Source organism: Diadema antillarum, unplaced genomic scaffold, assembly GCF_040938485.1.
Source record: "Diadema antillarum isolate AM-2024a unplaced genomic scaffold, OU_Dant_1.0 scf00000051, whole genome shotgun sequence".
NCBI lineage: Eukaryota > Metazoa > Echinodermata > Echinoidea > Diadematoida > Diadematidae > Diadema > Diadema antillarum.
In genome coordinates this window covers 1,266,447-1,338,535 of record NW_027270940.1, presented here as the reverse complement: position 1 = coordinate 1,338,535, position 72,089 = coordinate 1,266,447, and the positions used below count along the sequence as shown (strand labels likewise).

General features: G+C 38.3%; 2 protein-coding genes across 2 annotated transcripts; both read left to right on the top strand.

Annotated features, from left to right (window-relative positions):
* Positions 1-17,166: 17,166 nt before the first annotated feature.
* Positions 17,167-47,275, top strand: LOC139715576 (uncharacterized). The gene is made up of 5 exons (XM_071627138.1): positions 17,167-17,245; positions 19,086-19,229; positions 20,514-20,825; positions 20,985-21,169; positions 47,042-47,275. Exons 1-5 carry the CDS (start codon positions 17,167-17,169, stop codon positions 47,273-47,275), a joined length of 954 nt encoding a protein of 317 aa, XP_071483239.1.
* A 1,762-nt stretch (positions 47,276-49,037) lies between these two features.
* On the top strand, positions 49,038-52,928 carry LOC139715575 (monocarboxylate transporter 12-like). Its single transcript, XM_071627137.1, has 4 exons — positions 49,038-49,227; positions 50,856-50,999; positions 52,306-52,470; positions 52,777-52,928. Exons 1-4 carry the CDS (start codon positions 49,038-49,040, stop codon positions 52,926-52,928), a joined length of 651 nt encoding a protein of 216 aa, XP_071483238.1.
* The last annotated feature ends 19,161 nt before the right edge of the window (positions 52,929-72,089 follow it).

Genomic DNA, 72,089 nt, shown 5'->3' with positions numbered 1-72,089 from the left:
CCACATTATATCGCGAACAAACCCATGAACCTTCCCGGTGACTTATTGAAGTTCAGTGTAACCTGATGTTGCCAGATGTTGGCACTCTGCAATATCACATCGAAACGTCGATACTATCTTTCGGTGTCTATGACAATATTTCATTCCGTGGTTATTCGTATTATCAATCTGTCATGATTTTTTTTCATGAACACCCGTTATTAAATAGTTCACTGTGAGACATAATGTACCATTTGCAGATGAAACAAATACCCAGCTTTAGTGCTTCAAAATAGTTCTAAAATGTGAGTTAGGGATAGAAACAACCAATGTAAACATTTGAATCGGTACAATTAATGTTAAGTATTGTAAAATATGCAAAAATGTGAACAATTGTTATAACAAAAATGTTTCTAGACTAATCCGTGTACAGCTATGGTTAATGAGAAAAATAGTGATATCTCCTCTTGTTTTAGGCTTCACTGCGAAAAAAAAAAAATTACATGATAAGACGTTTAGTGATACAACTGGCCTACACATGCGTGCATCAAATATGATATCTCGAACATTTTGAAATCACTGCTTCCATTAGTAGACATAGTCTTTAATGATTTATTCATAACCTACATACATTGTACATCGCATGGCGTAAAATTTTCAATGCTTTTGAGTGCTGGGATTGAAGTTGGGAGTTTTTATACAGCGTTAATCTGTATTCTAGTTTTACATTGCACGTTGTGGATTATGTTGTTGATAAAGATGTGCAATATTTTTTCAATAAACACATGACTTTTTTGACACTTGAAGATCACACTGTGTTTTGCTTTAACTCAAATTCATGATAAGTATGCATTTGTGTTTGATGACTGCCTAGTCTTTAGTTAATGCGGTCAGGGCTTATATCCCCTGTGTGTCTGAATCAAGACTAATTGCGATACAGCAACGAACACGGCTGCACGCGGCTCGGTCCAGTGATCATTGAGTTACTCTATTTTCAGACACTGCCAAGAAGCAAGCAGCGCGCGAGTCCTTGTTCAAAGGCTAGAGGCTGTGTGGCTTTATCATTGCTGGACTTATACGCTTTAAAATAAAAAATAATAATTAAAAGCCTGGCACACAATTAATATCATTGTCACTGGGTCGTTGGGCACCGGGGACAAAAGGTAGGTCTACAACACATTCCTCCGACTCTCAGGCATTGTGTTATGTACATCATCAGCACAATGGAGTAGAATGTTTTTGTTTGTTTGGGTTTTTTCTTTTTTTTGGGGGGGGGGGGGGGAGTTGAGGTATTGGGATCCACTCGAGGTGAACAAAGGCTAGGCAGCGAAAATCAGGGTTTTGTGGAACACACGAATCATAGACAATTATGAAAGAACTAAAAGATGTGCCTTCTACCACAGGCATGGGTTGGTTTCAACCGTGTGTGAGAGAGTCACAACTCATGCACGTAAAAGATCCCGCTTTATTCATTCATCGCAAAGAGCAGGGTGTTTAGCCCGGTGAAGTGGTCCCACTTTACATCGAACTAGACCCCAAGGAAGACCAGCTTAGCATAACTAAATATGGGCTATCCAGCCATCTTCACAGATGGAAAATGAACAAACGAACAAACAAACAAACAAACATTATGTCATATTTCAAAGTCAACTTGAATTACGCTGCAAGTTTAAGAGTATTTTATGTTTTTTAAAACTCCCATACGCAAACGAAGTGTCTGAAAGAATTGTTTTAGATTTTGCTGCAGTGAATGTCATTAGTGAAGATATTTTCTTTCTTTCTTTCCTTTCTTTCCATTCATTCTTTCCATTCATGGTATACCCTTCAGACTGGCTTGAAGATATTGCTCAAGCAAGTGATGCTGCCCTGAACTAGATCCACAGCTCAAATATAAACTTCAATAAGCCTATAACCCCCACCTACCCCGTTGTATTACATCATACGACGGAAGAACAAGAAGAAGTCAAGTCATTTCATGTTGTTGTGTTTCTCCTGTCTTGCTCCATCCTGTCTTTGTAATGTAAACAAATGTGACCTGCACCATAAAACAAACAAAAAGTCGCACACACTGATTTTGTGTGAGGACTGAAAATAGGTGAAATGGGTCAACCTAACCAATCTTGACTTGTTCATATTTTCTGAAAGAGCAAGTCTTTTTCTACATTATGCTAAGATTTGGGATCTTAAAACGGGCAGGAAAGTGTGTTTCTTTTAGCAGTTTATCTTTAACATTTTATTTTTGGTAGAAAGGAGTACAGTCATGTTTAAAGAGTCCAATTTTCATCTCTTAAAAACTTTTTACGCACTCTTCACTTTCAACTCTGATAACCTTTGCAAGAATGATGCAACTGCTTTGAAAGTTTGCATCAATTATGATCAGAATGTATTAATTATAAGGCACACTCAATTTCATTTCAATCTGATAACCAGTCTCTTCATTGTTGTTACTCTGGTGGTTTACATCGTGTTTTTTGTACCATTCATTGCACAGCCAGCAAGGCTTGATACAGATTTTAGCGCTTAAATAGACACGGCACTTCAGAGCCTCTTTTCTCAGTTCACACTTTTCCTGAGTGTGTTTTCTTTCCAATAATTAGATAGGTTTGAAGAGTCTATTTGATTGGGAGTTGTAGATCATTTTAAAGCTTAAAGTCTGCTCTTTTAGAATATGCTCTTAACTGAAATTTCATGTCTGGCGACTTTCTATGCGTTTTGTGATGCAGGGTCACAAATAATCTCTCCTGCTTTGTTCTATCCTGTCTTTGTAAACAAGTGTTTTCATATAAGAATTCTTTATATTGTTCACAGTATACAAGCATGCTTTTATTAGACCTCTCAAATCTTTTTTTTTCAAACATAACTTTGTATTTTGCCGGTATTTCATTTGTTTTTTTCTTCCTCTATTAAGTACTGTTTATCCTTTTGCACAGTTGAATGTATGCTTATGTTATAATTCCTGATTTATTTTATGTTATATTTTGCTGAAAAAATGAAATAGATGAATTGAACTGAATCGAATTGAATCAAACACGATAATTTATGTTTTTTTAATTAAATTGTTACATTTACATTATATTAGATTATGTTCTTTCATACGACATCCAATGTTCTAGCTCAGGCTAAACGATTTACCTTTACAGCAAAAGAGCAGTCTCTCAGAAATAAAGGACTTCTTTTCATCATGCAGTTTTATGTTATTCTGCGATTGTACTTTAACACATGTAATAACTATGTTCATTCCACTCAAGCGATTGGTAGGCCCAAACTCCTATTTAATTTCATGTCCTTTATTTGTTCCATATCCAAACATGATACAGACTTTTTGCAACGTATAGCATAAAAATGTGTACATAAAGTATAGTGTCATGAAGCAAATACAAATACAAACAATGATATTACAAGAGTATAATACACGTACAGCCGCTCTTACACGTATTAATACACTTGACTTACATAATTAAATGTTGATCATCATGAAATCACTACATGGTGAAGTGAGTTATAATAAACGACGTATGCAATAGGAAATCTAATCGATGATGGTGTCATTAATGATGCTATAATGTTGATATCTCGTTCTTAGCAGGCCCTTTTGTTTGCATGGCTATCAAATGAAACTATTTCTATACACATTAAACAATAAGGTACCTTGTTCATCCCAGATCTTAGATTCAAGTCAATCTGACAAATAAAGGGATTTACAGTCAACACGGAAACACCCTATCTAATGTCAGTGAAACGTCAGAGTTAATTAAAAATTAATTTTGCCAACAGACAAATGTAGGGTAATCATACAAGGAATGCATGTTAATGATCAGCCATACACACGAGCAATAGGCACAATGATGTATGGCCATGCCTTGGGATCGTGACGTGCGTGCAGATCAATACGAAAAAAAATAATGATGATGATAAATAAATGAAAACAATAATACATGTACTGATTATGACTGTCGCGCAGTTGCAATCAAGCGTTTCGCTCCATTGCTGCAATAGAAGGATTTTGTTAAATTCATATCGTTGTTTGCATTGACATTATGCTGTACTACAGTACTCTCCGCGTAATCGGGTATCGCTTAAACGGGTACTCCGTTTAATTGGGTAGTAATGTCAAAATCAGTTCCAATGCACATGAAAATTACCTGATAATCGGGTTGCCTCTCCGCATAAATGGGTAAATAATTTTCGTCTAATCTAATTTCTACCCACATTTTATCGCAGATGTAACACTTTAAGAAATCATGAATGCCAAAACTTTCCACTGCTAATGTATTCTCTGCTTAATTTGCCAAGAAGACCGATCATTTGTGGAGTGATTAAACATGAAAACACATGTACCAGTATGTATTCTTTTCGGAAAACGTCTGTGTGTTAGCGAGGAATCCATAGTCAAACAACAAAGTTTTCTGAAGACATATTTGTCCATAAAAAGAGTGTAAATTATTGCTCGTGACTGAGCAAGTATAGGTATGTATATAATGTGCCGAGCATGAACGCATGTTAAGCATACAGTGTAGGTGTTTGGTGCAGTGTACAATATACAAACACATTGTGTGTGTCAATTGTGAATGAGACATGTTCTTCTGTTAATCGGGTACTCCGCTTAATCGGGTAAGAAACGCTCTGCTCGAGCCTACGCGATTATGTGGAGAGTACTGTACTACCGTCGATACCATGTGTTCATTCAGGTGTTATCTCGTCTTTGCTCTCGTCTCATGTTGCGCACTGATCTACTTGACTTGTTTGTCTTTGTCTAACAGCGCTAAGGCAATTATAGGCTATCAGAAAGATTCCCTGGTGGTTTTATATAGATACTTGTTCCACGACTTTTGAAGGAAATTTAACCTTAAACATTACAACATTATGATCGTGGAGTATTTATAACACCTGGCAGTTTAACATCTATTTCAACTCCACTCCGTACGAGTAAGTCGAACGCGGCGCGTCACTGGGTTTCTTGTGTTCCGTGAAAACTTCCAATCTAACGTGTCAAGAGAGCCAAAACAATGCCACTGTCTAGTGAAGACATTCTCGCCCTCAAGTACGCGCTGGCACTTGTTTGGCAAACTTGTTTTATGACTGGAGTCGTGAAATGCCTTGGTATCTGTCTACCAGACATCACCGTGGCTCTGGACCTGACCGCCATGGACACGAGGATCATGTTCGGACTCTACAAGGCTGCTATTTTATGTCCAGGTTGGAAGTGATAGTCAAGTATCGTTTATGCGTCCTTAGTTCATGTTTATTTCTATGTTTCGGTTTTAGTAATGAAACTCACATGAAATGAATTGATTTCTTATTTAGAGTTGGGGAGCGTTTTTGCATGGATTTCTTTATGAACAGGGACGCCATGTTTGTAAATTTGAAGAGTTCAGAAAACGAGTGATAAAACAAAATGTCTTGGAAAATAATTAAATATTTGTATTAACACTTACAATTTTGCAGATTTTGTTTCGATTGCAATATACTTTGTTTTCAGGTTAAGGTAGTTGTAGCAAAATAAGTCTTAGCAGTATTATTTATTGAAAGTAGTTGATTTTCCAAGCATCCGACGTTAATGTGATCAAAGTGCGGTTACTTTCAAACGGGATGGCTAGTAACTGATCAGTGGGAATCAGTGGGAATGCTGGGGGATGATTGTTCCAATCTTTGTGGGATTCATTGAAGAGTACATTATATATCTAATCTTGCGTGAAAATCAATTGCTTCAGAAGTGGTCTCATATATAAGTAATTTGCAGTTTAATGCTTCCAGGTTAGCATACCTGTACAGTGATGGTACATGTAACTGCAAATTACTTGAGTATTAGACTATTCTGAAGGAAATAGTTTGCACATAACAATAGACATATAATTTGCACTTAAATGAATCCCACAAGGCTTGGAACAATCATCCCCCAGTATTACCACTAATTCCCACTGATCAGTTACTAGCCATTCCTTTTGAGATAGGATCACCTTGTCCAGCTTACATATAATTGTTGGTACATATTTTCATGCATGTGCTATAATTAATCTCTAAACTTCCGCAGTGTTATTTAAAAAGTCAATTTCGATTATTTTTTTTTATTGTTGAAACGCCCTTGTCTCATTTTATTCGGCTTTATGAAAGCGATATTGACCATAGTGTAAAATTACACTCCACAAAATTTTGTTTTTGTTTGTATTTCATTTGCTCTGATAAGTTATCGTATTTGAATATTGTATGGTTGCATTATGTACTGATCATGCTGGTTATGTAAGAGCACCGTGAGCATCATTCTTGATGCACTTCAGCGCATTATAAGAGGCCACTATTATTTGCATCATTATTATTATCATTAGTAGTATCATTATTGTTGTTGTTGTTATAATACTTATTATTATTATTAGTAGTAGTAGTATTGTTTTTTGTTGTCATTATACTATTATTAAAAAGTAAACACAGACGCTTTTTGAATCGTTTTCCAAACACAGGTCCCCTCCTCGCCTATTTGTACCACTACAACATCGGCCGAAGGGTTCTTCTTCTTACTTGAGCAGTGTTCATGTCAACCGGCATCATTCTAGCTTCTTTGTCAACAAGGAGCTCAATTTTCATTGCTTCGGTAGCTTTGTCAGGTAATACACGTATTCCCTGCAGGAAAGAACACAATAGAGCACAGTGTGAATCACACGTGTGAAACACATTGTGAACACATCGTGAACAGAGAGTTTGGAATCTCTTCAAGCTGTAAATTGGAGTGTTTTGACGTTGTGAGTACATTGGGAATCGCCAAACTAAAGTGTTAAAATGAAGATAAATAACATTTACAATGTTAACTCTTTGTGAAAAGCCACACTACATTGAGAAAACAACTTTACGCCGAAAAGTTCGAGAATTTCCACCTAGTCCACAATGTAAACACACTGTGAGTGTGAGATACTGTGCTAGTTCCAGCAGGATCTCTATGGAAGTACATGTATAAACATCATGGACGAACATAATCATTTCTTATATTGGTATCTTGAGACGTACTTGTCAGATTCGACGATTATTTTGCACACAGTTCAGTTTCACAACCCTAAACGTAGTATGGTAGTCATAAAAGCACCATAGCACGTCCACACTTATTAACCTTGTGACTCTCTGAAGAAAACGTCTATTCTACAAAAATAATTATCACAATCATGGATAGGCGACCCCAACATGTACCGAGTAGGGGTCGCATGGCAGCCATATGGCTATAGAAGAAACCCTTTTACACTGAAAATCATAGCCGTACTGTTAGATAAGATACTTACAGTCAGAGCCGCCGAAATCAATTTACAACACGATCTGTTTAAAGAGCCCGGCGAAAGATTTTATCCGAGGTTTTAGTCCTTCCACACTTCGTATCGCAAATCGTAGTACAACTTACACAGCGCATGCACCAACAGCCTTGTGGTCGATCGGGTATTTTATAATCGTATCTGAGAAATTACCCCCAGAGGGCAATTACCTCCCCGGCTAGATACTTGTTAATGGTAGGGTTAGAGTAAAGATTAGGGTTAGGTTTAGGGTTAGGAGTTTGGGTTAGGGTTAGGATTAGGTTCAGGATTAGGATAAGGGTCAGGGGAAGGGTCCGGGGTAATTGCCCAGGAGGTAATTGCTCTAGACCCATTATAATACACAATGTAATAATTATAATAATAAGGTCTTATTTACCCAGGGTACCCTCTTTAGTGGTGCCACTGCTCTACCAGAGGGCCCTGCTATCATTCTTACCCTAGCGTTGCCAGGAACCCATTCAAACACCTTGGTCGAGAGGGACAGAGTGGGTAATAACATCTTGTCCAAGGACGTAAGCACTGGGCGAATTCGAACTCGGGTCCTCCGATCGGGAGTCGGGAGTCTTATCCACTATGCCACAGTGCCCCCATGTATAATGCGTGTGGAAAAAAAAAAAACTGAACGGCTTGCTGAGATCTGAAATGCATATTCATTCGCGCATGCGCAGATCATTTTATTTACGTGATATGATCAAAATGGCGATTCGCATCTCGCGGAGATGGTCTCAAAGATGATGACAATTAAACTTGTTTTCGGAGGTAAATGGTAAGTGGTACATAGTTGCCTACAATATTCAACAATATGGTATTACACCTTGTGGCTTATCGTTGCGAATCCAAGTTTCGTTTTGAACGATGGGCTGTTTACTGTATTGCAATCATCGCAGAGCACTTGATTATTCTACTTCTCCCCCGAAAATTGCATACAGGTCTTCGGGGTGCTGTTACTGGTTACAGCGCCCCGCGCCGGGGTTTACAGTTGTATTCTTAATGATATCCTTTAACAAGTCCAGACCTTGTTCACTTCTGTAAAGGATTTGTTAAAGGAGACTTGCGGATGATTTTGAATCTGAGCAACAATACTACAAATTGGTTATACTGAGAAAGAATTTCAGAATCTCTAATGATTGGGATGAGAAATAAGATTTGTTTTATTTTCTTTGAACAAATTGCAATAAACAAGGATGATGACATTATAGCCTTACCATAACAATGCATGAGTTGGAGTTCAAGGAAGCAGAACAAAAGAAGAAGGCATGCATAGATTTTACATATGCGCATTGTCAAGCGGTATGACTGCTACAATTCTAAAATATGTGAGGCTTTATCAACACTGTTCAATGTAATTTGTTGAAGATGGTACTGAAAATCTTGCTTGGCTGTAATTATTAAGGTACTTATTGTTCTTAAATGGCTCAGTCATTCCAAGGACGATTCTCATTAAATACACTTTGAATACATCTTAGAAGATATCACTGTATGTTCAAAAATATCTCAGTGATTTTTTAGTATCTCAAAAAAAAAAACTGAATCCTCGTCTCAACCAATATTATAACATCAAATTAACAATTTGATTTGCCCTCAACTCTTTCTTTTAGGTTTCGGAAGTGGCATTATTACGATGTTTGTTACGATCGGACTGAGCAACGCTCAACCAAGTCGTTTCAGCACGTACTACGGTATTGGAAAATCTGGCTACGCCGTCGGTATGGTGGTGGTTCCACTAATGAGCGATTTCCTGCTGAAAGTCTACGGATGGAGGGGTGCAATGAGCATCGTTGGTGCTCTTATGGCCAACACCGTGCCGTAGATATCGACCTTAAGCCTGAAGAAAACAGAGGTGACGAATGCAGGGGTTGTCCCTCTCATGAGCAAGGAGAGGACACTGTTCACAAAAGAGTGTCCTCCGGCGATAATCCATCTTGTTCGAGCAGTGTGATAACACCTGATGGAAGCATGGAAAACAAACACTCTGGAGAAATTCAGAATGATACCTTGCTATCGAACATAGTCAGACTTTGGAAAGAGTCCGTGTTTTATCATGATCCATGTCAAAACATCGTGCTTCTATCTATTTGTTTCTCTTCGATGTTTGGCGAGTCTTGGTACGCTTTCCTCATTCCAAGGGATATGGATCGAGGAATCTCGGCATCGCTTGCCGTATATCTCGCCTTCTCAGCAGCTATTGCATCGTTTCTTGGCCGAGCCTTCAGCGGGGTTGCCTCACAATACATCGCTCCCAACGACATTGTCCTCGTAATGTTACTTGCGGCATTCTTTCTCTGCTTCTCGACCTTCTCGTATTCAGTTATCTTGTGATGTTGTTGTCATCATTCTTCATCTCGCTCTGTGTATCAACGAACGCAAATTTGTTGATCGTCATAAGCAGATCTCGGTCTCCACTCTCTCAATTCCCACTGCTACTCGGGATATCAAACATTGCTAAGGTCATTGGCTGCTTCCTTGGACCCTTCTTAATTGGTAAGAACTCATCGCATTGATTTTCTTCATGCATTAAATTTTTGTTCAGTTGATGTCCCAGGAATCGTATAATTTTATGTGTAGGAAGTTATATAGATATGCAATGCTTTTTAATTACGTTTTCACCTAAATTCATTGTCGACCAAAGCAGTGTATCTGCAATTTTTATTTCTGATAGGATTGTCTGTAGAAATACAAAAACCCACATAGTTGTATACACACAGACAATATGACCATGCATCGCAAAACCGACAAAAAGCCGCATGTCCTCGTTGTCCGTGAGAACTCAAAATAGTTGAATAGTTTAGGATTTCATAATTTGATAATCAAACGAAATCAAACAGAAATAATCATAACCATCGCACTAAAATAAAACTTCATGGACTTGCAACAATCTATGCTAATTCCCTCTATTCGCCTTAACAGGTGTGATCGCCAAGACCAGCGGATCGTATTACTGGTCCTTCTGGCTCCACGTTGTGCTTGGCAGCCTTGTTTTCGTCTTGATGCTTCCTCCACGGTTTATCAAGAGTCCTCTGGTTGGATCCAGCTAGCATGCATTTCTAGGATCTGGCGAAAAGTAAAGAAAGGGGGAAGGGGGAACCCCCCCCCCCCCCCACAGGCTGGCCGGTGGAACCACGGGAGAGGGGGGGGGGGGGGGTCGGGTGGCGGCTCGCCCGCTTCTTTTATACGTAACAAAATATTCCCAAAAGACGGCCATTACATCGAGGGCCTTAATATGTATGTTTGTTTGTTTGTTGTTTGTTTGTTTGTTTGTTTGATTTTTCTTCCAACACAATTTTATACATAAATCAAGATTCTTTTCATTAATATCACATAAACTATCAGTAAGCAGATTGCATTGTACAGGTACATGATTCAAACAAGGAAAATAAATGAGTAAATGAAACAAAATATATATGGTATTACTAAATTTCAAAATTATTACTTGAAAAATTATGCGGAAGAGTAACTGCCACTATAAGCAAAAGTTTGAACAGGGGGCAACCCGGAGACCTATTTACATAATACACATATGAAGAGCTTGCTTCCAAAAGGCGCTAAATCCATTATTTTTCAATGGATTTGGCGCCTTTTGGAAGCAAGCTCTTCATGTATTGTTCGCGGAATGTGGAAATACTACCAAATATAATACACTGTAAATGCATTATGTTTTATATTCTAGTGCATAGAGACAAATCGAAAGTGAACTATGATGGTAACGATGATGACAGGGAAATGATGAGAAAAATATGTGATGATGAAGATGAAAGTGATGGTAATGATGGTGAGGAAAATGGAACTGAAATGAAATAATAGACACAGAAACATTGCGTATATTTGCTGTAGTTTCAATCCAATTTACAGCATGTGCAGGGGAAAAAAAGATGTGATCACACACACACAAAAAAAATCTTTATTCAGATGCTATGTTCATAGATTGCAATCTGACAGTAACATAGTTGTCAATCTAGTCTTAAAAGAATATAACGTTTTCCATGATTTAACATAATCTGAGAGTGTGTTCCAAAGGTTTGGTCTATTATGTCTTATAAATTGTTGTGCAATAAATAATTTGGGATTTACTAAATGAACATTCTGCGAATTACAAGTGGGAAAAGAATGAACAGTATCATTTAGTTTAAAGAAATCGTGGAAAGTGTAGGGGTTTCACACCGAGCTTTACGTAGAGATGCGTAGAGTTGCGTAGGGTTGCGTAGGGTTGCGTAGTGACTACGCAACACTACGCATCTGTATGCTGTGAGTACGCAACTCCACGGAAGAGTACGCCGAGGTACGCAGAATACGTACGCGAGATGTACGCAAAAAAAAAAAAAAAATTAAGCATGTTTATTTTTTTCGCGTAGCTACCGCGTAGAGCACTGATACGCAGGTTTTACGCAAGTCTGCGCAACACTACGCAAATGTGCGCCATTTACACGCAGCAGTACGCCATCAAACCGTGTTCACACGAAGGCACTTTTTCAGCTCGCGTATGACATGGCGTAGTGTTGCCTACTGTTACGTAGACATTTGCGTAAACTTGCGTAGACCTGGCGTACATTTACGTAGTGTTGCTTACAACTGCGTAGACTATTAATTTTGATGAAAATTTGGCATTCCAATGTGATCCATGTTTGAAAACTGCATGATATCATTCATCCCACTGGACTCTGAATGGCTGGTGAATGTATCTTCCTGTACTCTTCGAGTCTTCATTATTGTAGGTCTAATGACTGCAAAAGGCCGAAAAGGAAGAGCAAATTTCTGTTGTAGGGGCAAGAGCTCTTCTCCTGCTCATTATTCGCATACCTGTAGTGATCAAGATGCAGGTAATTCGCCAGCACTGTGTGAACTAATGTTGCAATGAAGCTCCCCCGGGAAGTTCTCAAAATCACCGAAGTACAGGAAACAGAACGTGTTTCCATCCTTATTAGTTTCAACTGACAAAGAAAGGGTACACGTTCTAATGGAGTGGGTTCAATAGCAACCGATGCTCTATGATCAGGCTTGTGAAGACTATAACAAGGAGGCTAAGAAGCTGCTATATCAGTCATAAAAAAAATGGAGATTGGGGTGGAAGGTAGGCTACAATAATAGTGGTCAACCAGGCTGGCGCACGCAGACATGAGTGAAAACTCAACGAGATAAAGTTGGCAGGCTAGTGAAGATTTCTGGAGGAGCATCAGGGAAATCGGTATAAAGACATGTTGTCTCCTCATGTTATTGGTGGCTTGGATGCCCAATAATAAGAGGAAGCTACTGCAATTGTAAATGCCATTTAGTCACACTGATATAAATGATGGCTATCTCATCTTCTCATGGCACCATGAGGTGGTTCCTTTGCTCATTTGCTGTTCTGTTTGTGCTGCCACGCTACAGTTATTCCATGTCTGGCAGATGGGCATTGTGTCTCCACGAACCTGAAGTTATTTCATAATAATGCTGCTGGTCATCTTGATCAAGTGTGGGTTATAGCAAGGTTGAAACTAAGTTCTAAAGATTTCCTGAAATGGGTATCTTATTATGTAATTTTCGGTGCATTTCCTCTCAGGAGTTCATTGAACGCCTGTGGCTCCATTCACATGAAATTGATAAATAAAGAAACATCGGCGGCATGCAGTTTTTTTCATCAGATGTTCGTATTGCCTCTTGGTCGCCGTTCGATCCGAGATTTGACGCAGACACTTCTTAATTCTGATTCTTGCAATATCTCATTTTCTTCTCTTTTCTCTTTTATTTTGCAAAACATTCGTATTCATGCGAATGCTGTTTCTAGGACAGCTAAATGCTGGAGAACTGAAGATCCAGCAAAGGATTTAACCTCCCCATCATATCATGATTGAACAGCAGACAATAAGTGGAATAAGATGCATAAAGCTATGCTGAAGTAGCTCTGCAGTTTCATTAATTTGTGCATACGCCCGAGGTACGCAACTTCCCGCAACTGTAAGCAACTCTACGCGGCCTGTACGCCCGACTTACGTTTATGTACGCAACTCTACGCTCGCTACACGCCGAATAAGCTACGTTGATACGCGCTTCCTACGCAACCATACGTAATCCTACGCCGGGACTACGCAAATCGTGCGTGGATCACCACAATTATTTTCAATGAGTACGCAGGCGATTTCGGCGTAGTCGCTATGCAACTCTACGCAATTCTACGCAACTCTACGCAAATCCCGGTGTGAAACACCCGTCCAAATAGTTTAACATAAAAAGCAAAGACTGAAATGTTTTGTATCAAATATATTCAGTGTGTTTAATTGATAAAAAAGAAGATTGGTGTGGGCTAAGTATTGTGAACCATTACAGATGCGAATGGCTTTTTTGTAATAACTAAACAGAATTGAGTTTAGTCTTTGCACTCGTAGCCAACACTAGATTACAATACGTATGGTAAGATTAAGGAGTTGCAAAACATAATAGAGTGTGTTCTTGAAGATAACGTTTCATCTTTGAAAGAATACCAATACACTAGTTCTAGAAATATAGGTTGTACCATACGATCATTCAAAGTTAAGTTGCCATCAATAAAAACGCCTACAAATTTAATGGAACTTTTACATTCAAGAAGTAGACCTACAGTATAAATCCTTATATTATCTATTTTTTGAATTCATATGGAATGGTGGTAATGAAAGAGTTCAACGAAAGATAATGTGTAATGATTATACCCAGGCAGGTGTTAGAATGACTGACCCTTTTTCTTTTGCATGTGCTCAAAAAATGGTATGGGTAAAACATCTACTAGATGAGAATTTTGATGCCCCATGGAAAAATATTGAAGTAGCTTTTTTTTTTAAAGTATAACCAAGATGTCCAAATTCTGTGGAAATCTCATGCTCCAGAGAGTGTTTTAAGATGTCTTGGTAATATACTATTATCTGAAGCATTGAAAATGTGGTATTTATTTAGAGAGGAAGCCTCAGTTGATTTTTTTTTTTTGGTAACACATTTTTACATTTGAGTGGTTGTCAATTTGTGTGGTATAACATATTCATTCGTTCAAAATCTAAAGAGTACCTTGATTATCCGGTGTGGTATGATAAGAATGTGTTAACATTGTCAGATTTGTTAAATCAACCTCATAAGGTCATAAACTCTTTGAAGAGCTTGTGTTAGATTTTGGGGTCCCAGAATCAGACAGAAGGAAATACAATTTTTTAGTTAGAAACATTCCGGAAGAGTTGTTGGAGAATTTTGACCCTGATATTGTTGGTGTTCATAAAACAATTGTACACAAACTATTGGGTTTTTAAAAAAGTCCCGAAGAATACGTACAATTTATTATTGGGATCGCACACTCCTGACAAAAGATATGCTTACTGGGATAAATGTTTATTCATACCGGTGACCATTAACTGGGAAAAAGTTCAAAGAGCATTTTTTTTTTCTACCATTAATACTAAATTTAGATCATTTTATTTTAAGATTTTTCATAAAGCTATTGCATTGAATGATTTCCTTTTTAAGATTAAGTCCAAAGACTCACCTAATTGTGTATTTTGTGATAAAAGTGAGGAAACAATGGTTTACTTATTTTGTGAGTGTGAAAAGGTTATTCCTATTTGGTTAGCTCTTTTTTTCCAAAATTTCCCAAAATAATGTTCAAATAAATGTCACTAATTTTGACAAAATGTTTGGAATTTCAACTGATAGATTTACTACATATTCGTTTTTACTTTTGAAGTATCATATTTATATTTGGAAATTTAAGAATAATCTGCCAAATTATGCTTTGTTTAAAGCCTTGTTAAAAAACAACAGGAGCTAGAATATTCCATAGCCAAGAAAATAAATAAGTTACCTGCACATTTCCAAAAATGGCGATTTGATATATAATTCTTTCTTTATAGTCAACACATAAGAACAATAGAATATGCTTGTTTTATTTTATGTTCAAAAAAGATAATTTGTTGAGATTTAGTGTTTCTTTTTTGCAATGATACTGCACTCTGTTAATGTTTATCTTAGCAATACTTGATTGTGGACATCATATTTGATATTTTGCCATACAACCCAACTTTAGTAACTGTATAATTCAATGTATTTGATGTAGTAATTGAAAATCTTATACATGTATATTGCTTTACTGACCATCTGGTGTCCATCAATGTAATCATTTACTTGCTAAGAAAACTACTGCATTTTGTTATGATTTTTTTTTGGTAAATTTCCTAATATTTACTAAATCATTGAAATTTGTTTTGATTAAACTTATATAAAATCATCACTTTGCTTTTTTTGGGGGGAGGGGGGGGGGGCAGGGGGATGGATGATATCAATTAAGGATATTATATTTTTGCTGATGCACCTTTCTATTTTGTGTAACCTTTTTGTTTTGCTGTGATTTGTAATCATATACTGATTGTTGTACATGTTGTAATTGATCTCAATTTGTTCTAATAAAAACAAAAATAGAAAAAATCCTCATATTATCTACCAAATCATTTGTGAGAGTTTTCACATGTTTGAAATAAATATGATTTTTTTTTATCAATATTTAGTGATAATTTATTATTCTTAGACCCTTTTGATACATTTGGTAAGTCTGCATTAAGTGTGGATATTACCGTATCTATGTTATCATGGTAATAAAACATGTTTGAATCATCGGCATATTACATAAAAAAATGAATGATAACATAGAAGACGAATTAATCGACCAATTAATCGACGAATATGTCGGGTTCTTGAGCCTTTTTTAGCGTTGAAGTCGTGGGCCTTGTTTACCTAGTATCAAGCTCGTTGGCTTTGTTTGGCTGGTGTTGGACTCATTGTCCTTATTTGCTTAGTGTCAGGCGCATGGTCTGCTTGACTAGTCGAGTGTATGCACATAGAGCTCCATGATACGTGGTCACCCGTTACTTACCCGTTACTCTGAGTGGTTCAAGAACGCCACCAATGCTGGGCTGCTCTAACCAATGAGAGCATATCCTACGTACATGGATGACTGCATGCAACAATACCGTACTACACAGTTCATGGCAATTCCTCACACTCTTACCACCATTGTCTGTCGTGCCGTACAGAACCAAATAGCTAAGTAGAAAATCCATGACAACTTTATAATAGATGAAAGACCCGAGACTTCTGTTGATCTATAATAAGTACGCGTTTTTCTCGAAATAGTGTTCTAGCGCACCGTCGACATATACGACGGTTCGGGTCAGCGCTGACAATAGCATTACCTCTTCCCCCAGGAAAGGAACAAAAAAAAAATCTTTTGTATCGACATGAATGTATGAATGTATCTTAAGCGGTCAGAGAGAGCGGTCACAGAGAGAAGCGGTCACAGAGAAATGGGGATTGTTGTTGTTCATTTTCCATCTGTGAAGATGGCTGGATCTCGATGCGGAATGCTTTCAATCATTTCGTCTTTGGTATTCCCGCCCACCACCCCCACCCCCTTTGTTACGTTCATGTGATCACAGCCACTGATTGCATTCCCTTGACGCATATGCAGGCTTCTGTTTGTCACATCGTGCATTAACAGTTGGCACCGACATTTCATGAAGTCAAAACAACTATTGTATGACATCTATTAACATCATGTGTATATCTACTTCACCTTCTTCGTTTTGTGTGCTGACACGCAATGCTCTTCTTGGTATGTTTTGAATTTTTTTTAATGAATTCTCTTATTGAGTTGTTTTTCATTGCGGGTTCTTCGTCGACATTAGTAAGCACCGATTAATCAGAATTTGTGACTCTGCTTTACAAAAACCAACAAAAAATCGCCAGACACGGACTTTACAGAAAGAGAAGAAAACTATAACGCGACAGAATACTTACAGTCATGGGATTGTCGTCAGAAGATATCCTTGCCCTCAAGTACGCGTTGGTCCTTTTTTTGCAAACTTGTTTTACAAACGGAGTTGTTAAACTCCTCGGGATCTGCCTGCCAGACATGACCGTTGCACTGGAACTGACTGCTCTGGAAACAGGAACCATGTTTGGTCTCTACAAGGCTGCTATTTTCTGCCCAGGTGAGACTTGAACGTCGAACGTATATTGCTTGTCCGGATAACTGTCCCCTACCTCAAAGCCGTGGTCGCGTGATTACTAACCACAAAGAATGGCTTTGATAGTTTTTAATGAGGTGTAAAGCGATGATCTAACAACATGAACATACAGACTTATATGTTGGACAAAAATAATATTATTATCACGCTAGTGTGTAGGCCCTACCTGACGTTTCATTGCCCATATGAAATCATACAACAAATGTTCTTTCCAATATTGCTAACAACAACATTAGTTACAACTGTGTAACTTCGGTGTAATTTCGACGAACTTTGCTTCAACGTCTATGTCCGTAATCACTTGATTGGAGGATGTGGGACGTTTTGGTGCCAAAATTACACAGATGACAAGTCGTGTGATCATCTATAGGTCTTATTCCACCAATTAGAAAAAAAAGCATCATTGTATAGTTATGACGTATATCGTTCACACGACGTATATTCGTATCTGAGTGTATGATCTCGCAATGCCTATGTTATGTCACAAAACATGTACAACCATAGTACAACTGTGGAGCCACGGATTGTATGTAAGGTTTTAACTAATTAGGATTTACGAAACCGTGCAAGCATGCAACTACACAACTGCGGAATCGATGTGAATTTTAAACAAATCAAAACTCCAGAAATTGTCCAACTGCATGTACCTGTGTTTGTAACTTTCGAGATCAGAAGTGTCATAAATGAACAACCACGCATCAATTCAATTCAATTCATTTCAAATTGCAGTATTATTTTCTTCGATGAGAACATAATGATTTCACTTTCTTTGGCATGTTTGGTAACAGAGAATAAGGTTTCATAAGCCAATCAAAGGAAAATGAGAAGAGAGAAATGCAGTAATTGTGGAACCATGAAGTAATCATACATTGTGGTTAAACTTAGTGATGAAATTGAAGATAACGCTAAACAATCTGGGAAAATGTCGCCCAAGAATATTCCGAAAACCTTATGATAAGGTGGTTGCAAACTTTTTGTCATTCAAAGCGCTGATGAGTACTGCCCAACACTGAATCTTAATCAGCCCAACGTCATTTCAGGACTGCATAATAATAACAACAGATTAAACCAAGCAGTCATTACCAGGGCTCTCCACGCGGCGATCCGTTCTCTCATGACTTCACTTTTAACGCACAGTATCTTAAATTAAAGTACTAGTAGCACGATCAACGTGATTCCATTTTCGCATCACACCGATTCTTAACATGCTATGATGTGCATACTGATATTGTTGTTTGAAATTAAAAAAATTAAATTAAACGAATTAACTGTGTAGAATATATTCTAGATTCCACACATAATCTGTTATGGGGCGTTTGTCTTTGTTTGTTTATTTCTTTGTTTGTTTGTTTGTTTGTTTGTTTGGTTTTTTTTGGGGGGGCTTGTGTGTTTGTTTGTTTGTTTTTAAAGGGACTGTACAGTATTGCTTGACGTGGGGATTCATGCTTACAGCATTCCGAAGTGAGATAATGAGAAACCTCTCATGAAATATGAATGAGCATGTTGTTTTATGAAGGATTCAACGTTTATTTGATAAAAATTGGTTTTCAAATGGCAGAGATATCCAAAAAAAAAGTGATAATGATAAAAAGGCGACAGGCCACGCCATTTATTAGGATCTCTTTGTTTCACCTTCTTTTTTGGATATCTCGGCCATTTCAAAACCGATTTTCAAATAAACTGTTGATACCTCGTAGAATTGCATGCACTTTGATATTTCATAGAGCGGTTTCTGAATATCTCGTAAAACATTAAAAGCTAAATCCTCACCTCAACCAGAACTGTACACACCCTCTAAACGCAGGTCCAGTCATTGCTTACCTGTACGACTACAAGAAATGCCGAAGGGTTCTGCTGGTTCTCGGAGCTGTTACTGCGTCGGTTGGCATTGTCATTGCTTCTGTATCAACAAGCAGCTCCTTCTTAATTGCCGCGGTAACTTTGTCTGGTGAGAAATTAGAACTATCTTTTTTGGAGTAAGCATCATCACGCAAAATGCGTAACAGTCCCATCTTTTTATTTATTTCTAATACCCCAATTCCACAGAATTTTTTTTTTTCTGATCGGTCACTCTTCGAAAGCAAAGTTTATTGCCTCCGGCCGCCCACCGAAGTGTATCTGATCGCAGTCTGATGAATCCGACTTGTATCAGTCGACTATAATTGTGTCATCATGAGACTTGTCGCGCGTGATAATCATCAGACGATTTTAAATCATCTCGGATCATCGCCGACATATGTGACACTGAACTGATAGGCGAACAGCTCGAGTCGGATTCGTCAGACTGCAACTTCGGTTAGTGACCGGAACTAAACAACTTTGCTTTCAACGATTGACCGATGAGGAAAAAAAAAGAGTTTCTGTGGAATCAGGGAGTAACAGTCACATTCTTCATTTCTTTCTAATACCCTAATTCAACAGAGATTTGTTCTCATCGGTCACATCGGAAGCAAAGTTTGTTTGTTTAGGGTTTTTTCGGCCACTTCCCGAAGTGTATCGGGTCGTAGTCATATGAATTTAACTTGTTGTGGACGACTATCAGGGCAGTGTCAGACATGTAGCGCGCGATCCTCATCGGACGATCTTGCCTGATCGGATTACGGCTGAAGTATCTAACATTGCCCTGATAGTCGTTCAGCACAAGCTGGGCTATTCAGACCGCGATCCGACACACTTCAGTTAATTGGCCGGAAGCAACAAACCCCGACGAGTGATCGATGAGAAAAGGAAAACCTCTGTGGAATGTTTGTATCAAGATCAGTTATACAAATGAGCTTTTTTTTTTCTTTTGTCCGCTATTTTTCTCACACATTTCATAGCCTTCCCAATAATTTCGCAGTCTATGAGAGCAGTAAGGTAAAAAGTCATACGGCACGTTGGATGTTACTCTCCAGGAGTAAATACCATGCCCTAATAAACGATATGAAGATTACGCCTATGTTTAAAACAAATATTATATCCATCTGCTCATTAAGATCATAGTGTCTTCTCTGGTGGTTTTGTAAACTGTAAACTAGCTGAAATTGATATACAGAAAAACAAACATTGATATACAAAGTATAACATTAATACAGTTACTGATTTGTTGCTTTAATTTCACCGGTACCTTTTCGGAATAACGAGCGTTCGTTGTACAGAATGCTTCACAGAATTCTCTCATTTCGACGTTACTTTTTACTGGATGAAGTCAAAAAGACTGTGGCTAAAATTGCATGTTTTGTCTTTATTTGAGGCCTCGGAAGGGGTGTTGTCACAATGCTTGCTGTCATCGGACTGAGTAACGTGCAGCCAAGTCGTTTCAGCACGTACTACGGCATTGGAAAATCTGGCTACGCCGTAGGCATGGTGGTGATTCCACTCATGAGCGATTTTCTACTGAAAGTCTACGGATGGAGGGGTACTTTCGCTATCATTGGCGCTCTTATGGGAAACGACTTGCCGTTGATAATGTCACTGAACGTTGACGTTCAATCTGAAGACGACAAGGGTGACGAATGCAGAACTTCTCTCATTCAGGAGCAAGGGGATGAGACTACCAGCAACAGTATGCCCTCCGGCGAATTATCTTTTGGAAGCACTGAAGGCAAGAGCGCTGGAAATATTATGAAAAATTCCTTGCCATCACGTATGATTGAACTTTGGAAAAAGTCCTTATATTATCAAGATCCATGTCAAAATATTATCCTGCTATGTGTTTGTTCAGTGGCGATGCTGGACGGGTCGTGGTATTCCTATGTCATTCCGAGGGCCATGGATAGAGGGATCTCGTCCTCGCACGCAATATATCTCGCCTTCTCAGCAGCGATCGCCACGTTCTTGGGCCGAGCTTTCAGCGGGGCTGCCTCCCGGTACATTTCACCCAACGACATTGTCCTTGTCATGACTACCGTGGGTACTCTATCTCTACTTCTCGACCTACTCGTATTCAATTTCGTCATGATGCTTGTCTTAGTATTCTTCACGGCTCTCTGCATAGCAGTGAACGCCAATTTGTTGGTAGTCGTAAGCAGAGCTCGTTCTCCGCTCTCTCACTTCCCATTCCTGCTTGCCCTATCAAACATTGCTAAGGTCATTGGCTCATTCCTTGGACCCTTCTCTATCGGTAAGTTTGCCTGCACTGATTTGTGTATTCTGTATACTTTACCTGTACGTTTCATAAATGTTATATGTGACACTGCACCTCAAAACAAACAAAAAGTCGCCAGACATGAATTTTAAGTTAAGACCATATTCTGAAAGAGCAGACTTTAAGCTTTAAAATGATGTACAACTCAAATCAAATTGACTCTCCTAACCTATCTAAATATTGGAAAGAAAGCGCAAACTCAGGAAAAGTGTGAACTGAGAAAAGAGGCTCTGAAGTACAGTGTCTATTCAAGCGCTTAATCTTTACCAAACCGTGCTGGCTGTGCGATGAATGGGACAAAAAACAGGAAGTAAACCACCAGAGCAACAACAATGAAGGGATTATCAGATGAAAATGAAATTGACTATGCCTCATTAACACATTCTGTCCATAATTAATGCCAACTTTCAAAGCAGTAGCACTATCTTTTCAAAAGCTATTAGAGTTGAAAGTGAAGAGTGTGGACAAGGTTTTTCGGAAATGAAAAAGGGATTCTAAGGACACACCTAATCACACTATTCTACCAAAAATGTTCGAGATAAACTGCTAAAAAAACACACTTTCCTGCCCGTTTTATGATCCCAAATTTTAGCATAATGTAAAAGAAGACCCGCTCTTTCAGAAAATATGAAAAACTCAAGTTCGGCTAGGTTGACCCATTTCACTTATTTTCAGTCCTCACGCAAAATCAGTGTGTGCGACTTTTTGTTCGTTTTGAGGTGCACGGTCACATATAATGTGATATCGATATAAAATTATGATACATAATCATGACATGTTTTTGGTCCAAATTTATGTTCATGGAGTTCAGTTTGGTTTGTGTAGATTAATTTGCGCAAAGCACACACACATAAACTATTTTCATTTATTGTCCAAGATTTACCATGAATTCGGAAAAAAAACAAGAAGAAAATAACAATGAGAAGAAGAGGAACTTCATTAATATCAAAACTCTGATTACATTAATCACCTCATAGAAAGTAGAAAAACTTCGCATAATCACATTCCATCCGTAAGATATAAGATTCTTACACCAAAATATTTTTTGGTCATGAAAGAAAGATATTAGTGGGGGGGGGGGGGTGAAGGTTCAGGTGTGAGTGTCTTCATTTTGTCTCCCTCTACAAAGTAAATTTGTTAAGATCGCAACTGCTGATCAAGTAACGAACATGTCAGAAAAAAAAAAGATCAGCGGGACTCAAACCTGTTATCAGTAGATGAAAGGTTCCACTCCCACTGGTTGCATTTTTCACATGTTTGTTAATTTACAGATCAGTAGTTGCGACCTTAACAAATTTCATTTGTAGAGGGAAACAAATTTCATTTGTAGAGGGAGACAAATTGAAGACACTCAGACCTGATATTTACTGTCATGGTATGTTTGCTGATTCTTTCTCATAGAAGTCAAGCACAATAAAGAGAGAGTTACAAGACTAATCGTTTTCATAGAATCATGCGGAACTTCATGGGTTCACTGAAATCTGCTATTTCACTGCATTCATTTTACAGGTATGATGGTCAAGGCCTGCGGCTCGTATCATGGGACATTCTGGCTCCTTGTTGCGTTAAGTGGCCTTGTTTTCGTCTTGATGATTCCTCCAAGGTGTATTAAGAGCCCACTGGTCGACTGCGACAGCTTGCAGTATTAAACATCTATTTCCTTGCCTAAGACGAAGTAGCACCAGAAATATTGCCCCCCCCCCTTTACCTTGGGTACCTTACTTCCAGAGTTCTTCAGGATTGGTGTGTACATTTTGAGGAATTGTAATGACTATTACCGCAATCAAAGGCTCATGCCGAAACAAAGTAATCGCAGAACAGGACATCAATATACTGACGGTGGCCAAGATTCAGCGGTCGCAGAGCAAGAAGCTTAGTTATGCTTCGTCGTCGTCGTCGTTGTTGTTGTTGTTCTTGTTCTTGTTGTTGATGTTGATGTTGATGTTGATGTTATTTTCATATCAGTAAAGTACTCTGATAAACTGTGGAAAATAGTGAAGATAATATTTTGCATCTTTACTTGTTACTTGTTACAGTAATTAAAATCGCAGCTCCCATGGGAAGCAAAGCGAGATGTAAATGAAGTGATGTGACATTGGAGGCACAGAAGTGGCAAGATTGTGCAACAAGGCCACTCATCTTATAGATCATTTACGACCCTGCACCACATAACCAACAAAAAGTCGCCAGGCATGGCTGTGAATAGTTAAGGACAGATTCTGAAAGAGCAGACTAATATCTTAATAAAATGGACCATCCATCCATCTAACTATTGAAAGGAATACACATTCTGTGGAAAGAGGCCCTACAGTATAGGCTCTATTCAAGTGCTTAATCTTTCCCGAGCCATGCTAGATGTGCAATGAATGGGACAAAAACACACGATGTGAAACTCCGCAGCATTAACAACAAAGAGATTAGCATATTAGATTGAAATTGGTCAGGTTTAACCAAAATATTCTATCCTTGACTAATTTCATCTTTCAAAGCAGTAGCGTCATTCATTCAGAAGTTGTTAGAGTTGAAAGTGAATGTGTAGAAAGGGTGTTTAAGAAATAAGCAAAGGGACTATAAGACTCACCAAATCACCCTTTCTACCAAAAAAAAAAAAGTTTTCGATAAACTGCTGAAAAACGGATTTCTCATTCGCTTTATGATCCCAAACTTCACCTTAATATGAACGAAGCCTTGCTCTTTACAAAAAATATTAAAAAATCAAGATTTCCTATGTTAGCCCATCTCACCTATTTTGAGTCCTGACTCAAAATCAGTGTGTGCGACTTTTTTTTTTTATTTTGTGATGCTCGGTCACTTTTACTCTCTACATGTAATTAGAGACTGACAGCCGGATTGTTTGACACATCTCTATGTAAGCATAATGATATACATATTGTAATTATGTAAAAATAGTTTAACTCCAGTTAAGGTTACTATTAATGACTACTGTAAAGCTGGTGCGAGGGGGAGCGAGCTCCTGCGAGCTGCGGTGATGTCCCATGGGTAGAAAACTCAGAGATTTCGTGGGAAAATGAGTTTTAAGGACAATACATGTACTAATCTAGTTATCTTAAAGATAAAGTTTTGGTACCTCAAAAGTTTCCCTGAATTTCTTTGTCTTAGCTTGTGTTTCAGGTTAAAGTACCTTTCATATAACTAACACTGTGAGACTTACTCGCCCCAAAGTACTCTCATGTCTTAGTAATCATGCAATGATGGTTTCGTACCAGAGCCGTTAGTTTGACTCGCCGCTGCTACGGCGAGGTAGTAAGTCCCTCAGTGTTAGTTAAATGACAGGTACTTTAACCTGAAACACAAACTAAGACAAGGAAATTCAGGGAAACTTTTGAGGCACCAAAGCTTTATATTATCTTTAAGCAGGGTTCCCACTATTAAGCCGAATAACAGTGCCGAGCTTTGGCGAGTTGTGGCGAGTTGCCTCAAAGGGGCACTCGCGATAACTCGCATAAAGCTCTTCATGTAACTCGGGATAACTCGCGATAACTCGCGTAACTCGTAGTGAATCTGCAAAACTCCCCGTGAGCTCGCGAGTGGTTCCAAAAATGTTGAACATGTTCAAAATTTTCCCTAACTCGAAGTAACTCGTGTTGAACTCTTTTAAACTCGTAATATACTCGTTCTGCTCGTAACAAACTATCAATACTCGTACGAAGCTCGCGATGAAATCTTCGTACAACTCGCCACCATCAAGTGTAATATGCGAGTTCTGCTCAAGTTTTGAAGAGCACTACGACTCTACTACAAGTATGTGAAAGAGGGAATTGCCGTCGAGTAAGGTGCGAGTTTAGATCGAGCTCTGCGACTTAAACGAGTTTTGTACTAGCTCAAAGTACATTGCACTGACCCATTAATATGGAATTATTCACATTTTCCCAGCGTTTTCAAGACAAGAGACATTCATTCAACCCTATAGGTCATGGCCATTACATTTCTAGAACTAAGTTAGAAATTAAGAAAAAAAAACGTGCCTCGCGGCTCAAGAAATCCGAGAAAAAAGCGGAGAAGGAAATGGCGATCAATCAAGCAGTGGTAGAAGTAGAGGTAGAAAAGCAGAAAGAGACAGTAGAAACAGAAGAGATCACCCGTGATGAGCTACAAAGAGAGTCAGAAAACCAAGCCTCTAAACAAGACCCACAAGAACAGGGCGCCATTTCATAAAAGATGTTGAGATAGCGACTCTTGCTGGAATGGCAACTTCCAGTACCAACAACTATAGTCAGGAAGCTGGATTCTTGTTGTTGCCATGTCAACTAAAATTTCAGCAGGAGTTGTTATCATATCCTCTCGTTTATGAAATGGGTCCCAGGTCCCAGTAGAAGAAAAAGGGAGAACAGCAGGGATCGCACAAACTCCTAACGAGCTCGTAACGCGCTCGTAACAATCTCTTACAACTCGATGAAAGCTCGGTTTAAGTCGTACACAGGTCATAACAATTCACACAAAGATCGGTGTGACTCGCATCACCCTCGGAACACTCGTATAGCTATCGTAATAAACTCGATGTTGTCTCGTAGATCTCTCATGCGCAGCTCATTAAAACCAGGGAGGTGAGACAACTGACAAATTTCACGCGAGACCACGCAAGTTCACGGCACAACTCGAGACTCCAACTCGGCTATTAAAGTAGGAACCTTGCTTTAGTCTGATAGGAAAGACTAAAATCATACAAGTATGATTATAACAAAACAAATTTGTTTTTTTTTTTTTTTTTTGGACCAAGAGAAAACATAGGGAAATTATGACAGTGTGGAGTTTCATTCATCTCTTCAGAACATGAGTTGGTGATGTCATTTCCTCAATTTTGTATTGCTAGTGAACAAAAGTAATGACAAATATTCATTGTTTCTTTGTTGTATGTGTAAAATATGATATTATTCCTGGTTGAATAACTTAACCCGTTAAGAACGAGTCCCGAGTATATACACTCGGGCAGGTGTCTATGGGAAATGTGTGTTGCGGGTTAAATAATGACCAGTTAGACCTAGAATTATCAGAATTTGAGATACGGGCGAAATTGCGCCTGAATGATAAACTGGAAAAGTGAATATCTATGTTCAACGTTTGCTGTAATTGTAAAAAAAAGAATAAAGAATATTAATAAAACTATATTTCACTATTTGCATATTCGTATTGAATGTTCACGAACTGTTTCCAGAAAAATGAACGAAACCTCAAAATGTCATAACTTATTTATTCTCATCCAAATTTGATTAGATTTTCTTGGTGTTTGCTAGACAATTATTCTTTTCTTTCAGACAAACCTTCAACTGCATTGTTATTCACCCTCAAAAGCCACATATTTCAAAACAACAATGTAAAATGACACCGTCTGTTTAGTAAGCCCCATTATCCCTTGATCCTGATCAAGGAGAGCAAAATGCTCTACAATGTGGTGGCAGTTGGATACCAACAACCCAAAGGAGAGCAGTAGTCCGAAGGAGTTATGTACAATTTCAACTGATTTTAAACGCAGAGGTTTAGAATAAAGGTGTTCTTAGATGTGGAATGATTTCTCAGATAATATCAAGATTATGAGTAGGTGCAAAAACCCTGGGGGAAAAAAAGAACTTGTAAAAGCTGATGATAAATGTTAAACAAACACACAAATAAATAAGATTAAGCATGCCTCACCACCTGGATGCAAATCAACATGAGCAAAAATGACCTACATACCGCGCTCCCTCCTTAAACACAAAAATGATTAAAAAAATAAAATAAAATAACAATCCAGCAGTTCGAAGGCTGATACGGCTGCTTTATATTAGAATCATAAAAAATGAAATTGAAATGACACTGATAATGTAAGCATAAGTGGAAAAAATAATGTTATACACATCAGACCTGATCATCAAAACAATGTGGCATGTGGCTTCATCGTGACTTGCACACGAATGAAGATGGAGGACACGGAATAATCGTCGTATCCCTGGAATACCGGATTTCCAAAGTGAAAGCAAGAATGCCTGTACTCCTAGCCTAGTCGGGTTCCTTATGTTACAATTTTAACTTTCGTCGGATTTTTGTGGAGAGTATGAAAACTATACATTTTTGGAATCGTTATAGTATAAGCAATCAGAAAAACAATGTTTCCATTTGCGCCGAACTTTTTATGGCCGTCATCTTGGATTTTACAAAATGGCCGCCATACACAATATTTTTGTTAATATATCTCGACTTCTAAGTGACATAGGGCTTTTATTTTGACAGCTAAACTACCATTTTCAGGGTCAGAGATTCCAATGATCCTAGTTTCATGTGTGTTGAGACATTTCCTATAGCATTTTTTGCAAATAATTATTAATTTTGAACGGATTACGTAATATCAGTGCATGAAATCTGATAATTTGGTTTAAATTACTAAATAAAGCTCAAAATGGGCACATTTTTTGTGTAAATATGCTTTTTAGCGTCTTGAGCAAATATAAAACCCAAAAAATGTGCCACCAGGAGAAATTTCTTAAGTATTTTATTGTTTTTTTAATTTCTTATGTATTTCATTGTTTTTTAAACTTTATGTTTTTCGTTGTTTTTTCGATGAAACTTGTCCGCGACATTGTTCCGAACAAGAAAACATGTAATTAATTGATTTTAATCAATGAAACCCCAAAATAATCATGCTTTTATGAAATTTGCCTGAAAGCACATTTTGCATTGAAATTGTACACAAATTCACGTTTTTGAGCAATTTTCGGGCTGACATGCACATACATATTTATTCGCAACTTCGGAATCACGCGCCCGGGCATCGCAAATTTGGTGTCGAAAGATGCGGGAGACTTGAAAGAAAAAAGTCATGAAACGTCGAGGCCTAGTTACGGTTAAGTTTGTCTTTGATTTGAATGCCATGAGATGTTGTAGGCAGGTAGCACTGAGCTGAATTTATGGTGATGTTGGGGCAACTTGTGATATAAGTCGCTAAAGTGTTATGTAGGAATCACTGCGTAAAAGTTTTCTTCCGTGTATGGGACAGACCAAAGGGGTGTGGTATGACAAGAGGGATAATAACATTAATGCTGACGGATCTCATAAAAAATAGGGTTTACATACGCCTGCGTGTATCTTGTGTCTTATCGCTGTATTCTGTTAATTGGAACAGGGCTTTGCCAATGGTTTTGTGCAAATCACCAGAATGTTCCATGGTCTGTATATACCACCATTCTTCAAGGGTGCCTTGCGTTCTTCACAACATAGATATCACAGACTTGTCAGAGGACACTGCTGATGAGAAAGGAACCACCCACGGCACGATTAATGGTATAACAGCCTGAACATGCTGAAGGCAGAGTTTACTGGAGAACCGGTTGCAGCATCCTCATCGACTGGCATAGCCTAGAGTCTATCTACCACTCCACACCATGTAGATATACTACATTTTGTCAAGTCAAGACCACAACTTGCAAAGAGAGGAGACCAACATTGTTACCTGATGTAAAGGCTTCTCAGAATGCTACCACCTGAAAGAACTACAGATTGATTGTTGCAACTTCATGGAAGTAGAGGAAACATCAATCAATATTCCAGGCTGAGCGATTCAAACATGTCTGAAAGCAAGCCACTGACACAGACAGGAGCCATACCAACCAGACATAACCTGAAATGCCCAGTTGTCCCATGACTGGGAGGACCTCATGTTGTCTTTGCTACTGTATGCGCTATTGGTGCCTCTTGGCATTGATGATGCTGGGTTATGATATATCTCAGCATCATCTTCTGTATTATAGAAGTTCATATTTCTAGGTCTGCAACAATAAGGCAAATCCTGAAATGCACACTTTATAGGGTGCTCGTCTATGAAATGGCGCTGGAAAAGTTCAAGGAAATCCTATAACTGAAAGAGGTCAGTCTGAAGGCAACAGACCAAGTTGAAGCTGAAACGAAGCAAAAGAAGCAAACACCACTCTATACTTAAAGTACAATATTCAAGGCAATGATGAATTACCTCCATAAAGTCGAAGCAATCCTATGTTTTGTCTCTGCAACCAGAAATGCTGATCAACCCAGTGCCAGGTCAGAGATGACACAAAATATTCCAACGAGCAGCTGGATTCCTTTTACAAAGCAAGTCAAAGGCAAACCTGACCAACTATCTTGCTTCAAGACTCTAGGGTACTACAGTACAACACATAAACATGTCATCATCTCTTCTTCAGTGCGTACCAGGAGCAACAAAAGACTTATATTCGAGGATAAGAATACTGAAAATTAGACACACTGTTGATCTTCCATGCTGTCTTAGCATCACAGCGAAACTCATTAAATGCAGAGGTTTTCTTCTCTACAGACACAGAATATCCTCCTCCTCCTTCTTCTTCTTCTTCCCATCTTCTTCTGATTAAGTGTGCCTCAATCAATTAACTGAAGATTCTTGCACACTGTTAGTGTCCTGAAAGTCATAGCAATAATAGTCACTGGTGTTTATTAATAGCAAACTTCGAGCTCATCCTGCAGAACACGTCCATATTCATGTCCTCTGAGCTATGGATATATCCCTGCCGGAAAGAACACAGCGTCAACACAGTGTGTTCATAGAGTGACCACACAGTTGACTGTATGAACACATAGTGGCCACAGTGTGGTCATACCTTTGCCACATCGTGATTACTCTCACTATGTGTATCATCATGGGTTGTCACATAGTTTTCATACAGTGGAATGGTAACAACTGTATGAGCAGCTTCGTTCACACAGTTTCACAGAGTCACCACAGGGTGATCAGGACTTTCACATAGTGGAATAAAGCTAACACACAGTAATCATAGAGTCTCACATAGTATTCACTATGTGGAAGTCGTCGTCGTACAGAGGGAATGCATGGACACACAGTTGCCACACTGTGGAGAGATCTGTCACACAGTGAAAATGTATGGACACATAGTTGCCACACTGTGAATAAATCTGTCACACAGTGGAAATGTGATGGACACATAATTGCCACAATGTGGAGAGATCTGTCACACAGAGGGAATACACGGACACATAGTTGCCACACTGTGAAGATCTGAGTGGAAGTGGATGGACACATAGTTGCCACACTGTGGAGAGATCTGCCACACAGCGGAAATGTATGGACACATAGTTGCCACACTGTTGGGAGATCTGTCACACAGTGGAATGGATGGACACATAGTTGCCACACTGTGGAGAGATCTGCCACACAGTGGGAATGTACGGCCACATAGTTGCCGCACTGTGAAGAGATCTGCCACACAGCGAATAGTATGGACACATAGTTGCCACACTGTGGTAAGATTTGTCACAGAGTGGGAATGGATGGACACATAGTTGCCACACGGTGAAGAGATCTGTCACACAGAGTCAGTGTCAACACGCTTTGTTCACATAGTCACAGTCTCCACCCCGAGGAGATATCTCTCACACAGAGGCATCACCTCGCAGTGTTCACATAGATACACATAGTCTCCACACAGAGGCAAAATCTCTGAGTCATGTAGAGACAACGTGTCTTTTTGACATAATTATCGTACACATTAAATCAACACATAAGATTTTCAGTAATCTTCAGGACTGAAGGATGCAGAATAAACATAAGAAGAAGACACCCAGGAAAATTTACATTACAGAGAAATAGCGTCAAAACTAGGGATTACTGAAATGGTATGATTCTGCAATGTAAATAATTTATGCCAGTATTAATCAATTGAAAGAAACAACACAAGCTTGCAATCGCACAACATTTGATGAATCTTTTGCCGGAAGGTGATTGCAAGAATAATTAGTCCGGATATAACTCTCCAACAGGTACGATATTAACACAGATCCAACATAATGCATTTGCGATTGTGTTCTTCAATATCTTTCTACGAGACTTGGGAGACATGATTGTGATTACAACTCTACTTGCGCACTTAAACCTGAAGGCAATGCTGCAGCCTGACTAGAAAACCTCATGGGATTTGGACGCACCGCACTCACACAAACAATACCCCTCATAGTCGTACTCGCACACAACACATACACCCTGCATATACATAGCGAACACACAATATCTGCATGATTACGGTTCTGGTGCGGTGGACCATGGTTCTAGTTTGTTTGACCCACCGCTGACCTCTATGTACTTATCTCTACGCTGTACGCTACGTAGAGATCTCACAGTGGTTTGACCCCTTGACGTCTTACAAAACAAGCGGCTCGGCAGAGATTTAACCGTCATTTTGAACTGTGTACCCAGTCTAACCACTCCGTAATGCAGGGAGGTTGTCTTTCTTCCACCTCCCTGGTATGCGTACAGTGTACGTATCGTCCTTGGCCATTGATGAACGCATAGTTTGCTCATACGTTTGGTGGTTTCATCGTGTTTTCGTTCCTTTACAAACTTGGACAGTGTGCAAATTATGTGCAGTGCTAAAGCTAAAGAATCAAAAGTGAGTGGTAACCCATTTTGACCTGGCAAAACTAAAAGCAAGTCATGTTGCATGTGACGTTCGGATACGGCTGAGCGACAGCGACAGGTATACCAGGCAGCCTGGCAACGTAGGATGCAGCCATGCGAGTGTTTTCATGTGGCCTATACATGAAATGGTGAGTCCATCAAATCAATGTAACGTTAGAATTTATTAGTAAACTAATTAAGAACCCCTAGCTATAGTTCTCTACTTCGTCATCATAATAGTGCCGAGTATATACTCGGACAGGTTTCAATAGGAAAACGTGTGTTATTACCAGAACAGTTTGATAACGGGCTGTCACATGTTAATTAACAACTTTTTTTATCGGATTAGACTCAAGGTGAACCTTTTCTTTTTTTAAATGTGATCAATCTAACTGCAAGAAGGAAACTTGAGTACGTCTCAGGAAATATAATTATGCTGCGATGTTAAGAAAACATTTTTTAGACTCTAGTGAAAAGACAAAAAACTGGGACGGGGGGATGATAATGATAAGTTTGATTAAAACCACTGTAAGAAAGTTATGGACAGAATGCCAAGAAAAATGAAGTTACCACTGGTGTTGTTATGGTGAGATGTACACCAGATACCATTGTGCATTGTGTGATGTGGCCTAACAGTTACGTATGGATGGAGGGTAAATGCATAGTCTGCAAGTGCAAGAAAAAAAAAGCGATGTTGAGAAGATGGAAAACAAAATGATCCTCAAACCTAATAGCGCAAAAATTTGTTATTGTTTTTATTTCAGTCCTGGAGGAAAATATTTTGTCTGCTCTGGAGAATGCACAGCCGATAGAAGCAAAGAGATCACTGGTCTTCTGCAGCACGTACAGCGCCCATACCATCAAAGAAAAGTAAAGATGACTTTGCCTTCTCCGGCTCAGCTTCTGTTCCGTTCTTCAGAATTACAATGACACCCCCTCCCTTACTAGTACCATCACGGACTGTCTGGTTCTCCACAACAATGTTCTCACTCCACATTTATGCCTGTCTCGATCTCGACCCCATCTACGTCCCCAAATGACCAGGAGATGCATTCTTATGAGTCAGGTGGTGACTCAGTTAAGAAGGTATTGTAATTCAGATGGTTCATCATTTCATTTTCTCCGGACATATGTAACAAAGGAGCTCTCTTTTTTTATTGAACAACAATTTGCTGTTTTTATTTCTGTAATTCAAATGAATACCCGACGGCAGTATACCATGTTCTACGGTATGCTAAAGCATTTCACCTCATTGGCAACGGAATGTCCAAGACAGGATTTCGAGACAAGTACTTCGAGGGAAATCGAAGTATTATTGATTGAATATTTGCGAGCAAAATCTTCAAAAATTTAAATGACAACATGATAGCTAAGAGAGAGTACACCCTGGCAAGTTATACAAGAAACATCCATACGAGAGAAGTAATGATAATACCATATTAAAAAACAACAACGTTGAACAGTGTATCAGAAATGAAACTGCAATCTTCAAAAGTTTTAAATGACTTCTCACTAAATTGTTTGAGTCGAGTGTGGTACATATGCAGTGAAGTTTGTGCAAAACATAAATACATTGTACATTTACTTTGACTTTGATTGTTCTGCCTTTCACTGGCTTTTTGAAAACGTATAAAGTTGTGATTGATTGCAGTTTATGGATATTGTTTGGTTGTTTGTTTGGTTGTTTAGCATTGTAAAGCGCTTTTGAAACATGTTGTATTAAGTGCTAAATAGATATTTCATGTTATTATTGTTATTATTATTATCATAATTATTGTTACTATTACTATTATAGAGGGTAATTACCCCTGTAGATTAGCAGGCATTGCAGTGCACCAAATATGACACCTGTGATTAAACAATTTTACAAAACTTTTCCTTTTCCTGTTGTAGTAATATGGTACATATTTTTATTATTACTTTACATAACTGTATACAAGCAAATGAAATTTTGTTGTAAGATTTAGATTATGAAACATATAAACCTAATATCGATTATTTTATGTGCTAATAGTACATGACACTGCGTGCTTTTATCATCATTAATACTGTCTTCAATCTTTCTTTTTCATGCTGTACAGAAGATTCGGACATACTGAGCGATGGCTTGGCTCAACTGGGAATGCTACAACCGCGCCAGCAATCCTGATCAAAGGTAGTCCTGGCCCCGGTGGGATACTCTTCACCCAAAAGGAAGTGTGATTTGTACGGCTTCGCAGTACATCCAAATCCATCGCAGTAGATAAACCAAATACAACTCGAATTTTGGTAACTATACAATATCTCAACATTCCTTCCTGGAACAGCTATACAGTTCAGTGAGTCATACGAAACCTTTTGTTGAGTATAAGGTGATTTAGCATGCCTAGCACAAATGGATTTTTTCCATAGCGTGTTTTTTCTTTTCGCTTTTTTTTTTTTGGGGGGGGGGGTAGAGGTCATGGGTTGGTTATGAAGTCAATTTCTGGTTTCGGGCCCAAAAGTTAATAACATTTGTAGCCTTGACTAGGTATAATATCGATAAAAAGAATTGATTATCAGTGATTCAAATTGTAATCAATAAACCTGCCTGCAAACAAAGCTGGTTACCAGTCATAGTACCATAATTGGTGTTGAACTGTGCACAGATCTCAGTCTTACTGATAAGATCACACCTCATTTAGAAGTCATCATCTGTAATGATTTTAATCAGTCAAATCAAGCCCTATAACATACTTGATTGCACCAAGAAACCATCATTAAAAGGTTTTCGCTCGCCCAGATGTGGCTGTTAATGAGGTAAATGTACCAAAGATTGGTCTGTTAAATTGTTATTGCCCTGAAAGTAAGATTATATTTGTGTGTTTGTTTGTTTTGATAAAGGAAATATAAAGATATGTACTACGAGAGCTCGCTGCTGTAACATATTCCTAAATTGGTTTGTAATAACAGGAAATGAAGCAAACTTATATTTCATAATAGTCATGCAAATTGTCATTGATACATAGCTTTTTCTTTCATAAAACTGAAAGAATATTTTGTGGGCAATTACAGAATAAAGTACGTTTTGATATTTGATTATATTTTCCTCTTATTTTTGTAAATCATTTATACTGTGATTGATTTTGTATTATAAGAGAAGTGTTTTTGATTTTGATATTAAATTAGTGTATTGATGCAGAGTACACATTTGCGCACTTTTGTCTTCTCCTTTAAAGTGTAAGTAGTGCTCTGCAAGACTGCATCTTAACAATCTGGGGGGGTTGACAACATGAAATCTCATTAGTTAAAGGACAACTTCACCTTCAAATACATGTGGATTGCGTGAATGCAACAATATCAGTTGACCAAATTAGTGAAAGTTTGGGGGAAATCGGACAATCCGTTTAAAAGTTATGAATTTTTAAAGTATCTGCGCAGTTACTGCTTAATGTGAAGACTGCTACAGTGTATGATGTCACAGCTTGCAATACATAAAGAAAATAAAAAGAGAATTTCACAAAATTTCACTTTTTGAAACAAGTGTACATTTCCTCACCTTGTCACAGACGTATGTTAAGGGTAATATTATTTTTTTTGCCTTCTAAAAGAGTTGAATTTAAAAGAACTTTTATTAAGCGAGGAAAGTGAAAATATGATGAATTTCCTTTATGTTTTCTTTATATCGTTGTAATCATGAATGTGACATCACAAGCTATAGTAGTCTTCTCATCCGGCCTTCAGTGAGCAGAAACTTCAAAAGTTCATAACTTTTGAACGGATTGTCTGATTTTCCTGAAACTTTCACTGATGTGTTTTACTGATATTGCTGCATTCACTAAACACACATGTCTGTGAAGGTGAACTTGTTCTTTAAAGCGGATCAAAGTATTCAGGAATTGGGCCATAACCAAGAAAGCTTGTCATTTTCATGAAATTTTCTGTATTTCTATTTCTTCACAACGAATGAATTAATTATTGGAAATAACTCATTCTGTAAACTGCATTAGAGCTACTAGACAATGTGACAGCACTGGAAAGAAACTCACCACGGAGTGTTCACAGTGTGAAGACTGGATGCAAAATCACCATAGAGTGTACACAGTGTTGAGTCTGGATGTAAAACTACCCCAGAGTACTCACAGTGTGGTAACTGTATGGAAAATCTCCACAGAGTGTACACAGTGTGGTGTTTGTTTGGATGGAGAGCTCACTGAGTGAAAGATACCACATTGTGCAGAGAGATCGCTGTGTGAAAGGTAACGGTGTGGCAGTAGAGGTCACTGTGTGAAAGGTACCATAGTGTGGCAGGAAATTCACTGGGTGACAAATACACAGTGTGGCTGAACAGTCATTGTGTGAAAGAAACCCCAGAGTGACGGAAGTTAATGTGTGAGAGATAAAAAGTGACTTCTGTCATAAAACATATAGTGAAACACACAGTGAAAACACACAGTGAAGCATATAGTGAAACACACAGTGAAACACACAGTGAACATACAGTGAAGCATATAGTGAAACACACAGTGAACCACGTAGTGAAACACACAGTTAAACACACAGTGAATCACGTAGTGAAGCACACAGTGAAACACACAGTGAACCACGTAGTGAAACACATAGTGAAAACACACAGTGAACCACGTAGTGAAACACACAGCGAAACACACAGTGAAACACACAGTGAAACACATAGTGAAACACTTTCACCACAGTGTGAAACACACTGTGTTCATACAGTCATTCCACTGCGTTAATTTGGAACACTTTTTAAATATTTGCATAATACTGGAATTTTTAGATTGCAAATTGAAAATATGATAAACTTATGATATTAGAGGCATAACTTGGGTGAAGGGAATCAAAATAACTCAAAATATAAGGGCAATCTGTAGAAAATATTATTGTTTTCAATTATCTCTATTATATCTATTGTTTTATGCCTTTGTCACATAAAAACAAAGGAAATAATAAGAAAAACTTTCCAGGACCATGATTACTTCAAATGTTGCTTCTTCAACAAATTTCAGCCAAGAAACACCCATTTCATACACTGTAATGCTGTTAAATGAAATGGGAACAGAAAAAAAGATGCAAAATCTGACTTATATGGTTGTCAGTTTATGGTTGCCATGGCAACCAGCAACATTAAATATAGCTAAATTATATATCAAAATGTTGGCAATAAGATTTTAGGAAAAGTCACCAAATTTGGTTGAAATCGGATTAAGGACGAAGGAGTGGCAAACGAAAATCTGGTAGGGGGGCACAATGTACAGTGAACCACACAGTGAAACACTCTGTGACTACACTATGAACCACACTGTGGTTGATCGGTTGAGATCACACTGTGGTAACAGTGTGGTTCATAGTGTTGTCACACTGTGTTCCACTGAGTGGTTCACTGTATTAAAAAGTGTTCCAAATTAACGCAGTGGATTGACTGTGTGAACACAGTGTGTTTCACACTGTGGTGACTATGTGGTACACTATGTGGTTTTTCCGGCAGGGATAGAACCTTGGAGAGCCATAGGGCCAATCTTCTATGCGTTCACTGGTGCTGACAACACTGGAATATGATAAGAATAGCAACCTGGCTGCAAGTTTATATGAAGGCAGAAGAGATGTAATCAGTTCTCTGTAGATGCTTTTCACAGGGGACGACGGGACTGAAATTGGATTGCTGGCTACTCTAACAAGCTTTGTCTGTGCAGCTTACTAACCCAAATGCATCCACATCAGGACTATCTCGGAACTGCGATGGCATCTCTTCTGCAAGCATAGGGGAGAAATTGACAAGCAACCTTCCACCCTTGGAGCTGTGAGTTTATCATTATCCTAGGAGTCCATATCCAATCCAGAGTGAAAGGACCCGCCAGCATTGCTCTGCTGGATCCTCAGTTTGATCCTCTGCAGTATGGCTATCAGCTTTTACCATTGGATTTCTTTTTGATATAAAAAATGGTTTCCTCTAAGATTTAAACAATTTCTATCATGAAGAGCATGTTTTCTCCTCTGTGGAACATTTACGCAGGATTTGTACAATAATCAATGAATCGGAAAACAGTAATTCAGGTGAGAGTTTATGATTGATTCTAGCTTATTATTTGTTTCCCCTCGATGTCTTTGCTGGTGCGGCACTGAGTGTCACAATGACGAGAACAAGCAAGCACAATTAATGTATGGACTGAAGGGTGGCGATAATGGAGATTATGATTAATGAGGAGAAAGTTGTTGCTTCAAAGAATAAACCTATATTTGTCATTAGGGGTACATTGGTTTGTAATGGACACTAACTACAAAAGTGGACATTTAAGTCTGATTACTTGTAGAACAATTAATGAAATAGAACCTGTCAGTTTATGGTTGAATCTACAGCAAAGATTTTTAAACCATTCTGTTTCTGTACAGCGAGTGTCAAAATAATGAGGGCATTCAGACCAAAAATCAAACTGACGATGACAATGATTGAGATGAGATGGAAAGAAAGTTGGCTGCCTAAGAGATTAAACCAATTCTGTCAGGAGGATCATGCTTGTTCTTTGGTTAGACACAACTTATAAAACCCGATACAATTAATCACCTTGATTATTAATTTTATGCTGATTACTTTAGAAAAATGGTCAGTGTCAATTTGCAATAAAAAGAAAAACAAAACGCAAGAACAAAATATAAATTATATAAGAAAATAAAAGATAATAAAATACATTTGAAATGAAATGACTTTCAGAAATGTGTTATGATGTACAATTGTTGAATATGCTACAACAAATATACGAACCAAAAAGTGGACTCTCAATTATCTAATTAGACTAAATATGATTTTTGGGATTAATTTGCATAATTAATTGATAATCAAAGACTGAAAATTTATTGTTTCAAAAAATCTAATGACAAATTCGTGTATAGATTACTGGTGTCATGCATGCCAAATTACTTCGCGATGATGCTACTGATGGCCAAGAATTGGGGGGGGGGGGTGGCAGTTTTAGCACAGCCTAAAACGCCTCGACCGATTTCGAGTAGTGGAACATTTATATCTGATTACTTGATACAGGCAATTAAATAGGAAATGTCAGTCAGGCAAGTTCAGAGTTGAATCTGATTCGTTTTTTAATCAATGCAGTTTCCTCTGCCATTGGAATTCTTCTTAGATGCCTAAGACATTAAATCCATTTCTCTTATGATGAGCATATCTGGTCCCACAGCCATGGACACTAACTTATTGCAATGTTTATGCCTGGTCACTTGTAAAACAATTAATAAAATTGAAAATGTCAGTTATGTGAGGTTATTGTTAAATTCAGCTTATCCATTTTGCTACCATTGGATTTCTTGGCCCTGAAAATGGTAGTTTTGCTGTCAAAATCAAATTTCTGGATTATTTAGAAGCCGATTTATTGAAGAAAACATGTTTTACGGCAGCCATTTTGGAAAAAATCCAAGATGGCTGCCAAATAGATTTCGGCGCAAATGGAAACATTGTTTTCCTGATTGCTTATGCAAAAATCTTTCCAAAAATGTATAATTTTGATACTCTCCAAAAAAATCCGGCGAAATTACATACTGTCCGGGAAATTAGTTTGATAGATAAGACTCGAGTTTTTTCTATCAATATTCTCTCTCTCTCTCTCTCTCTCTCTCTCTCTCTCTCTCTGTATAGAAATTGCGTGTATCATCATAGTATTATTCACCTCTCCCCTGCCAAATGTAGTGAGCAGAACAATGAGGGCGTTGTCAATAACAAATTTTGTTAGCTAAATCCTCCCCCACCCCCCCCCCCCCACCATGAACCTCCATAGCAAAGTTGAAAAATCAATCTCAGACATGAAATGTGCCTGATAGAGCACATTCAAAAAAATGTGACGTGGCATCCAAGTCGGAACACTCATTAGCCTTTTGCAAAGGCGGTTCGCACACAGTGATCGGTCGGGACATCTCGCAGCTCGTCGGTCGCGCGTTTTGTGTTCGTGTGCTGAAATTATAGCGAGCTGCCTGTGCAAAAAGCTAACTATATCTCGCAGCTCGTCGGTCGCGCATTGTGTGCGCGTGTGCTGAAATTTTAGCGAACTACCTTTGCAAAAGGTTAGAGCACTGAAGGCGCTGTCACCACACACTGCAGTGTCAAACATATAGAGTAAACACCCATAAACCCAAACACCCATAAACATCTCCTTATTTACTATAGCAAGCCTGGATAAATTTGGACAGGATCAATCAAATTATTTCATAAATAAGCACATTTTTATCATATTTCGTCCTGATCAGGGTTGCCTATGAAACTGTAAAAGGAAGAACAGTGGGAACAACATTAACAATGGGTCTAGGCCTAAGTGTCTATAAGATTTGACTACGATAAATGTGATAAATACAAAATGTGAGGGGACAAAGAATAAAAATTGGGAGCCGTACAGGCCAGTGCTCGATCTCTTAATGTTATTTTTGTGTTCTATCTTGGGCTTTGTGAAAGTGTCTGTCTTCAGAACTGCACATATTATGAGTGTGTGTTTATGAGATTTTAAGAGATGGTATAGTTTTGATGGAGATGAGTACTTGGCTTTCAACATTATTGTAACGAGATACCAAGAAACCACTTACGAAGTGGTAGAGAGCATACATTTCATCGAGAAATTCAAAGTTCATTTGATGAAAATCGGTTAGGGAATGGCTGAGACATGCAGAAATAAGGTACAACAAGGCGATCGTAATGGAAGGTCGGTCCCACCTTTTATCGGGATCGCTCTGTTTTGGACATCTCAGCCATTGCAAAACCAACTTTCATCATATGAATATTGAATTCTTCTTGAAATAACATGCTCTTATATTTCATAAGAGGTTTCTCATCTCACCAAAATATGTTATAAACCTAAATCCTCACCTCAACCTTTACTGTACAGTCCCTTTAAGCATTAGGAGTTTAGTGATGTAACCATAAGGCAGGAGCTTGACCGATGAGTGCCTTGTATACAATAAACAAAATCTTAAAAGATATTCGTTGGCGAATCGGAAGCCAGGGCAACTCTCTCAGAAGAGAAGTAATCATCGAGAATCTGGGTTTGTTACAGATCAGCCTTCCACAGGAGATTTGGACCCGTTGCAGGCGCCCAACTTGAGAATCAGGGAGTCCACATGATAAACCGTTATAATAATCTAACTTACTAATGATGCATGCAAAGACAATTATTTTCATGCGATTCTCATGGAAATATTTCTAGACACATCTAAGATTAGAATTTGTATCATAATATGTGACAGTGCACCTCAAAACGAACAAAAAGTCGCCAGACATGAATTTCTAGTTAAGTCCATGTTCTGAAATAGCAGACTTTAAGCTTTAAAATGATGTATAAATCAAATCAAATGGACTCTCCTAACCTATCTAAATATTGGAAAGAAAGCACAAACTCAGGAAAAGTGTGAACTGAGAAAAGAGGCTCTGAAGTACAGTGTCTATTCAAGCGCTTAATCTTTACTAAACCATGCCGGCTGTGCGATGAATTGGACAAAAAACAGGAAGTAAACCACCAGAGTAACAACAATGAAGGGATTATCAGATTAAACTGAAATTAAGCATGCCTCATTAACACATTCTGTCCATAATCAATGCCAACTTTCAAAGCAGTAGCACTATCCTTTCAAAGGTTACTAGAGTTGAAAGTGAAGAGTGTGGACAAGGTTTTTCAGAAATGAAAAAAGGATTCTAAAGACACACATAATCACACTATTCTACCAAAAATGTTCGAGATAAACTGCTAAAAAAACACACTTTCCTGCCCATTTTATGATACCAAATTTTAGCATAATGTAAAAGAAGACCCGCTCTTTCAGAAAATATGAAAAAGTTAAGTTCGGCTAGGTTGACCCATTTCACTTATTTTCAGTCCTCACGCAAAATCAGTGTGTGCGACTTTATGTTCGTTTTGAGGTGCACGGTCACATATGTGACTGTTCATCACAATACGAACAAAAAGTCGCACTCCTTGATTTTACATGAGCACTCAAAAAATAGTGATATGGGTCAATTGAGTCACTCTTGAGTTTTTTCATGTTTTCTGAAAGAACTATCCTTCTTCTACATTATTCTTTAGCTTGGGATCATAACATAAATAGAAAAGTGCGTTTCCAGCAGTTTTTCTACAACCCCTTTTTGGGGAGAAAAGCATAATCAGGTATGTCTCAGAGTCCCCTTTTCATTTCTTGAAATCTTTTACACACTCCTCACTTTCAAGTCTAATAACTTTTGAAAGGATAGGGCTACTGCTTTGAAAGTTTGCATTATCATGGACAGAATGTGTTAATAAAACATGCTCGATTTCAGTTTAATTTGATAATCCCTTCATTGTTGTTGCTCCGGTGGTTTACTTCGTGTGTTTTGTCCATTTGATTGCACGACTAGCACGGATAGGTAAAGATTAATCGCTTGAATAGACATTGTACTTCAGAGCCTCTTTACTCAGTTCATACCTCCCCAGGATTTGTGCTTTCTTTCCAGTATTTAGATAGGTTAGGGGAGTCAATTTCAAATGAGTTATACATCATTTTAAAGCTTAGAGTATGCTCTACCCTTAACTGAAAATCCATGTCTGGCGACTTTTTGTTTGTTTTGTGGTGCAGGGTCACATATGTGACAGTGCACCTCAAAACGAACATAAAGTCGCACACACTGATTTCGCGTGAGGACTGAAAATAAGTGAAATGGGTCAACCTAGCCGAACTTGACTTTTTCATATTTTCTGAAAGAGCAGGTCTTCTTTTACATTATTCTAAAATTTGGTATCATAAAACGGGCAGGAAAGTGTGTTTTTTTAGCAGTTTATCAAGAACATTTTTGGTAGAATAGTGTGATTAGGTGTGTCTTTAGAATCCCTTTTTGAGGCATGCTTAATTTCAGTTTAATCTGATAATCCGTTCATTGTTGTTAATCTGGTGGTTTACTTCGTGTTTTTTGTCCCATTCATCGCACAGCCAGCACGGTTTGGTAAAGATTAAGCGCTTGAATAGACATTGTACTTCAAAGCCTCCTTTCTCAGTTCACACTTTTCCTGAGTTTGTGCTTTGTTTCCAATATTTAGATAGGTTAGGAGAGTCCATTTGATTTGAGTTATACATCATTTTAAAGCTTAAAGTCTGCTCTTTCAGAATATGGTCTTAACTAAAAATTCATGTCTGGCGACTTTTTGTTTGTTTTGAGGTGCATGGTCACATATGGTAAAATGATGTATTACACACTGTGATGCTAGTCAAAAACACTCCAAGATTCCTTACGGTGGAAGATAGATGTTATTATTGACACTATTCCAACTGATATGAAATGAAATTTAGACACATGCTTCGATGTGCCACTCAATAACAGTTCAGTCGCCTTATGTCAAAAAGCGTGAGTTTGTTTTACAGCATCCATTCACGTACATAATTAACACATACTTCCAGCATTATGACAGATGTTTTACCGCTGAACAAGTGCGTCAATAGAGTGTGAACAACAAATAAATCTGTGTGCCATCTGCGTAGCAGTGACAGATAAACCCAGAAACGTATCATAGATACATATATTTGTATTCCGCTTGATTGTGTATAGAATGAATAACAATGGGACCAGCCGAAACCCCTGTGAGACTCCATGACCATATTCCTCAAATGGGGTCAAATTTCAGAATATAATGTTTTAAGTCTAGACCTTACAAAGATAAATTTAAAAAACACGTGTATCACAGTTTATATTGCAAGAGCATTGTAGCTCAATTCAATTCAATTGAAATTAATTTATTGGGCATTTTCTGTATTGAATTTATATTACAAATGAAATACAGTCATTTCTTTTTATATTCAAGGCAATCTAACATGCAGTGTGTACGTCCGAACACAGCTGAGATATACGTGTACAGATTTAAGAAGAGAATAAGAGAACACGTCAACTGGGGACCACTCGGGGTATATTGAATCAAATGATCTGACTGAATTATGGCGCATGTATTGGAAGTGTGAATGCTGAAGACTGTCGTCAAATAAGCATATAGCTTGAAGATACGATAGCCCTAGCTTTTTGTTACAGTAGTCAGATATTAGCTTACCCTCATAATTTGATATAATGTTCTGTTTCATGTTTGCTTTAAAAGGAAACAAAAAGTGATGTGCAAGCTTTAATTCGTTCGGGCAGAGAATTCCATCCGGTACGTGGTGTTGAACAGATCTTTGAGCGACAAGCAGCTTCGGGTTATTTAAATGCATGTTATTGCAATAACGAGTGGCATAGGAGTGTAGTTTACTGTATGAGATAAAAGTATCATGGAAGAACGGTAGTAAATTGTTGATATATGTGAACATAAAGATAGCGGCTGGAATAATGAAAATCATTTACTTTTACTATTTTCAGTTGTTGAAATAGAGGATCGGTATTGGTTAAATAAGGTGAATGTGTACAAATTCGGGCGGCTTTTTTCTGCAAATGAAATAACAAATCAATTCTGGATATGTTACAGATGAACCATACAACATTACAATCATTGATATGCGGTAAAACGAACGAATTCTACAAAGTTAAAATAACGTTCTTTGTTAAAATTGACTTCAACCTATAATGTATACCAATCACTTTTGAAATCGAAGTACATATTTTTTGAATATGTTCATTCCAAATCAAAGTTGAATCCAGAATAACACCTAAGAACTGGGTGGATTTCTTTTCCTTAATAATTACATTATCAATTATCTATTTTGTAATTGGTACGGGATTGAGGGTGCTTAGAATCCATAAAAAAGGTCTTATCAACATTCAGTGACAACTTATTGCACTTGAACCACGGTGATATCTTTGACACTTCGGTATTCAGTGTGTTGATAAGAGTGTTTATACGGATATGTTTGAATAGTAGTCCTCGGTGCCCAAGGCAGGACTACCAATATCAAACATATTCACACCAGGGCCCTACTAAGTTACGAGTGTACGCTCACCGTCGCATCCCAGAAAACGATTTTTTACGACAGATATACCAGTATGCGACGCGAGCGCAGCGGGGATTTTGCATGATCGCGATACTCCCAAAGGACGACACAAATTTGGGTAAGTTTACCCTGTTCAGGGGCAGATCCAGGAATTCCGTAAAGAGGGGGAGCAAATAAAAAGGATATATATATATATATATATATATATATATATATATATTTGTGCTTAGTACCTCTTAAAGATTGTTTAGTTCCCTTTAAAATGATCCCATACTTGTCATAATTATCGTATATGTGGAGGTGCAGCGCTTACAAATATGAGGTAAAGTCAGATTTTAGAAGCGGCAAAATGGCCCAATTTTTGACGTCTCTAATGGAGTTTCCTCGTTATGTGTGAGTTCCCCGTTGTTTCTTTGGTGTTTATTTACTGTAACAGCATTTTTATGGAGTGAAACATGTATGCGTTCAACCAAACTGATAAACAAACACGCACACACACACACACACACACACACAACACCTAAACGATCATGACTCAAACCATTTTATCTCACAGAACCTCGCCACATTAACCACAACAAAGACATAAAGAAGTGAAATGGCATGGTCTTGGTTTTATTGGACTTTCATCCTTATTTTGTCTTCATTTTGTCGTTATTTTGTCTTTAATTTATGTTTACTTTGTCTTTATAATTGTCAATGAACACGATCGGGGTATGATGTACAACCATAAAACTTGATGAGCTATCAAAATTGCCTGCATGGCACCAGTGAAAACTTGAATGTAAAGTTACGATGTCTATTGAAATTTGCCTTAATGGCCGACCAGTTGAAAACAAGAGATATTACACAAAAGAGCATGTTCTCTATTTAGTCTTCACGACCATTCTCATTCATAAGGATCGTTCTTGTTCATTTTGCAGGTTTTCAATGCAGATCTTATCAGACACTTTTGAGTACAGTCTTTTACTTGATAGCATGCTATCAAGTAACTCACTATGATTATGCATAATCATAATGAGTAGGATATCATTTCAAAGAGAATTTAATAATCTTTCTATTAATATCGAGCATGTATTGTGTAGTGCTTGTACTGTTACAGTGTGTTAACACGTGAACTAGCTTATTGATTATTGATCTAGATGAGGCAGATTGATCATCCGAAATGAAGTATAGCATGAAGAGATGGGATACCGTTAAAATTATGTGTGCATTTATCAATGTGTAATCACGTCTTCAACTCATACATCCGGTCATACAATATGTGACCATGCACCTCAAAACAAACAAAAAGTCGACAGACATGAATTTTTAGTTAATACCATATTCTGAAACAGCAGACTTTAAGCTTTAAAATGATGTATAACTCAAATCAAATGGACTCTCCTAACCTATCTAAATATTGGAAAGAAAGCACAAACTCAGGAAAAGTGTGAACTGAGAAAAGAGGCTCTAAAGTACAGTGTCTATTCAAGCGTTTAATCTTTACCAAACCGTGCTGGCTGTGCGATGAATAGGACAAAAAACAGGAAGTAAACCACCAGAGTAACAACAATGAAGGGATTATCAGATTAAACTGAAATTAAGCATGCCTCATTAACACATTCTGTCCATAATTAATGCCAACTTTCAAAGCAGTAGCACTATCCTTTCAAAAGTTATTAGAGTTGAAAGTGAAGAGTGTGGACAAGGTTTTTCAGAAATGAAAAAGGGATTCTAAAGACACACCTAATCACACTTTTCTACCAAAAATGTTCGAGATAAACTGCTAAAAAACACACTTTCCTGCCCATTTTATGATACCAAATTTTAGCATAATGTAAAAGAAGACCCGCTCTTTCAGAAAATATGAAAAAGTCAAGTTCGGCTAGGTTGACCCATTTCACTTATTTTCAGTCCTCACGCAAAATCAGTGTGTGCGACTTTATGTTCGTTTTGAGGTGCACGGTCACATATAATAATCTTCTGAGCTCAGAGCTTTAACATATCTCATTGATTTAATGACTGTTATTCCATGCGTCCAATAGTAACTACCTTGTAACTCGAGAACTAGTAACTCTCAATATTAATCTTTATGACTTATCTATAATCTAAGTAACCAAATGACATAACACCTCTCGCAATATTGACCTATGAGACGGCGTGGGCATGTAGCTTGCCACAGCAAATCATATCCCTGACCAATGCAGACCACAATTTAATGTCGGTTCCGAGTTCCGAGTTCAGTTCAGTCCAACTTGTGGTTCCGGGTTATCAAATAATGGGGAATGTTATTATTCTGACTTTGCTCGCGAATCGGCGTTCTCCATATATATGACGACAGCCTTGCGTCCTTGGAGACGGCGAACGCGGATCGCTTGAAGAGTATGTCGGAGCGACAACGACGTCCTTCGGCTGGTCGACCGTGGTTCAGCGACGGCGACGGATCCAGCCCCGTGTACCCGGCGCTATTGTGGAGGGGGTGTGTCTCGAACTCGGCGAGGGAAATTCGGGCAAACGGGTCAGGCAGCGGCTGAACAGAAAACACCTGTGGAGTCTCAACCCGGTGATTGTGTGAGCTTCAAGACTTTATCCATGTGGATGATGCTCCACTATACCCTTTTCAGCCGTCTGGAAAAACATTATGAACAACATTTTCCGGGACAACTGTCTTACAATATCAACTTTTATAATACATTCATCTTATTACTATCACCAACTCACTAACATCATATGGGCATTATTATGTACACTCAAACAGCCTGCTTTAGCATTTCATATAAAAAAATACAGAAATATCACAAGGTCCTGTCAAAATAATGTACCCTAATCTCCAAATAAACAACATACAATTAAATCTACAACATCATCATCATTACACTTGACTACGAGGGGACATAATTCCGCATATTATAACACACTATACTTCAAACTTCAACTATCAACATTACTCTTCTACCTTACAATATCTTCAGTCCTCCTCATATCAAACTCGAATCCAAAACAAAACAAAAAACCATATCAATTTTTGTAATTGAATTAAACTGTATTCATATCACAACTGCAATAAATAAAAAGGGGCCTCTAAGCTGTCGTGGTATCAATCATCACAGGATACGGTTTACCGCCAGGAATATAATTATGCAGTATCAATTAATATTTGGACAAACTCAAACCATTATCCATACTACAGAGTTATAAATAAGACAAACTTAAATTTACAGTTGGGCCTTAGACACCCCAGTTGAGGCATTACTGCTAGACAAGGCTCTGCAGCGTTTAGTCTGTCTGGTGGCAAGACAGGGTGTGGCAGCTTCACTTCTTGTGAGCCCGCCTTACTATACATACGCTGGCAGCTGCAAACTTAACTATGCTGAGGAACAATGGCTGCGTTTATCAACTTTCCCCAGTTTAAACGACTTTCGAAAGCCCTTTCGATAGCCCTTTCGATAGCCCTTTCCATAGCCCTTTCGAAAGCCCTTTCCATAGCCCTTTCGAAAGCCCTGTCCACTCCCTGTACCATTAATGTGCCGCTTGTTTTCGTCGGCTGCGTTTATCAACTTTCGATAGCCCTTTCCATAGCCCTTTCCATAGCCCTTTCGAGAGCTCTTTCCAAAGCCCTGACTGCCTGTACTATTAATGTGCCGCTTGTTTTCTAAGAAGGGACGGCGAAAAGCAATTGCCATCATAAAGACATATCTTCCTTTGAGAGTGAGGAGTCATGGTACAATGCCACATGAATCAATTGTCTTCCTATCTGTGAGGCAGCTCCAGTTTAGCACATACTTCAAATATTTCTGAGTAGCGGCATGAGACATGGGATCAAAGGGAATGAGACTGTTGTTACTTTATTTCTCAAACCTTGTTGGTGAGAGAAACATCTCCTTGTTCCAAGCATATGCGTGCATTACATCCCCATCCCCCTTTCGTTGCATTCATGAGATCACCGCCACTGATTGCAGAGATGGCTGTGGTACTCCTTTGCCGTAATTGCATGCTTTTGTTTGTCACATCGTACATCTGGCACCGATATTTCATGAAGTGAAAACTACTATTGTATGAAATCCATCAACATCATGCGTGTATCTACTTCACCTTGGTCGTTATGTTTCTTGACGCGCAATGCTCTGCTTGGTATGTTTACATTTTTACAGTGAAATCTCTCGCTGAGTTGTTTTTCATTGCAATCAATTGATAAATTGTCCTTCGTCGACATTAGTAGGCACCGATAAATCGGCATTTATGACCCTGCTTTATAAAAACCAATTAAAAGTAGCCAGACTTCACCTTCACTTTTCCGAAAAGAATCGGCTATACCGCGACAGAATACCTATACAGCCATGGGGTTGTCGTCCGAAGATATCCATGTCCTCAAGTACGCGTTGGTCCTCTTTTTGCAACCTTGTTTTACCAACGGAGTTGTTAAACTCCTCGGGATCTGCCTACCAGACATCACTGTTGCACTGGAACTGACCGCTCTGGAGACAGGAACCATGTTTGGTCTCTACAAGGCTGCAATATTCTGTCCAGGTGAGACTTAAAGGTATTGCTTAATATCCGGATAACTTGTCCCCTACCTCAAATCCCGGTCGTGATTATTAATCAAAGAGAATGGTTTTGATAGATTTTGATAATATGCAAAGCGATGATCTAACACCGTGAACATACGGACTCTTATGTAGGACACAAATAATATATTATCACGCTAGTGTGTAGGCCATACTTACCCTTTTATTGCCCTTATGAAATCATATAACAATTGTTCTTTCCAATATTGCTAACAACGATATCAAAATACCCAGATTTGTTTGAAAACATTGACACTGACATTTACATCAAAAATACTCGGAACTTTCATACTGATAATGATGCATAAATGGACATTATTTACAACTGTGTAATTTCAGTGCAATTTCGACGAACTTTGCTTCAACGTCTATATCCGTAATCAGTTGATTTGAGGATATGGGACGTTTTGGTGTTAAAATTACCCTGATAATAAGTCGTATTCCACCAAGCCGAAAAAAAAATATCATTGTATAATTAATATAACGTGTATCATTCACATGACGTATATTCGTATATGAATGTATGATCTCGTAATGTCTATGTTATGTCACAAAACATGTACAACCATGAATATTAACCATCAGTATTACCGGTATACAACTGTGCAGCCACGGAATGTATGTAAGGTTTTAACCAATTACGATTTACGAAACCGTGCAAGCATGCCACTGTGCAGCCCTAGAATGTATGGTTGTTACCTGCGCTGGCCGAATATGGCGAGAGTTGGTACTATTAAAATGCACTCGGGTGCAACTAGATAGCCGCGGAATGAATGTGAAATTTAAACAAATCAGAACTCCAGAAATTGTCCAATTGCATCTAACTGTGTTTGTAACTTGTGCGATCCGAATTGTCACTAAAATGATCAACCTCACATCAATTCAATTCAATTCAGTTTGTATTCATTTTTTCGGTGAGTTCATAACGATTTCTCTTTCTTTGGTGACAGAGAATAAGGTTTCATAAGCCAATCAGAGAAGACTGAGAAGAGTGAAATACAGTAATTGTGGAATCATAAAATAATTATACATTGTAGTGAAAACTTCGTGATGAAATTTAAAACAACGATGAGCAAACTGTAAAAAAATAATGTCGCACAAGCATATCCCAAAAGCCTATAATTATAGTAAGGTGATTGCAAACTCTTTGTCATCCATAGCGCTGATGAGTACTGCCAAACACTGAATCTTGCTCATCCTAACGTCATATCAGGACTGCATAATAATAACAACAGATTAAACCAAGCAGTCATTACCAGGGCTCTCCACGCGGCGATTTATTTACTCATGACTTCACTTTTAACGCAGAGTATTTTTTAATTAAAGTAGCACGATCAACGTGATTTCATTTTTGCATCACATCGATTTTTAACATGCTAGGTTCTGCATATTAATATTGTTTGTTGAAAATGAAGATACGTTAACCGAATTAACTGTGTTAAATTATACTTCAGATTCTACACATAATCTGTTATGGGGCGTTTCTTTCATCTTTTGTTTGTTTGTTTGATCGTTTGTGTGTTTGTTTGTTTGCTTGTTTGTTTGTTTGTTTGTTTTATTGCTGGCTTGTTTGCTCGTTTTTAAACGCAGGTCCAGTCATTGCTTACCTGTACGACTACAAGAAATGCCGAAGGGTTCTTCTGGTTCTCGGAGCTGTTACCTCGTCGATGGGCATTGTCCTTGCTTCTCTATCAACAAGCAGCTCCTTTTTAATTGCCGCGGTAACTTTGTCTGGTAAGAAATGAGAAGTATCTTTTTTTGGAAGTAAGCATCATCCTGCAAAATGCGTAACAGTCACATCTTTCGTTTCTTTCTAATACCTCAAATCCTCAGAGATTTTTTCTGATCAGTCACTCTTCGGAAGTAAAGTTTGTTGCTTCCGGCCGCCCACCGAAGTGTATCAGATCGCAGTCTGATGAATCCGACCTCTGTCAGTCGACTATAACTATGTCAGCATGAGACTTGTCTCGGGTGATCCTCATCGGACGATTTTACCTCATAGGATACTCGCCCGACATTATGTGACACTGATCTGATGCGATTCGGATTCGTCAGACTGCGACTTCGGTTGGTAACCGGAACCAAAACTTTGCTTTCAACGAGTGACAGACGGGAAAAAAGAATCTCTGTGAAATGGTGGTGTAACAGTCACATTTTTTTTTTAAATACCCCAATTCAACAGAGATTTGTTCTCATCGGTCACATCGGAAGCAAAGTTTGTTTGTTTGTTTGTTTGTTTGTTTGTTTGTTTGTTTTTCCGGCCACTCACTGAAGTGTATCGGGTCGTAGCCTTATGAATTCAACTTGGTGTGGACGACTATCAGTCAGTGTCAGACATGTACAGCGCGATCCTCATCGGACGATCTTGCCTGATCGGATCACGCCTGAAATGTCTGACATTGACCTGATGGTCGATCAACACTAGTCGGGCTTTTCAGACTGCGATCCGACACACTTCAGATGATGACCGGTGACCGGAAGAAACAAACGTTGCTTCCGACGAGTGACCGATGAGAAAAAGAAAATCTCTGTGGAATGTTTGTATTAAGATCAGTTATACAAATGAGGTATTTTTTCTCGCTATTTTTCTTACACATTTCAAAGCCTTCCCAATAATTTCGCAGTCAATAAGCAGTAAGTTCAAAAGCCATACGGCATCTCGGATGTTATCTCCGGGAGTAAATACAATGCTCACATTACGATATGAACATTACGCAACTTTAAAACAATTGTTATATCCATCTGCTCATTAAGATCATGGTATCTTCTCTGAAGGTTTTGTAAACTGTAAAATAGCTGAAATCGATATACAGAAAAACAAACATTGATAGACAAAGTGAAACATTTGATACAGGCACTGATTTGTGCTTTGATTTTACCGGTTCCTTTTCGAAGTAATAAGCGTTCATTGTACAGAATGCTTCACAGAGTTCTCTCATTTCGACGTATTTTTTTTTTTTTTTTTTTTTTTTTTTTTTTACTGGATGAAGTCAGCAGATCTGAAACTGTTGTTCAAATTGCAATTTGTTCTTTATTTCAGGCCTCGGAAGGGGTGTTGTTACAATGCTTGCTGTCATCGGACTGAGTAACGTACAGCCAAGTCGTTTCAGCACGTACTACGGCATTGGAAAGTCTGGCTACGCCGTCGGCATGTTGGTGGTTCCACTAATGAGCGATTTCCTGCTGAAAGTCTACGGATGGAGGGGTACTTTCGCTATCATTGGCGCTCTTATGGGAAATGATCTACCGTTAATAATGTCACTGAATGTTAACGTTAATTCTGAAGACAACCAGGGTGACGAATGCAGAACTTTTCTCATTCAGGAGCAAGAGGGTGAGACTGACAGCAACAGTATGCCCTCCGGTGAATTATCTTTTGGAAGCACTGAAGGCAAGGACGCTGAAGATATTGAGAAGAATTCCTTGTCATCACGTATGATTGAACTTTGGAAAAAGTCCTTATATTATCAAGATCCATGTCAAAATATTATCCTGCTATGTGTTTGTTCAGTGGCGATGTTGGGCGGGTCGTGGTATTCCTATGTCATTCCGAGGGCCATGGATAGAGGGGTCTCGTCCTCACACGCAATATATCTCTCCTTCTCAGCAGCGATCGCCACGTTCTTGGGCCGAGCTTTCAGCGGGGCTGCCTCCCAGTACTAGCTCCCAACGACATTGTCCTTGTCATGACTACCGTGGGTACTCTGTCTCTACTTCTCGACCTACTCGTATTCAATTACGTCATGATGCATTTCTCAGCCTTCTATACTGCCCTCTGCATAGCAGTTAACGCCAATCTGTTGGTAGTCGTAAGCCGAGATCGTTCTCCGCTCTCTCACTTCCCATCGCTGCTTGCCATATTAAACATTGCGAAGGTCATTGGCTCATTCCTTGGACCCTTCTCCATCGGTAAGATGACTCTGCATTAATTTGTGTATTCCGTATATTTTACGTGTACGTTTTATTAAATGTATATATCATGTCTAATATGATATTGATGCAAAATTATAATATCTATAAAATGTGTTTTTGGTCCAAATTTTTATTCATAGAGTTCAGTTTGATTTGTGTAGGTTGATTTATGCGAAACAGGCACACACAGACATAACGTATTCTCATTTATTATCCAAGATTTACCGCGAAGCCCAAGAAAAACAAGAAAAAAAGATGAAAAGAAGAGGAACTTCATTAATATCAAAACTCTGATTGCAATCACATCATATAATCTGGAAGAACTCCGGAGAATCACACTTTGGTCAAGAAAGCAAGATATTAGTCAGAGGGGTGAAGGTTTAGGTGTGAGTGTCTTCAATTTGTCTCCCTCTACAAAGTACATTTGTTAAGATCGCAACTGCTGATCAAGTAACGAGCATGTCAGAAAAAAAAGGATCAGTGGGACTCGAACCTGTCATTATCAGTAGATGACAGGTTCGAGTCCCAATGGTTCCATTGTTTCTTACATGTTTGTATATTTAAAGATCAGTAGTTGCGATCTTAACACCTCATATTTCTGTCATGTTATGTTTGCTGATTCTTTCGCATAAAAGTCAAGCACATTGAAGAGACAGTTACAGGACTAATAGCTATCAGAGAATCATGCGGAACTTCATGGGTTCACTGAAATCTGCTATTTCTCTGCATTTAATTTACAGGTATGATCGCCAAAACTTACGGCTCGTATCATGTAACATTCTGGCTTCTTGTTGCGTTAAGTGGCCTTGTTTTCGTCTTGATGCTTCCTCCGAGGTTTATTAAGAGCCCACTGGTCGACTGCGACAGCTTGTAGTAACATGTACTTCCTTGCTCCAGCAAAATTAAGCGACTGACAAAAAACTAGACGAAAAAAACAACAACAACAACAACAGCAACAACAACAACAACAGCAACAAAACACACAATAGCACTACAATGCCAAATATGACGCTATCTGACTTCGGGCCTGCGCATAATATATATACCAACCCCATCCAATATCGCACTGTACCTCGACACGCTGTTCCAGTTGGATTGAGTCCTTCGCAGTTGCAGATCCAGAGGGGGGCGCACGGGGCAATCGCCCCCCCTTTTATTTTCTTAAAACAAGAGAAATAAAAAAAATAAGATGAAACCCGGAAGTAGCACCAGAAATATTGTTTCCTCCTCCCCCTCCCCGCTTCCCCCCCCCCCCCCCCCCCCGCCCTTTTTTTTTTTTACGGAATTCCTGGATCCGGCCCGGCTTCGTTACCATGCCTCAGGAAGTCTGGACTTCATGACATTTTCAGGGCCTACAGTGACCATCACAGGGCTTAATCCGAAGCAAGATAGCGACAACCGACCCAATGGCAACCCGGAAGACCATCAGCCCTCTGACCATGGCCAAAAAGTCACTTGTCGTAATACAGCAAATGGAATAAAGATGCTTTGATTGTGTATTTGCTTTGTGACTTCTTTTCAGCAAAATCATCGTCCAATTATTGATATTTCCTTTAATAAACATATTAAAGCTTAGCTACGTTCTGCACAAGACATTCGAGTGATGAAATAGTGCGTATACATTCACTAAGTCTTGGACAGAAGTCCATTTGGAACTCTCCTTATGCGATAAGATGTAATGTAATTGAATTGAATGAAGTTTGGAACATTATAATCTGGTTGGTGTAACGACTGGAAAAGGTCACATGCAAAAGAAATACAAATATGTTTGTTCTCGTAATTTAAAGGAAACCGAAGCTAAATTTAGGAAAGACGTATGAAGGTAGATATGGATACGTTCGTCAAGTGAATGATACTGACAAAGGCTAAGAGGAATGGATTGAATGACTTAAAACTGTCTTAGAAACATACCATCAGAGAGGATGTCAAAACAAAAGTCTTCATGGATAATAAGACAGATACTGGACATCATGTATAGAATGAGATGATAATGAATGGTATAGCGGTAGAACTTAAAGGGATCGTACAGTTTTGGTTGAGACATAATTTCAGGTTTCTAACATTTTTGGATGAGATAATGAGAAACCTCTTATGAAATATGAAAGAGCACGTAATTCTATGAGGAATTCAACGTTTATTCGACGAAAATTGGTTTTGAAATGGCTGAGATATCCAAAAAAAAGCGATTCTGATAAAATGTGGGACCCACACTTTATTACGATCGCTTTGTTTTACTTTGTTTTTGGACGTTTCATTCATTCCAAACCCGATTTTCATCGAGTAAACTTTGAATTCCTCTTAAAGTGGTATGCTCTGTACTATTATCATAAGTGTTTTCTTGGTATCTCGCAAAAAGTTAAAAGCCCAATTCTCATCTCTACCAATATTGTACTATCCCTTTAAGTGTACGCTGATTGGCAACGGTATCGGAATCGTGGAAAACCGTGTAACATATTTGATTCGCTTGGGCCCTCATCTCACTAGTAAGGCGACCATGGCGACCATGGTGATCTGTGACGATATAACAAATCGTGGCGTGATCGCCGTCCGTCTCTATTTTTGGCCTCCTAGGCGATTACACTACGGTTTCTCTACGCTCAACCTTCGCTGTAGACGACATTGCCACGATATTGCTACGACGCTGCCACGTTTATGCCGCTTTTCCTAGCAGACGAGACGCGCTGCTTCTGCGATCAAGGCGATCGTATTGCGATGTTCGTACGCTTATCAAGACGTCGCTGCAACAGTGATACGATCGAAGCGACAGTGATACGTTTACTCCGGGCTCATGCTACGATCTCAAGCGAATGGGGTATAAAATGGGTTTCATGATTGAATTTCTTCAGGCAGATGTCAGTGTCAAACCAACATGGATATGCAGAATATGGTTTTACCCTTACATCTTATCATTCTGGAACATACCAGTTAGAACCTGATAAGAAATTGCACTATTAGTTAAGTCATCCCTTCAATTAAAAGGGTAAAATGTGTATATCATATCAAAGAACCGTCTTACGAGCAAACTACAAATCGTATCCTACAATGAGACAATTTTATAACGATATATTTGAAAGATTACAACTTAATTTACTTTCATTGACATGCGATGGTATATGACAAACAAACAATTTAATAGACAGAGTAGATTCGTACTGAGTGTACGTGGAAAAGTGAATTTTATACGCTTTTCTCCACGTCCACCTTCCTGGTCTGTGCATCAGTTTCTTTCGTTTATGGTTGGTTCCTATTACGTAATACTGTAAAAGTGGTAATTTCCATAGGCGATGGGGACCGCTTTCGATGCGCTTGAGTTACGCCTAACGCGTTGCTACTCCGACAGAGTTACGAATGTGGCGCTTTTAATGCGCTCGTGAGGCGATTGTGATACGCTCTAAAACCACGGCGACCTCACAACGGAAGTCTTGGACATGTTCCAAACTTCCGTAGCGAGGTCGCCGACCATGGCGATGGTGGCGACCCCCCGCTCTTCTGAACCGCTCAAGATACGATGGAGAAGATTTAAAGCGATCAAGCCACGATCCGCCGCGCATTGTCGATTTTTTATGATGGTAGCGGAATCGCCGTCTAGTGAGATGGGGGTATAAGCAAGAGTGCGTGTAGCAAACACAGTATTTGTAACAAAAAGAGATAACTGCAGCTCGATAGAAAATTGGTGGGATTGTTTGATACCATGCTTTAAATCTTCGAACATTCAAAAGATCAGAACCTTACAATAAATCAATTGCAGATAGTAAACTTAAAACATTTTTTTCTCAAAATGGACCTTTTAGATTGTCTTTATTGAGTATCATGATTTCACAGTCATTTAACAACTTCATTAAAACCTGAAATCTGCTCAAAAATGAACAAAAATTCATTCTATATGAAAAGATACATTGTTCTGAGCTTTCAATCCAGACAGAATCCTCATCATTTTACCTATGACGAAGATTCTGCTAGGATCGAAAGCTCATTCCCGTTTAGCTCTATTCTGCTCTGTAGGCTCGCAAGTAGAGGGCATGTATATTTTCAGCAGTTTCTTTTTTTACGCTAGATGCGGTGATTTATTTTATATTTCACTCCGGTGACTGAGAATGATACGTGGAAAATAGTACAGGAGGTACTGCGAACGAAAATAACTAGAGTGGATTATACTCCTTGCTATGTAGCCTATAATGCGATTAAAGGCTCATTCGGATGCATTGGTAAATCGTTTGCACATTATAACAAAATCCCTCATTGTCGGGAGACCATGGATCTGATGAACTGAGATTAGCGAGGAAACAAACATTGTTTAAGAGTATAAATCCTTGAAGTTCTCAAAACTTTGGGCTGATTTGAACCATGTTGCCTACATCGAAAGAATTCGGACAGTTTGTCGCTAAACAGACACATCCAACAAGCAATATCCTTCTTTCATTTAAACAATATCCTTTCGTGAAAATAAGCTTGGTTTTGGGGGCAAACTATCCCTGCACTCCTAGAACTCGCTAAATAATAATAGCGGCACTGAAAGGCAGGATATGTCTGCAGTTTTGTAGTAACATCAGACTTTTTGAAGGCGTTTCATATGGTTTCCTCTTTGTGTGTGTGTGTGTCTGTGTGTGTGTTTGTGGGTTTGTTGGTTTCCCTTTATTTTGTTAAATGAATAAAATATTTCATGGTGTTCGTGATTGTGCTTTATATAGTTACATTTGTTATCTTCTCAAGGCAGATTCTGTTATAAATGGGCACGTGTCAACTACATCACACATCACATCTGATATGCCCTAAGGTAGTGTACTCGAGCCATTATTATTCACCCTGTGCATAAACGAACTCGCTCGTGTATAGGGAGGTGGGGCTCGGTCCCCTTATTTTTTTCTTTTTCTTTTTTCGCTTAATAGATAGGAATACATATCATGGGGTATGACCACTATTAAGCGCGCCCGGAAATGACACCATAAATACCGGATGGCTTTTTTTTTTAGTGGGTTAATGTCCTCGTGTACAGAAGAACAAAGGTCCTAAAAGACTTCCCTGAGGAACGGCACTTTTTTATATCTTGTAACTGAATTTACTATCTGGAATTATTTCAAATTGTTTTCAGTTACCTAGATAACTATTTACTTATCCGAGGCCTTCCCCGTTCCATGCGGTGCGATAATTTGCTAGGTAAAATGTTATGATTAATTGTATCGAAGGAATATAGAAGTCCAAATGTGACCGTGCACCTCAAAACGAACATAAAGTCGCACACACTGATTTTGCCTGAGGACTGAAAATAAGTGAAAAGGGTCAACCTAGCCGAACTTTTTTATATTTTCTGAAAGAGCGGGTTTTCAATTACATTATTCTAAAATTTAGTATCATAAAATGGGCAGGAAAATGTGTTTTTTAGCAGTTTATCTCGAACATTTTTGGTAGAATAGTGTGATTATGTGTGTCTTTAGAATCCCTTTTTCATTTCTGAAAAACCTTGTCCACACTCTTCACTTTCAACTCTAATAACTTTCAAAAGGATAAAGCTACTGCTTTGAAAGTTAGCAATAATTATAGACAGAATGTGTTAATGAGGCATGCTAAATTTCATATTAATCTAATAATCCCTTCATTGTTGTTACTCTGGTGGTTTACTTCCTGTTTTTTTGTCCCATTCATAGCACAGCCAGCACGGTTTGGTAAAGATTAAACACTGTACTTCAGAGCCTCTTTTCTCAATTCACACTTTTTCTGAGTTTGTGCTTACTTTCCAATATTTAGATAGGTTAGGAGAGTCCATTTGATTTAAGTTATACATCAATTTAAAGCTTAAAGTCTGCTCTTTCAGAATATGGTCTTAACTAAAAATTCATGTCTGGCGACTTTTTGTTTGTTTTGAGGTGCAGAGTCAAAAATGTGACTCTTTACAACAAAAGGATCCTAAAGTTGCTGACGGCTGAGCCAAGAAAATCGAGTTTGAAGTCACATTATCATAATTGGTCAAAACAATCAAATTTCTGATGTTGGCATTGTTTTGTCTATCATCTGCCAAAATTTCGAAGCTAAATGATCAAAGCAAAGGCATGAATTCAGCGTTTTTCTGGGCCATGATTTACCTACTTTCAACGTAACAGAAACGTGTCCGAAGTTTAGATTTAGCGCCGCAGCTCGACTCCGCCCCTAGCAACGAGGGAGTGATCTTATTGGTCAGTGCATGGCATCCTGATCACTGATTGGTCGTGCGTAGACCGCTGGCGCTAAGCTTGACTTAACATCGCAGAGGTCGCTAGGAGCATGCCTTTATTGTCAAGCGGTGAAAACTGTCTCGCCTCCCCTTGATCATGATAGCATTGGAAAGAAAACTTTGAAGGCGTGTTTTTCGAAACTCTGATTTCCTCAAGCACTTGATATGCGCTAATGAAATCATCGATATCTCCTCAATCGAGTATTTTCATGAGTTGTGCTATATATGAAATTAAAGTAGAAGAGTAAGGAAATAATGTCATGCCATTTTCAGAAAATTGTTCTCCTCCAGCTTTCGGATCCTTTTGTTGCAGCGGGTCACAAATAACACTAATTAAATTAGAGTGGTTGTCAATTGCATTAACCACTTTGTCAATTGAATGAAGAACTGCATGAATAGTAATATGTTTGTTTGTTTGTTTGTGGGTTTTTTTTTCGAAATCCAAATTGGGAATTGCTAAACATCTTATGCAGAATAAAAAATTCAATAGTTTTAATTAAAATTATTTTTCTAATACTTTAGTCAGAGAAGATAAAGAGATTGGGCAATAACTACTGACATCTTATTTGTCGCCTTTCTTATTTATTTGAATTACTCTAGCCAGTTTCATTTTATCAAGAAACATACTATGAGAAGTTGACGAATCAAAAATATGAGTCAAACGATCTGGAATTATTGAGGATATAACACCTTTAACGCTTAATACAGAAGAAACAATATGTCTGGTATATTTCCATCTCATTCGACAGGTAATTTCGAATGTGTTTGAAAATTACACCTCATTCGAAAGGTAATTTTGTTGTGAGCAAAATTTCTCAGATTCTTCGGAACTGAGAAACTCCATATTTACTAGTGACGTCAGTGTACGGAGAAATGTCACGTGACACTCCAAAGTTGTTCGAGCTAGCTAGCTGCGCTGCGAGCAGTGCAACGCGATGTTGTGTACCGGTATGTGATTTGTCGACGATTATTTTCTAACCAAGTTTCGGTCAAATTTCATTCTTATTTTGGAGGGAAAGTGTTACTTTTCCGGTAGATATTATGTGAGAGGGAGAGAGTGAAGGAGAGAGGGAGAGTGAAAGGGGGAGAGAGAGGGAGAAAGAGGGATTTAGAGGGGGTATTGCTGGTGATCGAAGACCGCAGCAATGTGTATCATGTATCCTTAACACAGGTGTATTGAGCAAGTATACTATAAACGGTGCATACACACAGAAATGATCATTTTTAATACACTGGCACTTGCAACTTGGACTGCATGGCTTACGAGCATATCTGAAAACAAAAACGGCTGAAAAGAGAACACAATGCAAAGGCCACCGCGCTCTTCCACACACAATTGAACGCACCGATCTCGAAAAAGTGGTATTTTACGTGATCTTGGAGAGTCGAGAGTTTCCCTGACTGCATGTCGGAGCGTGTATCAACTTTGTAGAAGATAGTTTGCAGTTTCCTGACGTTAGCTAGACTAGCCATCTATGGTTAGGACCTATCCTCCCATAGATTACAGATGAAAATAAAATCGACGAACCAAGCTACAAAAGCGAGAGTGAGAACTCATTCTATCACTTACCACCTTCCTGGTTAGCTTGATCCAAATAGCATGGACTAGAGGTGAATCTAGTTTCCTGCCTATTTATTCCAGTTTGATGTGTCTGATCCTGGCAGCTCATGATTGACAACCAGTGACTGAGTACTTCGCGTGCATTACACACACGTACATCAGGTCACAGCTCTCAGCGCCAACAGACTTGTGCCAACGATGTACACTATGGCTATAGTGTACTACCGCAGCAGGGATGTTACAGTTATCGCTAACATCTCGTCATGTATGAAACCTACCCTGGTTGAAAATGGGTAAGGTCATCAAACTGAGCAGGGCCGGCGCACTGTTTTCAAAAGTGTGGGGGACCACTTCCGGGTTTCATGAGCTAACAAGCAAAAAAAAAAAAAAAAAAAAAAAAAAGGTCTCTCCCCGTTCCCGTCCACTTCCGGGTTTCTTCAGCTGACAAGCAACAAAAAAAAAAGTCCTCAGCTCATTCTCTCCCCTCCCATTTTAGTGCCTCTTACGTACTTCCGGGTTGAAAAAAGTGTGGGGGTCCAAAGTGATGACACCTTATGTATTCCTTTGTATGGTGCACAAAAAGTGTGGGGGCCCCCACGGCTGCGCCGCCCCTGCTAAGAAATAGCAAAAATGGGGTAGCGATTGCTTTTCGAGTTATGATGTCTGGACAAGTTTGAATAAAATCTTCTAATGTAAAGTTATGTGATATAATCACTATAATGTAAGAACAAAATCAGCAGCCCACGTTGCATTGATATAATCTATAGTAAGACGAATTCGTACACTATGTCAATAGAATATACAGAGTTCAGTGGCTAGAATCTAGTTATCTTACTGTATTTATTAGGACATCATAATTTCTATCAATAATTTATTGTCAATCAGTTACTCAGATATCTCATCAGCAGTGACGACAAAAAAAATCAATCTTTTTCTCAATTTGTTTGTTTGTTTTTGATTGTGCCATATTCCACATTTCAACAAATAAATAAACCATAAACATAAGAGTACAAAAGCATGGATGAATTGTCAAGTACAGCATTTAAGACAATTTAACATGTGAAATATGAGGAATCTACATAGCATAGCTTGTAGAGTGCAGATTCCCAGATGCTGATGTGAGATTAGTTCTTACTTGATATTTACAATTGACAATTTGTAAATTGGGTAAATAATTATAAACGTCGAAGAATTTAAAAAAAGAAAAGATAAAGAAAACAATGTCCGCTTCACAAAACTTCTGGAGAGTTGCGTGATCACCCGAGCGAGGAACAAGTCAGATACAGTGTACAATAGCAGAAATACACATATGCACAAGAAGGTCCAGGGTATAATAAGAAATCGCGAGCGAGGCACATGTTACATAGTGGAATGTCGAGGAGGATTGAAGATTAGCTATAAGTATGAATTCAGAAAAAGTAGTTTTTGTTTATGCTTAGATGAATTCAGAAACTGGGATTGCATTATTTCTATATCCAAATCATTCCAAAATTTGAAAATTGATTCAATTCAATTGCCACAATTCGCTCTCCTGCGTGCGGTCCCAGTGCTACCTCTGCTTCAGACTATGGAGATAGATCAGCAGGAAAAAAAAAAAGTTTGGACTTTGATGCTAAGTTTTCCACGGTTGACTGCAGTCATTCAACTCATGATGCTCCACTGTGCCATTCTAAGTACTGTAATGATGTGAAATTTCCACAATAAAATTAGAGAAAAACGTACCAATTTTATGCATTTGCAGGATCTTTCCGAGCGATGTCTAATTCCACACCAAGCTCCGCAGCTGCTATCGGATCGCCATCTTCACCTCCGCCGGCGCCGTCATTTTGATTACCCAGCGGCTGCTGCAGCTCTTCGTTTTCAGCGTCTTCCTCTTCGTTTTCTTCAAATCCCTCTCCTAATTTTTCCTTAATCCTCATCAGAAAATTCCGAATCGTCAGAAGAAGAGCTGTCTCCATCCTCAGGATGATCCTCTTCGACTTCAAACTCCATTACAAAATCAGGTTCGTCATTGTTTAAAGGAGTCAGCTTCGGCCATTTCGCTAAAATTTCTCAAGATTCGAGCAGTAGTTTGTTTACTCAAAAATGCAAAAGTACTATGAACTCTCCTTAAAATGACGTCACTATTAGCACGCGGTGTTTGGCTAGAGTTCGACCAAAGTTCGGAAACTGAGTGCGGGTGCAGTTTGTAAAATGAGTGAAAATCGACTTTTTTTAATCAGTCATCAGCAATGGATGATGAAGAAATAACATTTCTAAGAATAATAAATGAATAATCTCTCAGAAAACATACACAAATGTGGATTTTAAAGGGTTCCGGACAGGACTTTATGACTGTATACCAATAAGGAAGCCAAACGCAATGAATCGATACATACGGAGTTCGAAATATATGGAAAATTAAATTCACCGTTTGTATTATAAAAAATACATTTAAAAAAAGCAGAGGGCTCCTACTGTATTGTCAATGAGTAAGCCCTAAGGGATCATCTGTGCAAATTCGGTGCTTTAATTCGACGTGCACCGTTAATTTTACTATCATAAAGGCCACCTGATTATTTGGAACTGTATCACATCAAGCAGGCTGGAGAAATCTTAAGGAATTGCAACTATGGCAGAACAAGAACGTCAACAAACAACACTGAAGAAACGAGAGCAGTCTAAGACATCACGGCGTAAAACTTACAAATCCTACAATGCATTGTATTCAGCTTTGCAGTTCACGTAGAATACATATTGAGATTTAGATTCAGATTCATTTATTGTCCATTTAGGAAATTCTTTTTGTTGGCATATGGGCGTACACGTCTACAGGAATATCGACATACATACATACATACATACATGCATATGTTCATGTATATATTCACATATAAGTAAATACAACTTTCATATGTATACGTCATTGGAGTGTGCCAGGCATTACAAGAAGACGCAATGTCAAGATACACAAGTAGAACTATTTTTTCCGTCATCGAAACTGATACATTATGTCATTTTTACCTCGATTGAATTTCTCATCGAATATATATATATGTATATATATATATATATATATATATATATATATATATATATATGTATATATATATATATATATATATATATATATATATATAAATACATATGCATATATATATATATATATATATATATATATATATATAGGGGTGACAAGACCTTGTATCTGCAATTTTGGTGAAAAGGACTTTTTTGGATTAATGGTCAAATAATGGGTTAAGTGATGTCCTGTCCAAATCCCAACTGTCCTACTCCAAAAATGGAGCCACCACGGCATGTCAAAGGAAAGGCTATCCCATTCGCTGCAGTGCTTTGGCCGCCATGTTTTTTGGCTCTCCTGAACATTTCACATTTTGCAGATACGAGGTCTTGTCGCCCCCCCCCCATATACATATATATATATATATATATATATATATATATATATATATATATATATATAAATGTTAGATGTACCAAAATTGTGTATGTGTTATACCACATCTTTTATTTTGCCACCTTTCTCTCGGCCTCTATTATGGATAGGCAGACAGTCTAAGAACACGTAAATTCAAGTCGATAACCCTACATATTCAATTTAAGTCAATTCAAACTCTACTTTTCACAGCAAAATGTGCAAAGTGATGTGAGAAATTAGATATGCATTTCATCTAAATGACACACTGGAAGCAAAGAATAACAATATGTTCATGTTTATCTTCAGTACAAGAAGAGGTATGATATATATACAGACCTACTTATATTTATTCTGCGAAAACAAAATGGAAGTACCAGCTTAGACAACACTATATTTGTACTATGTTGGCACCTCAGAGGGAAGGGGAAAATATGGAATGAAGAGCTTGCAACTACAAAGAGTGCTGGGGGAAAAAAAAAAACGAGGAAAAAGGAAGAAGAAGGAAGAGGAGGATAAGGGGGAAATTGGAAATAGGGTGGAAAGAGGTAAGACAGCTCATGTCGACAGATCAATGCATCCATCAAAAGTCAAAGCCCACAGAGACGATTAGCTAGGGCAGTGATAGTTTTGTGTAACGAATAAGCAGAAGTGGCACAGGGAACTGTTTCCTGGCATCGGAATTGACTATTATGCATAAATGAATGATAATGATCCAATCATACTAACAGTTTGAAATGGTCTTGGTGCCCCGGAAATGACTTGTAAAATCGTTTTCATTTCCACATTACATCTACATATACGTAAAAACCAATACATATTTTGTAAAATTCATACATACTTCTATTCACATAGACATACAGAAAGAGTTGTGTTCTTACGGCATAGAAAGATACATTAATATTATACAAAATAGGTAGTTGTAATAGTACACTGTATTTGTCATTTAAAGCATCTATCTTACGAGTCTTCTGTATTTTGTTTAGAAGTTAGTCTTTATCATGATTGTTATTAGATAGGCAAACTAAACATTTCATGCGATTATAATTCAATTACTCCTAAGTTTATGGTAACTTCATTCATTCCTTTAATCGATTAGCAGCCACAGTTAAGTTAGGATTACAAACGGAAGAACGTCACACAGGCAAAAAAAGAAATGCATCATGAGTGCAAACCTTAAAACCTCATTGTTCAGAGAATTTATCAAACTTATAATTATGTTTCCTACCCCAGTTAATTGCCCCCATTGTAAATGAGGTAATGAATGTATCATTTCTTTCTTTCTCTATTCTTTTTATCTTTTAGACAGTGGAACATTCCGTGAGGAGCCAAGTTCATAATCAAGATTATTATACAATCCGACATTTCCTATCCGGACATGTCGGGACCGGAGCTTACCCGGATAAGGGATTTGGCCGGATACGGGAGACTCAATGTTTAATAGACATAGCTGCCGAAGAACGATCGCTTGTACCGCGCCCTAATTCTATGAAAAATTTTTTGTCTATTTTCTTGCAGTGATTTAGGGGTGGAGAATGTCTGAATGCATGTTAGATGAATGAAAATTAGATGTGACTGTATGTCAATTATGTTGAGAATAATATGTAATTCATGTGAGTTTGTGTGAAATTTTGTTTGAGTTTGAAATCCCCTTTTTCCCCGTTATTATACAGTAACAAAAAAGAAAAGAAAAGAAATCACGGTGAGATCGCATCCGGATTATAGATAGATCCGAATAAAGGTTGGCCGGATAGGACAGGTCGGATTGTAGTTTTTACTGAGGGGAATTCAAAGTTTTTTTTTACGTGATACCTAGAAACTTCTTATATGAAATATTAAAGAGCACGCAATTCTAAGGGGAAATCACCGTTCATTTGAACCAAATCTGATTTGATATTTCTGAGATATCCAAAAGCATAAAGGTCCTAATATATGGTGGGTCCCACCTTTGATTAGGATCACTTTGTTTTGTTTGATTTTTGATATTATATCTCAGCCATTTCAAAACCGATTTTCATCAAATAAAGTTTGGATTCCTCTTAGAACTGTAGGCTCTTTCAAAATTTTGTAATTATCTCTAAAAAGTTACAACTTGAATTCCCATTTCAACCAAAACTATTCCATCCTTTCACCAGAAAAAAAAAAATGTGTTATAAACAATGCTGCACAAATGAAATGTTAAAAACGTTTGATCACCTTTAGTCACATATGTGAAACGACATGAAGTTTGCTCTTTTTTATCCAAGAACTTAGGGTTGTGATTGGGTTTTAAATACGTTTAACTCTTTATGTGCCACGTTCGCATGCCCGACACAGTTGACGGCGTGCCACCTTAGCATATTCTGCTCAAACGCATAAACCCGCCCAAACCAATCGATAAAATCGCCAAAGACCACGTTATTTTGTGTGCCAAAGTCATGACTTTTCACAATAATGTAGTTCCTGGTCATTTGAAAGAAAAGCAATAAGAGATTTGTCATACAATTTACATCAAAGCAAAGCTGGGCATTTTGTCTACAACTTTGCTTACTACAGGTCCAGCTAAACAAAAATTTATAAAAGTTACATGGATGTGAAAAGCAGAATGTCTTCCCGAAGCATGACAACATTTGTATTGAATTGAATTGAATGGAATGGAATTGAATTGAATTGAATTGAATTGAATTGAATTGAATTGAATTGAATTGAATTGAATTGAATTGAACATTGCTGTCTCAGAATAATGTGGCGCACAGAGGGTTTATACGATGGCACATAAAGAGTTCATGTGAGGATGAAGATAAGGATGCAGGTTTTGTTAGTGAGGGGAATTTATGTTTGGCCTAGCATGGAGAGATTTCATGGGAGCAATTATCGAAGGAGAAAATGTCATGGAACCGTCTATCTGACCATGATTCGCAAACTGTTCTTGACAATCTCGAAAGCCGCGATGTTGGGCAACAGGAAAGCAATCAGGGCGCAGAAGGAAAAGATACGATCCAGACAAGCCGCCAGGAACTCCATGTCAGTCATCTAGACACAGAAAGACAAAGGTTCAATTGATTTCATTTCCACCCCAAGTTCTAACAAAAGAATAACGACAACAAAACCTCCTGAGGGATCACAAAGACCTTGCACGTTTCTCTTTATTTCAATTGCTATTCAGGCGTTAATAACAACACACACAAACATAGATATAATAAATGTATATATATATATATATATAGATATATATATATATATATATATATTTATTTATTATATATATATATATACATATATGTATATATATATATATATATATATATATATATATATATATATATAACTCACGTACCTCCTCCCTAGGTGACGAGAGGTCTCCTGTATCCAATGGAATGTCGCTGCTCTTTTCGACTTCATCTTGTTTACATTCCCTTCGGCTCATCTTCTCAACTTGACTAGCATCTGTACAGATGAAAAAAGAAGGTGCAAACGACATGAATAAACAAGCTAATTTATACACGATCGGCGCTGTAACTCGCAAAAGAAATGTCTACCTTTACACAGTTTAGGACCCCATCTCATAAAAATGTAATTATGATAGCAACTCTCGCTGTAATGACAATTACCATGGTAACGATAAGAATCAAACATCCTGATTGGCTGTTGCTTTGTGAAAATGCCATCCAAGCAAAAGTTGCTATCCTAACATCTTTTATGAAATTGGGCCCTGGTGTTTATGTTTTGAATTTAGCATCAATCAATGGACTGATGGTTTCATTATCTCACGTATGCAATGGTTCCATTGTTTGGGTTTTTTCAGTCATGAGAAATAGAATCTATGCAACTGGACCTGTATAAAAATAAGAGAATAAATATCATATAACGATTCCAGTCTGAGTTGAAAAGGTGAATGTTTTTGCACTTGGTTGACCCAATTTACAAACTGAAGTTTTTCAACGTTACAAGAGGTAACTCCGTTTTTTGTCAATTTGACATACACCACATGTGCTAAAAACAAATGGGATTATAAACGATTTGGGTTTAATACTTTCGCAAAGCAAGTCAGGCATCATCATTACGGGGAAAAAAACAGTGTCCCACAGTGTGTTCAAAGTCTGTTCACATAGTCGACAGTGTGAAAACGCTCGAATCTAGCAGTGTGAAGATGATTTCTCACTGTGGTGTGGTTTTCATAAAGTGTTCACATAGTACTACTTTGTTTCACACAGTGAATTTATATGTTTACATTGTTAAAACGCTCGAATTTAAGAAGGTGAAGAGATTGCACACTGTGTTTCTACACTGTGGGACACTGTGTTCTTTCCAGGGATTGGAGAGGTTTTCTTTGGATTTATTTTCTGATGGACCTATTTTGAAAATATCAAAACTGGAGCTTAACCCGTTTTAGCTATCAAGCCCTACAAGATAAGACCACTGTTCTCTAGATTTGACAATTGTTCTTATTTTAGGAATTTACGATATCCAAAAAAAGACACATTCTCTTTACCATTTTTACACCGACTCTGTGGTAATTTCATGAGGGCAATTGCAGCAAGGACGTGGAAAACTATATATCTCGAGGTACGATTCCGAATTCGCCAAGATTGGAAACTAAGGTTCACTGTCATGGCCGATCCTGCAGTAATGCAGACCAGGTTGAGGAACGAGGACAGGACGAAGTTGATGAGGATCGGTTCGCTGTCAGCCCGCGAAGTCCTTGGTAGGATGTCGGCAATGATGATGTGAAATACCGTCTGTCCGAGGACGAGGGAGAGGCAAGAGGATACTCGCTCACCACTTTTCAGAGGGATGAGGAAAGTGATCAGAGCAAGCGCGTTCAGCAGCTGTAGGGGCGCGGCGACCATACGAAGGAAGAAGTCGGGCAGTCGTTCCAGGGTGAACCGCACGTTCAGGAAGGAGAAGGTTTCGTTGTGCAGTTGATCGCTTTCTTCTACAGCGTCCGCGGAAAGAGCCGTCAAGAGCCACTGCGGATAAGTATCGTCCAGAGACAGGACCTGCGCCGGCTCGAACTTGAAGATGTCGCTACGGAGACCCTGCGAGGCGAAGATCACGACGCACACGTGCGAGTCGAAGGGGAACGCCCTGAGGTTGATGTCGCAGGTGGTGGAGTGGAGAAGGGAGGTTTGGATCTGGGCAGAGCCATCTTGGTTTACTGCAACCTTCGAAGCGCCCGGCTGCAGGGGACTCTCAGCCGAGTGAGAGGCAATTCTGATATTACAGGATACAAAACGAATTGAATGTCTCCATTTGTTCCATTTTGCATTGTGGATACAGGGTGAATCGGTTTATTACACAGGAACCCTTCAAAAGTGAAAAAGGCAGATGTTGTTATCATTGTCCCTTATTTTCTATGTTTGTGACAAAATGCTTGTTTTTCATAGACTTCATTTGTTTGTTTGTTTGTTTGTTTTTAGTTAGAATAAAATACATGAACGACATTGCTTTTATCGTGTCCATGGATGAACAATAGTATTAGGAGGAAATGACGAGCAAAGCGAAATAACTGTTATTTGCTGAAAATGGTGTGTATAACGTATTGATTGCGCTATTGTTCCCCCTTGTGGATGTTTATATCAAATTGACGTTTAGAACTTCGTTAGGTCTCCCTTTCTCGGCGGTAGATCGAATTTGATTACTCGGCGTGGATTTTCATATCGTAACGATGAGCAATACAGTGGACTCCGGTCATAATAAAGTTCTCGGGACTTGCAGATTTCTTTCGTTATTATGGAAATTTCGATATATCTAAATAATAAAGACATAGAGCCGAATAAGGCGCGGCCTGAATTTTTACTTTGTTTTAACGGGAATTTCGTTATATCCGTGTTCATTATAACGGGGGTGCGCTGTACCTATTAGGTGCAGCTGGCTAATAAAAAAAAAAATGTTGATGGATTGATGGTGTTCTGAGATACAGTGTCATTTTTATCGTCACGGATTGTAAGCCCAGTGGCAAGTCACCTCGAGCTGGTGTTTAAAAATGTTTTGTTGTCAAATCGGCAGCACTTACGAGTTGAAGATCAGCATCGGCGGGGTCCATACGGATTCCATTGGGACATATACACGACTGATGTTGCCATAATCGGCCGGATCCCAAGTAAGGCGAGAATCATTCCAATTCTTGGTCAAAGAGAACAACAGAAAATTAACAATTACAAATAGAATTACTGACTTATTCACCTGACATTCATGGGAAAAATAGTGGTTGCTATTTATAGACCTAAGGATTAAAGGTTGCCTATGGGAGTTCCATCGTCTGTAGAGGGTATATCAAATAGTTTGTGATTTCGCGTTTCCATACATATTTTAGCTGATTTTTTTTTTCTAGTCCCAGCTACTCTTCGTCGGTTGTGTTTTGAAATCCTCGATTGCATTTTTTTTAAATCATCGGGCTGACTATTCACAGATCACACTAAAAAATTGGTGAAAAGCCACTTCTTATTGCTTATTCCCATCAACGTTTCCTTTATTTTTTTTTCCTTTGGTGATTGAGATAATTACCTTATCGAAATTACGATTAATCTAAAGAATTATGTAATTTCAAAACCAAGTACATTGTGTATAAACCATAAGATTTTTCAAGCCGCGGTTTAAAAGTAAAAAAAAAAAAGAAGTCCTTACGAAATAGTAACATTACCATGAATGATGCGTTCATGTCATGAAGCAGAGACAACGATTTTGTTAATTTAAACAATCGTACATTGCACACATTTTGAGAGGCTGTCAATAGTACGCGATTGATGCAACAAATAAAGTTATTATCTAATATGTGCAGATGAAACAAAAACTCAGGTTCAGCTCTTCCAAACAATTCTAAAATATGGGTTAGGAATAAAAACAACCGATGTAAAAATGTGAAACAATAGTTAAATTAAAAAAGATGTTTCTAGACTAAACCATCTACAGATATGGTTTATTGGGAAATACAGTGATATCTTCTTATATTTTAGGATATATTACGATTTTTTAATAGGGTAGGATGTTTTTTAAAACAACTGACCTACACGTGTGCATCAAATGTGACATCTCGAAAACTTTCTAAATCATTGTTCCAAATGGTAAACAGTATCTTAACCTTCCAGTGGTGGCTAATCGGTTTCATGGTTCACATAGAGTGATGTATCAAGAGCTTGGAAAGGCTGTTATCTAGACGATTCATTTTGTTTATCTGCGTGCTTTTATCAATTTAATTTTACCTTAAAGGGGATGGCTAGAAGCTGACCAGTGGAAATCAGTGGGAATGCTGGGGATGATTGTTCAAATTCTTGTGGGATTCATTTAAGAGTACATTATATATCTATCGTTGTGTAAAAAATTATTTGCTTCAGAATGGTCTCATATTCAAGTAATGTGCAGTTTAATGGTTCCAGGCTAGCATGCCTGTACAGTGATGGAGCATTACTCTTAAATGAATCCCACAAGAATTGGAACAATCATCCCCGAGTATTCCCACTGATCAGATACTAGTCATCCCCTATAAAACATCTCCGGCTATCACTTTCGACTGTCCAAGCGTGTTTCACTCATCACGTATGTCTCATATTTGTAATTACGACCGGTGAAAAGTGAGATAGGTGAAAGAGGTGTAGCAGTCTAAGATGTTGACACCCTTACAAATGAACAGAGTTGAGGAGTCTTTTGTTGTTCCTACAATATCAACTCACCACTTTAATGTATGAGGAGCCATGGAAAACTTGATTTCTTTCATCCTGATTGTTAAAGGAAAATAAATGAAGTATGAACTGA

Excerpts from the sequence above, each read along its gene's own strand:
- LOC139715576 (XM_071627138.1), top strand. The coding sequence starts at position 17,167 with ATGACCGTTGCACTGGAACTGACTGCTCTGGAAACAGGAACCATGTTT. Across the intron at positions 17,246-19,085 it reads GGCTGCTATTTTCTGCCCAG|GTCCAGTCATTGCTTACCTG; the intron begins GTGAGACTTGAA and ends CTCTAAACGCAG. Across the intron at positions 21,170-47,041 it reads TTGTCCTTGTCATGACTACC|CCTTGCGTCCTTGGAGACGG; the intron begins GTGGGTACTCTA and ends ATATGACGACAG.
- LOC139715575 (XM_071627137.1), top strand. The coding sequence starts at position 49,038 with ATGGGGTTGTCGTCCGAAGATATCCATGTCCTCAAGTACGCGTTGGTC. Across the intron at positions 49,228-50,855 it reads GGCTGCAATATTCTGTCCAG|GTCCAGTCATTGCTTACCTG; the intron begins GTGAGACTTAAA and ends TTTTAAACGCAG. Across the intron at positions 51,000-52,305 it reads TGCCGCGGTAACTTTGTCTG|GCCTCGGAAGGGGTGTTGTT; the intron begins GTAAGAAATGAG and ends TCTTTATTTCAG.